The sequence below is a fragment of the Micromys minutus genome, assembly GCF_963924665.1.
Source record: "Micromys minutus genome assembly, chromosome: 14".
Lineage (NCBI taxonomy): Eukaryota > Metazoa > Chordata > Mammalia > Rodentia > Muridae > Micromys > Micromys minutus.
In genome coordinates this window covers 16238069-16310157 of record NC_137983.1, presented here as the reverse complement: position 1 = coordinate 16310157, position 72089 = coordinate 16238069, and the positions used below count along the sequence as shown (strand labels likewise).

Here is a 72089-nt window from a genome sequence, read left to right as displayed (position 1 = left end):
GTTGTAGATGATGAAGGCCAGAATGGATGCTATGAAATACTGAACACATATATGTATATCTAAGACACACCTGATACTCTGTTCCCAGTAGAGAAAGTGCCTGTGAATCAAAAAGCTGAGGGAAACCTGGGGAAGTCGTGGCCTGTTGGATGCTGCGGAAACTTTTAATCCCAATTTGGGGTTTTTACCCCGTCTTTGATCATTCAGTTCGCAACCTTTATATTTACAATAAACTCTAAACAGCACAAGAGCTGGGCAGATAGCTACCTTCTATGCTATTAGAATCTACTTTCCTATCGATTACCTCGTTATCATTTACCATGCTTCATCTGGAATACTCTTAACTCCAATTGGCCAGCCCATAGGGCCCTGACTCCTAACCCCTGATGACTTCCTCTTCCTCCTTACCCCTCTTCTCTACTTGTGGTTTTCCCGACCCCCCCCTCCCCCACGAGGCTCAGGAATCCTAAAGGCTGCCTGTGTCTCTTCTGCCTAGCTATTTGCTGTCAGCATCTTTATTCACCAATCAGAAATAACTTGGGGGCAAGGTCACTCTGCTGACTTGAGTCTAAGTGCAGATTCATTCTTCTCTGGGGCAATCAGGTCTAGTGGTCCCACACTTAGAATTACAATACACAACAAAAGACCAAACCTCAACAGCTGTAGAAAACCTGTCTGAATACTGTTGAGCTGTAAAGAAAATGAAATCCTGAACTTTGCATATAATGATGCTGCTAGAAAATATCATATCAAGAATGGTAACCCAGATCCTGGAAGAGAAACCTCGCATGATTTTTTCTCATTGGAGGCTCCTGGTTCCAAATTTTCCAATGTGAATGCATAGCTTGTAGAAACCTAGAAAGTGAAACGGGAACATTAAAAGTCTGGGAGCTTGGGAAGCAATAGAAAGAGGACTAGCAAGGTACAAGTAATCTGATCTGGGAAATGGGAAAAGGGGTTCTTAGGAAGAGAGACTGAGATAAAGACAGAAGGTGGGAGGAGCTTAAAGAGGAGAGGCAGAGATCAAGAGATCTGATAGGGTAAAGGTGTGTTCCCTAGGGAGTACAGAGGCTCTGATAGGGTAAAGGGGTGTTCCCTAGGGAGTACAGAGGATCTGATAGAATAAAGGGGTGTTCCCTAGGGAGTACAGGGGATCTGATAGGGTAGAGGGGTGTTCCCTAGGGAGTACAGAGGATCTGATAGGGTAAAGGGGTGTTCCCTAGGGAGTACAGGGAATCTGATAGGGTAGAGGGGTGGTCTCCTGGGAGTACAGGCGATCTGATAGGGTAAAGGGGAGTTTTCTAGGGAGGGGAAAAGAGGTAAATGCAAGAAGGGAGAAAGATAAGAAAAACAGAAAGGATTTCTGAAAAAGAAAAACAAACAAACGAAGGAAATCATACAATTAATGGTTGACCTAAAATAATCTATTATGCATGTAATTCAGTGTATAAATATACACATATAGATTTAGTGAGCTTTTCTCATCTGGGCTGAAATTGCTCTTTCCAGGATCAACTAACAACAACAACAGACCCCAATACATGAGAAACCATCTTTTGAATTGTTGACCAGGATTTTCCCCAAACATACAGCCAATTGCTCTTGTCCACGGTTGATCTCCAGCAGTAGAAAGCAACCACAGTCCTACTGAGTTATGGCACCTATGAACCACATTTATGAACCGCATGGCACAGCGGCCCTAAGGGAGTACAGTAGTGCCCAGGCTTGGCGTAACCATGAGCCTTCTAATTGGATTCAAGAGCCTCTCAACAGGAGGGAAACTATGGTTCTCAGAACGCAGGCTAGCTACTTAGTGCTAGTGAGTTCCAGATATTAGAGAAGAATCAATACCCACTACTTAACCAGCATAACGCTGAACAATCAATCTATAAATATTTGTCCTTAAACCCACAGGTAAGTATAGTCTTCACCCCTCATCACAGAACCTTCTCTTTACAACAGAAGAAGACCACTACAGAAAACTATAACCAATCTAAGTATAAGGTTTTTGGAGCCCTGTCCCAATGAATACATCTACAATGCACTCCAGCTCCTAAAGTTCAATGAAACATTGTGGAAGAAGGGGGAAGAAAAGACTGAAAGATCTATAATATCTTGGGGGGTGCTGTGAAAGTACATCCCCTCGTAAAGACAGAAGTCACACCATAAAGTCTTAGCACATGACTGACTAAATAAGAGCTGAACCAGGACACAGTGTCAGCAGAGGAGCTACCCTAAGACTCAACAGTATATAGTTGCTGGATTTGATCACTCTAGCTTATCAATGTCCTCCATTAATGTTTGGTTGGTTAATAATGTTGTTCTTCCCATGAGATTGCAAACCCTTTCAGCTCCTGTCGTAAGACCCCAAGTAGTCTTAGCTCAAGAGCACGACCCACAGAACACAATTAGATGAAAGATCACTGTAATAACAGGAGGTTTTAATTCCATCTACATGGGGTTGCTCATCCTCACAGAGTCAATCCTGAACTCAAAATGCACACATCTTTTATACTTTTTTTGTGAGGGGGGTAAACCATTTTACCATTGGTCAGCAGTATAATTTTCAGAAAGAGGAGAGGAAGGGGGGATGAAAGTGGGGAGAAACATTGGCAGTAAGGTTGTTGACAATTTGCATTCTCATTGGAAATCAGTAGAGGGAGGGTTAGGGAAGCTGTTCATAAAGTCATTTTTGTTTTGTCTTAACTCAGCTTGGTCAGTATAGCTTGACCTGTCCACAAAAACTTTGTTTTTACATTTCAGAACATTGTTTATGTATTTTAAAACTTTGAGTGGTTTTATCCTTGTTTTGTTTCTCAGAATTGGGTGATTGTAGCATGAACTAACTATGACATGGGTCAGTACCCTATCTAGGGCTTTCTAGAGAGCCAGGTGGTGTGTGTGTGTGTGTGTGTGTGTGTGTGTGTGTGTGTGTGTGTGTGTGTGTGTGTGTGTTTTCCTGAGAATTACTCTGGGCCATTGTTTTTATTTGTCAGGAAAAAGCAGGATCTCATAGCCTTGGGATGACTGGAAAATCTCTGAGTCTGACTTTAATCATTTCTATGTCTTAGGGTCTCACACTCTAAGAATGGGGTGTTTTAGAAAAGTCTCAGATCCCCTAAAAACCTTGTTTTTTACATCACTCCTTCGGTCCTTTATGTAGTTCTTTCATAAGGGTCCCTGTGATTAATCCAATGGTTAGCTCCAAGCATCCTCAGCTGCATCTGTATGATTCTGGCAGAGCCTCTGAGGAGGCATCTATATCTGGTTCCTGCCAGTAACCACTTTTGGAACCAGCAACAGTGCTTGGGTTTGGTAGCTGCATATGAGACGGATCCCCAGGTAAAGCAGCTTCTGATTTATGTTTACTTCAATCCCTGATCCTCTATTTGACCTTGTATTTCTTCCATGGGGGTTTGTTTTCCCTTCTAAGAAGGACTGGGGCATCCACATTCTGGTCTTCCTTCTTTTTGAGCTTCAAAAGGTCTGGGAATTATTTCTCGGGTATTCAAAGCATTTGGGGGGCTTGTATCTGCTTAGCAGTGAGCACATGCTTTGTATGTTCTTTGTAACTGAGTTACCCCACTCAGGATGATAGTTTCTATATCCATCCATTTGCCTAGGAATTTCATAAAGTCATTGTTTCTAAAAGCTGAGTAGTACTCCATTGTGTAAATAAATATACTACACTTTTTGTATCCATTCCTCTGTTGAAGGAATGGGTTCCTTCCATCTTCTGGCTATTATAAATAAGGCTGCTATAAACATTTTAGAGCATGTGTCCTGGTTGTATGTTGGAGCAACTTTTGAGTGTATGTCCAGGAGTGGAACAGATGGATCTTCAAGTATTACTATGTCCAATTTTCTGAGGAATTGCCAGACTAATTTCCAGAGTGGTTGTACGAGTTTGCAACCCCCACCAATAATGGAGGAGTGTTCCTCTTTCTCCACATCCTCACCAGCATCTACTGCCACCTGAGTTTTAATCTTAGCCATTCTTACTGGTGTGAGGTGGAATCTCAGGGTTGTTTTGATTTGCATTTCCCTTATGACTAGGGATGTTGGGCATTTCTTTAGGTGCTTCTTGACCATTTGGTCTTACTCAATTGATCATTCATTGTTTAGCCCTGTACCCCATTTTTTAATAGGATTATTTGATTCTCTGGTGTCTAACTTTTTTTTCTTTTTATAATTTTATTGTATATTTTATGTATTTACATTTCAAATATTATTTCATTCCCCCTCTCAAATTTTCACCTTTTTTTTTTTCTTTCTTTATTAGATACTCTGTATTTATATTTCAGATGTTATCCTGTTCCCCATCTTTGCTCCTATCGCCCCTTCCCCTCCATTTGCCTTTAGGAAGGTGCACTCCCTCCTAATCACCTCCTTCACTCCATTGCCTTGGCATTCCCCTACATTGGGAAAACATGCCCTCCCTGAACCAAAGACCTCTTCACACATTGATTCCAGACACGGATGTCTTCAGTTACATATGCAACTGGATCAAGAGGTCTCTCAATGTGTGCTCAAAGGTTGGTGTTTTAGTTCATGGGAGTTTTGAAGGGTTTAGTTGATTGATAACGTTGTTCTTCCCATGAGGTTGTAACTCCTTTCAGTTCCTTCAGTCATTTCTTTAGCACCTTCATTGGCGTCCCTGTGTTCAGTTCAATTGTTCACTGCAAGCATGCTCAACTGTATCTATATGTGGAGTCTAACTTCTTGAGTTCTATGTATATATTGAATATTAGCCCTCTGTCAGATGTAGAATTGGTACAGATCCTTTCTCAATCGGTTGGCTGCTGTTTTGTCTTCTAGACAATGTCCTTAGCCTTACATTAACTTTGCAATTTCATAAGGTCCCATTTGTCGATTCTTGATATTAGAGCATAAACCATTGGTGTTCTGTTCAGGAAATTTCCCCCTGTGCCTATTTGTTTTAAGCTCTTCCTCACTTTCTCCTCTAATAGTTTCAGTGTGCCTGGTTTTATGTGGAGGTCTTTGATCCACTTGCACTTGAGCTTTTTACAAGGAGATAAGAAAGGATTGATTTACATTCTTCTGCATACTGACTACCAGTTAAACCAACACCATTTGTTAAAGAGGCTTTCCTTTTTTCATTGAATGTTTTTAGCTCCTTTGTCAAAGATCAAATGACCATGAGTGTGTGCATTCATTTCTGGGTATTCAATTCTGTTCCATTAATCTACCTACCTATCTCTGTACAAATAGCATGCAGTTTTTATTAAGGTTGATCTGTAATATAGCTTGACATTAGGGATGCTGATTCCCCCAGAAGTTCTTTTATTGTTGAGAATAGTTTTCACTATCCTAGGTTTTTTGTTATTCTGAATGAATTTGCAAATATCTCTTTCCAACTCTATGAACAATTGAGTTAAAGTTCTGATGGGGATTGCATTGAATCTGTAGATTGCTTTCAGCAAGATGGCCATTTTTACTATGTCGATCCTTCCAATCCATGAGCATGGGAGATCTTTTCATATTTTGAGATCTTCTTCAATTTCCTTCTTCAGAGATTTGAAGTTCTTGTCATACAGAGGGAAATTGGTCTAAAGTTCTCTTTCTTTTTAAGGTCTTTGTGTGGTTTAGGTATGAGCATAATTGTGGCTTCAATGAATGAGTTGGATAGTGTTACTTCTGTTTCTATTTTGTAGAATAGTTTGGAGAGTATTGGTATTAGGTCTTCTATGAAAGTCTGATAGAATTATGCACTGAACCCATCTGGTCCTGGGCTTTTTTTGGTTATGATGCTTTTGTTGACTACTTATATTTCTTTAGGTGTTTTGGGACTGTTTAGATGGTTTATCTGATCCCGATTTAACTTTGGCACCTGGTATCAGGCTAGAAAGTTGTCCATTACCTCTAGATCCAATTTTATTGAGTAGAGGCTTTTGTAGTACGATCTGATGACATCTTGAACTTCCCCAGTTCCTGTTGTTATGTCTCCCCTTTCATTTCTGAGTTTGTTAATTTGGATACTTTCTCTGTGCCCTCTAGTTAGTCTGGCTAAGGGTTTTTTGATCTTGTTGATTTTTCTCAAGAACTAGCTCCTGGTTTTATTGATTCTTTGTATATTTTATTTTGCTTCCTATGTTGATTTATGCTCTGAGTTTGATTATTTCCTGCCATCTACTCCTGTTGGGAGTGTTAGAATTGTTTTCTTCTTTTTGTTCTAGAGCTTTCAGGCGTGCTGTCAAGCTGCTAGTGTATGCAGTCTCCTGTTTCTTTTTGGAGGCACTCTGAGCTATTTTTCTTAGTACTGCTTTTTCTCCTTAGTACTGCTTTCATTGTATCCCAGAAGTTTGGGTATGTTGTGCCTTCATTTTCATTAAATTCTAAAAAAAAAAAAAAATCCTTAATTTCTTGCTTTATTTCTTCCTAGACCATGTTATCATTGAGTATGGCATTGTTCAGCTTCCATGTGTATGTGGGATTTTTGTTGTTTTTGTTGTTATTAAAGACCAGTCTTAGTCCATGGTGATCTGATAGGACTCATGGCAGTATTTCAATCTTCTTATATCTGTTGAGGCCTGCTTTTTGAATGACTATATGGTCACTTTTGGAGAAGGTGCTGTAAGGTGCTGAGATGAAGGTATATTCATTTGTTTTAGGATGAAATGTCCCATAGATATCTGTTAATTCAATTGGTTCATAGTCTCTGCTAGTAATACTGTGTCTCTGTTCAGTTTCTATTTACATCATCTGTCCATTGATGAAAGTGGGGTGTTGAAATTTGCCACTATTATTGTGTGTGGCACAATATACACTTTGAGCTTTAGGAAGGTTTCTTTTATAAATATGGCAGTCCTTCTATTTGGAGCATAGATATTCAAGATTGAGAGTTTGTCTTGATAGATTTTTCCTTTGATGAGTAAAAAGTGTCCTTCCTTATCTTTCTTGGTAATTTTTGGTAGAAATCTATTTTATTCCATAATAGATGGGCTACTTCAGCTTGTATCCTGAAACCATTTGCTTGGAAGTTTTTGACTCAGCCTTTTACTCTGAGGTAGTGTCTGTCTTTGTCTCTGAGATGAGTTTCCTCTATGCAGCAAAATGCTGGATTCTGTTGATTTATCCAGTCTGATAGCCTATGTCTTTTCATTGGAGAATTGAGTCCATTCATGTTAAGAGATATTATGGAATAGCGATTGTTGTTTCCTGTTATTTTTATTGTTAGAGGTAGACTTATGTTTGTGTGCTTTTCTTCTTTTGGTTTTCTTGCAAGAAGATTATTTTCTTGTTTTCCCTAGGATGTAGTTTCCCTTCTTCTGTTGGAGTTTTCCTTCTGTTATCCTTTGCTTCTCAAGGACCTCCATAATCATCATGAAGTATGATTTTAAGTCCATATCTTGTTTTTCTGGTGTGTTGGGAAATCCACCACTCGCTCTGGTGGGGGAACTGGGTTCTCATGCTGCCAGGTTGTCATTGCTTCCATTGCTTAGGTTCTTGTGCTTGTTTCTTGCCATCTTGTTATCTGTGATATTAGGTGATCTTGTTGTTTCTGACTGGAACTTGTAGCTCCTGTGGGTCTGAGGGCCCACAGGCTCAGGAGGGAGTTTGCTCCTGGCTCTTTGTGGGCAGGCAGTGAGTTCTGATAGCTGTGACCCAGCTCTGTCTCTGGACCAGAACAGACCAGTTCTCAGAGAGCACTATGTGTCTCTGAGGCCTGAGAGTTCCAGGTGAACTCTCCAGATAGTCAGTGGGGGGGAGGGGGTCAGTGGGGTCTCACCCCGTGGGATCAAGTGGGAAAGTGATTATGAGGCTTTTCTGGGTTCTCAGCAGTCTGCGGGCAGGCACTGAGTCCTGATGACGGAGACCTGGAGGCTGTCTTTTTTTCCTAATGTATTTTCAGATGCTGACTAAGATGCCTGATTGGTAAAGATCATAAAATAAGAAATACTGGTCTGTAGCTGGCACTGCTGCCTAAAATCACAAAGAAGTTAATGGTTTTAATAATTAAAAGCATTTTTAGAACACTGAAAGGCACAATTGCAAAGTGAACAGTATATGATTCCTGTGCATTTCAGGATCCATGTCCTAGGTCTACTGATATCAGTATCCAAACTCAGAAGACCATCACTGCGATTTGTAATGGTTGGTTTTCATTGTGACCTTGACACAACCTTGAATCATTTGAGAAGGAAGTCTCAATGAAGAGTTGGGCCCATAGAGATTATCTTGACTAAATTAGGGTAGGTGGTAAGAATTATACATTATGGGAAATATCCGGTGTAAGAACAGAGAAAGCTACATGAATACAAGCATGCATATGTTGATTTCTTCCTCTCTAGTCTTGACTGTAGACATGCAAAGCTATTTTAAGATCTTGATATCTTGGCTTTCTGGCAATAATGGACTTAGTATTGTGATCTAAAATAAAACCTTTCTCTTTGGAAAAAAAAAAGCATTTTTAGATGATTCAGTGTAGTAATAACAAAATTGCATTTTAATTTTATTCATCATTTACCCCATAAAATGGTTGTTCAGTGTGTTAAGAATAGTAAAGGAATGTATTTTAAAATGATTTGCAACTAATACACATACACACACACAGAGTCACGTAAATGCACATCTAATTTAGGAAAATTGTTGCCCTACAAATAGACTTGTATATTACTAAATGGGGAAAATTCAAATAACCATTTTTAACTCATTCACCCTTGTTAAAGTATAAGGATTCTGTTTTATCTGCCACAAAGTTCTGAGACATGCAATGTTTTCATCTTTTTTCTTCTTTATATATCATTTAGGGTTATTATCCCTGGCATTTTTGCCACCATATAATATGACCTTACTAAGAATTTGGATTTTAGATAAAATAATCCATTGCAAAGGAAGTGGAATATGATGCGGAAATGTTCCATTAATGTATAGTAGCAGTACTTTCTGCTACTGAAAATTTCAGTAGGTAGCTCTATTTAAGGAAATTCCTTTTGGCAAACACAGTAAAAGGATGGTGGTCAGTTAAACTGTTTAAAATCCTGTGAGTAGGCTGAAGAGATGGCTCACTGGTTAAGAGCACTGACTGCTCTTCCAGAGATCCTGAGTTCAAAACCCAGCAACTACATGGTTGCTCACAACCATCTGTAATGAGATATGATGCCCTCTTCTGGTGTGTCTGAAGACAGCTACAGTGTATATAATAAATCTTTTTAAAAAATTCTGTGAGTAAGAGATCAACTTTAGGACCAAAATCAAACCCTAGAGCCTGCACAAACTGAACTGCTCCTACACATGTCCCATGGCATAGCTCCTTTTCTATCTGTCTTTTCTTGGACGATTCGATGACCTAGTAGAAATTTGCAATAGAGTTTAATAACTGGGATGAGTCACTGAGATTTTGCACTCTGCAACCATTAGTTTACTTTCCCTTGTCGCTCTTCATTTAAAGTGAATTACCTGATACAGCAGTGCTGGGAGGAAAGTGTGGGCTTGGGGGAGCTTCTTCTTTCTATGTCTTACTTCTTAGGAGATAGGTTCTCACCAGGTTCTCTTTGTTTCAGAAGAGCTACTGCAATCATTATTATTAGTATCATTATTATTATTATCATCATCATTATTACTAACTTTACCCAGTACCCTCTTTAGTAGATTCTCCCTCATTATTTCCTTTCCTTCTCCTTTGATAAGGGGGACCCCCATCTAGGTATCACCTTATTACCCCACTCCTCCTTCCCTGGAGTAAATCAAGTTGCTGCAAGACTTGGTATATCCTCTCCCATTGAGGCCAGACAATGCAGCTCATTTAGGGAATTGAGATCCAAAGGCAGGCAACAGAGTCAGGGACAGCACCTGCTCTTGCTGTTGCTACTACCGTTCTTATAAGTAAATGTAAGGGCTGTCTTAGTTGGGTTTTAGTGCTGCAAAGAGGCTGTGACCACTGTAATCTTACAAAGGAAATCATTTAATTGGGATTGCCTTACAGTTCAGAGTTTTAGTCCATTGTCATCATGGTAGTAAGCATGAAGGCACATAGCAGACATGGTGCTGGAGAGAGAATGCTACATCTAGATTGGCAGCCAGCAGGAAGGGAGGATGTGACAAGTCCACAAGGCCACAAGGCTTGGGCTTCTGAAATACCAAAGTCTGCCTAGAGCGACACACTTCTTCCTGCAAGGCCCCACCTACATCAACAAGGCCACACCTCCTTATAGTGCTTCTTGCTATATGAGCTTATGAGGGCTACTTTCCTTAAAACCATCACAAGTGCCAGTATTGTTCTATTGGTAACAAAGATAATATTTTGATTCTCATTTTTAATTCATCTTCTTTATGTGAAAAAATAAAAATGTTAAATGGGCCCCTTCAAGACTTCATTATTTTGTTGCACTGGCCACGATCATTAAGAAATTAATGATCAGATATTTATCCTAGTGTGAGCTATTCAAGCCTGAGCTTGGGCCTCAGACTATGATGTGTAAAGAGATCATACAAGCCTGTCCTAGAGCTGGCTTAATCTTTAGTCATAGTAGACACAGAGTCTAAGCCTGGGGAATAGTTTAAGATGTATAGAAATGTTTTCATGTCATTAATTTTTGAAGAAGAAAAAGGAAGAAATACATGTAACACTGCTTGGATTTATCTTCATACCAATGCAATCACAGCATGAATTTTTTTTAACAATTTAACGCCATTTAAATTATTTTAATGAAAGGAACCCCTAAAGGCAAAAAGGATGCATGTCCATCAATGTCACAGTGACTCTCTGCCTGATGGTCTGTAAAGGATTTAATTATGCATGCCAGCTCCTCACCATGGTTCAGCTGGTCTTTAATTGCTTTAACCTAATTTAAGTTGATACACTCAATTGCTGTTCATTCTGTTGTGTTCACAGGCTAGTGACTGTTCTTAGTGTAGATAGAATGACTTGTGTGAGGGGCTCTCAGCACATAGCACTTGGGTAGCATCTTTCTGGAGACCTGTACAAGGTCATCAATAAGAGTGCTGTCTTGGGTCACTGACTATTGCTGAATGACCCTCATATTCATTTTCTTAGCTACTGGTTTCAACAGCTGTTACTGTGGGCAGAAGTGGGGTGAGATCTATTAGGAGCATAGGTCCTTCTATGCAAGGAAACAGTTACTTTTATAATGCATGACAACTAACCACTTTGTTTATACCAAACACTAGTAGGAATCTAGACTTAAAGTTAAAATGGCCTAATTTCTACATTTAAGTATTATATGATGGTTGATCTTGGCTGTAAACTTGACTATAACTGGAATCAACTAAAACCCAGGTTTCTGGTCATTCCTTTAAGGGACTTTTGTAATCAGATCATTTGAATCAGAAAGGCCCTCCGTAAATTTTGGTAGAACCTTCTAGGTCAAAAAAATATATAAATAAATGACACGAAAGAAGAAAATACTATTTTTTGCCTGCTTGCTCTCACTTTCCCTGAAAGTCCATCTATTTGTTATGTCCTCATTCCTTCACAGGTGTTAGAAACAGCGTCTTTGGGATTCCAAGGAGACTAAGGACAAGTGGCTCTCCAGGAATCCTCCAGTGTTCCAGAGCCAGATTGGGACTACTCAGATGTTTATTATCTGGGAACTAACAACACATGATTCTCAGCCTTTCTGGTGTGAGACGGCCATTTTTGGACTACCTGTAAGCCAATCCAGTAAATCCCCATTCACTCTATTATTTCTATGCCTGGAGGTACTAATACAAAATACAAGTCGAAGTCTTACTCCCAAGCAATAACTTTGAGTTTGTATGACTGAGCCAAAGAATCAAATATAAAGGTGCTCAAAGAATGAGTTGCCTTAAAAGGGTCAAAATGCCCATGAGAGCCATAGCCAGGTTGCTAGTGAAACTTCAGTTCACGAGTTTATTGGTGGCGATTTTGTGGAGCTTCATTTGTTACCACTCCCCTTTCGATCAGCTTCTGAAACTCTATCTCTCACACAAAGCTGCATCAGGGTAATGGAAATGATGGTGCTTTGCAGGGTGAAACAGAAACAGGTCCAAATGAGCCCTGGGAGAGTCTCCATGCCAGCATGAGAATATTTGTTCCAAAATGGATATCATGACACCATACTCTCAAAGAGAAGACTGCATGTCCTAATGTCTTTTTGTACTTTTTGGTAAGTGCAAAATGCCAAAGACTTGAGATTAAAATTTGATGTTTTAAGAAAAGATTAATTTCATGAATATTTGTATGTGCCTGCATGGATGTGTGTGCACTGGATAATTACCTAGTCTCCATGGAAATCAGGTCCTTCCAAACTGGAGTTACACTGGTGCTGAGCTGTCATGTGCATCTCGGAACCTGGCCATCTGTCCATCCCCTGAAGCGTAACATCTGATACTGTAATGATATGGTTATAGTTATCCAAATGAACATGTATGTTGAAATGGCAGAACAATTTCAGCTGTAAGAGTGTCCCTCACTGAGACTGAGCAGAGTAGGAAACTGGCAAAATTATTTTTGCTGGAGGATTCTGATTGTTTGCTTTCCTTTTGAGACTCATGACAACAAACTTGATTTTGCATCCCAACTCTTTTGTGCATGTTAATATATTTGTGAACGTATTTCTGTTTCAAAGGTAACTATGAATTCCAACAATAAATTAAAAATTTATAAAACAAATGTACATTTTGACAATTACTACAATATAATCATCCTTTGTGTTCAAGGGACACAATGCTCTGCCTTGTCATACCTCCAAACCTTGTTGTCCTCTTTCCTGTCATAACCTCTGAAAGCTAACTTCCAGTTTAGATAGAAAACTGACAGCAATGCTTGGGAAACCTCAGTATGTGTCTTTAAACACAACGGACACTTTTAACTTCATATGGAATTTACATAAGTGAAGGTAGACACTGTTATCTTTTTCATAGCGAATCAGTTCCAAAATATGTTTATGGAAGTCATATATGTGTAGCCATGGTTTGTTTTCATAACCAGCTAAGTGCCTATAGAACCTTATTTGCTGATGGTTTTGCTGAGCTGAGATAGTTCAGCCTCAGTGCCAGAGATACAGAAATAAAAATAGGTGTAATTTCTCCATTCAGTGCTAGAGTTTAATTCACATTTATGGCCAGTACTCACCTTGATGAATCTCTTATTGCTGTTAATTTTTAAGTGGTGGCTAGCTTTCTAACTGTTTAGCTTGACACTTGGAAAACTACACTCTAGAAAATTAGGGATGCTCCTGTTTGGAGCTGTGAACTGTGTGAACAAATACAATTGCCAAATGAACTGTCTTTACTGCTTTGTTTGATAACCATGATAAGAGACCATGTTTTATCACACTAATAAGGTAAGGCCAAACTGAGCTGTTTGCTGCACCTGGCATCACCCGGTCTGTAGACATTGTTGTCCTATGTTTGTAGCCACACCAAGGATGATTGCATATCTAGTCTCATAGACTATGGACATCCAAAGGATGTTTTTTGTCTTTTTTGTTGTTGTCATTAAGGTGACTGCATAATTAATTTCAAGACTAGGGATTGTTTAACAGTAAAATGTTAAAATGAAATGCAATGATATTTTGTTAACCAGATGGTATTGTATATGCAGACTTGGGAAATAAGTTTACCCAAAGTCCTTTAATGTCAATACATTTATAGAACACCAAAGTCAGGAAAAAAAAAACAGGTACATAAATTAAAGTAAATTCAAATAAAAGTGCATTTATGGTTAAAACACAACACAAGGGAACTTGAAAGATGGCTCAGAAGTTAAAAATATTGGATGCCCTAGCAGGTGACTCAGATTTGGTTCCCAGAACCCACATTCAGGCAGCTTAGAACTACTTTTAACTCAGGTTTCATGGCATCTGATCTCCTCTTCTGACTTTCGTGGGTACCAGCACACACTGAGATATACTCATATTCAAAAATAAAATAAAATAAAATACAATGAAATATATAATTGTTGGTATATATTTATTTAAAGTCTGTAATGCGCATCTGAACTAGATGCTTTCTAAAATTCCAAGCATTATGCAATTGCATTTTTAAATAATCAAATAAAGTTTCATTTAAAGACTATCAAATTTATCTGTGCCACTTCATTTTTATGATTAGATTTTAAAGCTTGCAAATAAAGTTACACTTCTTTTCTGACATATCTTTTTTCATGTTTTTAATTGTTTACAGCTCTGTGCCTTTAAATAATAACTTTCACTCATTTTCAACCCCCATTTTCCTCCTCCATCCTTTCCCCTCTTCTGCTAGCATCCTTCTTCTCAATGAGTCTCCTCTTATTTCCTTGTCTTCTGTTTGTGTGTGACATGCTATGTTTATGTTCGGTTACTTGGCAAAGCATGAGTGGGATGTTACCCAGTGGGGCTACACCACTGAATAAAGCAAGATTCCTTCTGGAAACAAGCATTGTATGCCTGTGGTCCTTCTGGTAGGGAAGGGCCTCTGGCCTCAGACCCAAGTGACAAAATATTGATGGCCCCAATCTTGTGCAGATAACAAAATCTCCAGTGTGTTCATGAGTGCAATGGCCACAGCATGTCCAGAAGGGGAAGATGTACAACCCAGGAATTTTATATTTTTGATGCATAGGCTATGCCTGCTTCAGACATGTGAAACTGAGTTATTTTTTGATCCAGAGAGTAAAGCTGCACGTTAGACATGTGAACCTTCTCACTACTGGCAGAATGACGATACACTCATATGGCTATTGATAGTACTCTGTCTCAATTAACATTTTTCTGTCTATGATTATATGTTTCCAATATAGTTTGAATACTATTTGCCAGGTAAGTCATACAAATGAACAAAAATGTATTCCTTATAATTTTAGAAAGTGCAAGGTCAAGAGGCTGTTGAGTTGGGTGCCCAGACCTGCTATTCTTCCAAGGAAATGGACTCTGTTCCACACAGGACAGACAGAAGAGCAGAAACAACAAACAGAATTCACTCCCTAAAACTCTTTGTCAAGACATTAAGTCAACCTATGAGGATGGAGGCCTCATGATCTAAATACCTCTTAAAAGTGCCATCTCCCAATGCCATTTAATTGATTAAATGTCAGATTAATTTTGGCAGACACTGAGACCATAGTTCAATATTGTCCATGTGTCCTATAGTCATCCCTTGCCCTATTTTTTGTTTGGCAGTAGTCTACATTTTCATCTCAAAAGCTGCTTGACAGTGAGTAGACAGAATATTTTGATAGAGTTTCCATGTTTGATACTCTAAAGAAAACGTATCTTGTTGAGCTCTGGAACAACCTACTCAAACCAAAACTAGAGAAATGATCTGTACAATATGGATTGGGCTGTTTGGTCACTGAATGTGGCTGTATCCAGAAAGGGATTCTTTTCACTGTTGGCTAGGTAATGATCACAGTGAAGGGATAGCGAGTTCCATTTGAAAAATTTGAAAGTTGAAGATTCTACCTTGACCACTTGCTGAACATGAAGTTGTTTTCTTTCCGCAAATAGCCATGGACAATACACAGTCTTGGTGAAAGTTCTGCTAAGTGGAGTGTTTGGGAACTCTCATTTCAGTCATTTCAGTTTTCTAACGACTAATTAACTCTCAGCCTGAAAGGGTTCTAGATCAAAATAATGATGATGACGACGATGACAATGGGTTGTGGAGAAGGATTATCAAGTTTCATCACAATGTCCCAAATGACCCAAGCTTAGAACTATAACAGGTTGTCCTGTTTAATAAAGATGACTTCTATTGCATCTAGTCTTTCATGGACAGAAAATCTGAGTATATGTGGAATATAATTTGGAAGAAGTTATGGTTGTAGTTGTTTGTATTAAACCAAAAGAATTTGTGGTAGTAGGATGGAGCATCACAAATGGGAACCAGAAGGAGGAACGCTTTTGATTCTATAAAATATAAGAGAAATAAGGCACATTAGGGATCTTTACACATTTTGTTTTGTATGTGTTTAGTTCTGTGGGATTTTTGTTTTTGTTTTCTTTTTTATTCTCTAATCATTTTTTTTTTACAGTCCAGCCTTTATCCCCCTTCCAGTCTGCCCTTGGTTCTGCATCCCATACGTCAACCCATCCCATCCCATATCTAAGAGGATGTCCCTACCCTCCACTCTCCACCCCATCAGACTTCTCAATTTCCTGGGGCCTCCAGTCTCTTGAAGTTTAGGTGCATCTTCTCTGAGTCCAGACCTGACAGTCCTCTGCTGTATGTGTGTCAGGGCCTCATATCAGCTGGTGTCTGCTACCTGGTTGGTGGCTCGGTGTCTGAGCGATCTGGGCGGACTCAGGTTAGTTGAGACTGCTGATCTTCCTACAGGGTCACCCTCTCCTCAGCTTCTTCCAGCTTTTCCCTAATTCATCCGCATGGTTCAGCAGCTTCTGTCCATTGGTTGGGTGTAAATATCTGCATCTGACTCTTTCAGCTGCTTGTTGGGCCTTCTGGAGGGCAGGCATGATAGACTTCTGTTTGTAAGCACACCACAGTATCAATTATAGTGTCAGGCTTTGGGACCTTCACTTGAACTGGATTCCAATTTGGGTTACTCCCTGGACCACACTTTCCTCAGGCCCTTCTCCATTTTTGATGCTGCAGTCCTTTCAGACAGAATTCTAGGTCAGAGTTTTTGACTGTTGGATGGCAACCCCATCCCTCCACTTGATTCCATGTCTTTCTGCTGAAGGTAGACTCTACAAATTCCCTCTCCCCACTATAAAGTATTTCATCTAAGTTCTTTCCATTTGAGTCCTGAGAGTCTTTCACCTCCCAGGTCTCTAGAGTATCCCAATACCTCCTACTTCCTGATGCTGCCTCATTTCATTCTTTCTGCTGGCCCTCAGGGATTCAGTCCTGTTCCCACCTCCAATACCTGATCATGTTCCCCGCTTCTCCTCCCTGTCCTCTTTCCCACCTAGCTACCTCCCTCACTCTCAAACTCCCCACCTCCAGTGATTGCTTTCTTCTTCTTCCCAAGTGGGATTTGAGGCCTCCTCACTGGGGCTCTTTGGCTTGTTAACTTTGAGTTCTGTGCATTGTATCCTTGGAAATCTTTACTTTTTAAGGCTAATATCCACTTACTTGTGGGTACAAACCATGCATGTCCTTTTGGGTCTGTATTACCTCACTCAGTATGTTTTCTAGTTCAATTCATTTGCCTGAAAAACTCATGATGTCTGAGGGTTCTTAATAACTGAGTAGTATTTCATTGTGTAAATGAACCATATTTTCTGTATCTGTCTTGGGACATCTGGGTTGTTTCCAGCTTCTGGCTATCACAAACAAGGCTGCTATGAACATAGTGGAACATGTGCCCGTGTGGTGTGCCCCTGTGGCATGCCAAGGCAGACTGCCAGCTTGTTTGTTCCCCTGAAGATACCACAGCCTGAATATCTCCCAGGGGCTCAGCAGCATGCAGAGCAACTGACACAACAGACCAAAAGTCTCCCTGGAGTTCTGCAGCACAAAGGGAAACAGAAACCACAGTCCATAGTCCCGTCTCCCACCGTCCCAGGGAGAACAGCTTTATACAGGACAACCGCATGACTGCTCCTCTGAAGACCCCATAGTCTGAAGGCCTCCCAGGAGATTTGCTACATCCATGGCAACAGATCAACTGCTTCTCTGTCCCTCCAAAGCACCCACAGTCTGAAGGTCTCCAGAGAGAAGCATTCCCAGTAGAGCCACTGCAGCCATATCAATAAGGCACCAGAGTACATGGCCTTCTGAAGACCCTACAGTCTGAAGGTCCCACAGGAGGTCGACTAGGAGACCTGGAGAAAAGCAGGGACACAAGAGGCAGGCTCTAGACAGAGGTACCGAGACTCACAAACACCAGGGATAACCTGACGTTGAGAGGCAAGCACAAGACCATAAGCAACAGAAACCAGTATTTGTTGACATCATCAGAACCGAGTTCTTCCACCACAGCCAGCCCTGAATACACCAACACACCTTAAAAATCAGGTGCTGTTTTTCGGTTTTTTGTTTGTTTTTAAATGACTCTTATTTATTGAGTGAGATAGGGTTTCACTACGTGCCTCAAGTTAGACTTGAACTTGTGAATTTCTTGCCTTAGGTTCTTAAGTAATGGGTCTGCACCACTGTGCTTTCTTTTGTCTTTATTGTTGACTTTGCAACAGTTAGTATTACCTGTAGTTCAAGGCATAGATCTCGACTGGGAAAATAGAGTTTTATTTACCTTAACATTGATATTTTTATATTATTATAAGTTACATAAAGATAGGAAATGTTTCTTCTTTCCTAGAAAATAACATCACCCCCCCCCACCATAGGCCCTTTCACTACACTTTATCCCCTGGCAAACATTCTTTCAGTTTCTATAAAATATATATTACTAGCCTCAATATCGTAAACTAATATCGTAAAATATCGTAAGGCATCTATTCTGGTCAACGTATTTTGAAACAAATTCTACATTTGTGCATAGTGTATTTCTTGTATTGAGCCACTGTGCTATACTGTTAAGTATACCAGTTTGTTAGTTCATATGCTACAGATGATATTTGAGATGTTTTTGGCTTTTATCTATAGACATATACATTTCACACACATTCCGATCCTGGGAATTTGACATCCCGATGGGAACGGAGAAAAAAATCATATTTTAAGCCATGTTTATTTTATTGAATTTTCCCCCACCAAGCTAGGCATTAGGCACCAGCCTGCATCTCAGTCCTCATGGCTTGGTTTGTATGCCATTGTCTTTGTCACTGTTCAATGGCTGTTAGGAGACAACCATCACTATGACATCTCTTAGAAAAGAACACATTTAATTGGAACCTTGCTTATACTTTCGGAGGGTTGGTTCATTGATATAAAGCCATGAAGCAGACAAGCAGAGCAGGAGCAGGAGCAGGAGCTGAGAGCTTTACATCTTGAACCATAGGCAGCAGGCAGAAGAGAAACACACGCAGGGCCTATCTGGACATTTGAAATCTCAAAGCCCACCCACAACAGCACACTTCCTCTAAAAGGCCACACCTCCCAGGCAGTCCTCAAACAGTCCAGTAGGAGCCCTTGGGTCTGTTCTCAACCAAACCCCATTCCACTCCCCAGATAAGCTTGCAGCCATATTGTAATGCAAAACCCGACTTCAAAAAGCCACATAGTCTTTCACAGTCTCAAAACTGCTTACAGGTCCAAAGTTGAAAATCTCTTTTGAGACTCAAGATAATCTCTAAACTATAACATCCTTCCCCTATAAAAGGAAATATCAAAAGACAGATCACATACTTCAACAATCTACATTCACATAAAACATGCATTACCATTACAAAAAGGAAAAAAGGAACTATAGTAAGGAAATACTGGACCACAGGAAGACCAATGCTAAGCAGTACAAACCCCAAGTCTGCATCTTCAGGACTGATGTCCAAGTGATGTTCATGTCTGCAACTTCTTTCAGCTTTGTTAACTGCACCATACTTCTCCCCCTTGGGCTCCAGGCCTGGTGTGTAACTCTTCTCAAGTTGCACTTCTCAGCTGTGTATCCCACAGCTCTGGCATCTTCAGCACCTTGGAGTCTCCAGTGCAATGTGGGGGTTACCTTCATAGCATCACATCGTGGCCTCTCTTCACCCTCATGCACACAGTGACTATTCTGCCACAACTCCCGCCCCAGTGGCTTTCCTTAACCATTGAGAAAGATTCCATAACAACTTCACCTCTACATTTTTTTCTATTTCCTTTTTTATTGAAAGTAGTTTCTTTTCCCTCTCCTTATATTCTTCCCAGGCCCTCCCTGTCTCCTCCAGATCCACTCCTACTCCATTTCTCTTCAGAAAAGAGCATCCTTCGTGACACAATAAACAAGCACAACAAAGCAAGATACAATAAGACAAGGTAACAGTCCTCCTAGCTAGGCTGGAAAAGGCAATCCAATAGGAAGAAAAGCCTACCAAGAAGAGTGGGCAGAGTCAGAGACACACAATGGTTCCCACTGTTAGGAACCTTACAAAAACACAGATCAAGAACCATGTGTCCAAAGCTGTCAAGTTCTTTCTGATTTTGGGGCTGGAACTTGGCTCCCTCCATGAATTACATTTGCATCATAGTTATAGTTCAAAGGAGTGAAACAAATTGCAGTGGACTGTTTGAAAAATCTGGATATAGTATTTGCTCCAGGTATGGATTCAGCAACCGATGTCAGGGTTGGCATCATAAAGACATAGATCTCATTGGTCTGCTGACTGATTTGTTCACATAACCCAGGAACACTTGGCTCACAGGAAGTTCTCAAAAATGTAAGTGAATGTGGGAGTTACCTCTTGGCATTCGAAGCCGAGCAGTGGGTGGTTGCAGTTCGGAATGTAACAGTGAATTAGAGTTTTATTTAGAAGTAGATGTCATGAGATTTGCTTATTTTAAAAGCAATAACACTGGTGGTTTGCTTTTAAATAATATCAACATTTATTAGACATCAACTAAATATTAGTTTTTTCAAGATCCTTACCAATCCATGAGACGATGAATATACCTCTTTGTAGGTGACCATACAGGATCAGAGAGAGTAAGATATTTGTCGAAATCTTATTTGTTCTTTTTCAAAATTGAGATGTGGCAGGGGAGGTGGCTCATTCCTTTACTCCCAGGACTTGGGAGACAGAGGCAGGTGGATCTCCATGAGCTCAAGGCCAGCTGCATCTATAAAGTGAGTCCAGGACATCCAGAACTCTGTTACACAGAGAATCCCTGTCTCACAGACCTGCTAAGCAGCAAGTTCCCATACCAACTGTGTTTTCTCTCCAGCTGTGCTGTTTATAATGTGCCTTTGACCTTCCTCCTATTTCCAGATGAGAGTGGTATCAGGGATTAGCAGACACCAGCCAGAGGCTGACAGCGGTGGAGCACTGGAAGCAACCACTGAGCCTCTGCTGACTGGGCTTTGTCTCTAACACTGGAGTGAGGGATGAGAGGGTGAAGAAGAATGCGAATCTGATGGTAACCCATAATGGAAAGGTGACATACCAAGTCTTACTAAGTAATGAGTGCTAGATCCATAATCTAAAGAGGTGTTTAAGATATGATTTTCCATGAAATTCATAACTGATGCTAAAAATACACTTGTGAGCACTCCAGACAATACCTGTGTTGCCAAGGAAACTGCAACAGAATCCTAACCAGAACTGTTCAAATATGTATATGTTAATGCCCAATCACAGTCTAGATTGATTATATATTTTATTTCAGGAAAAATGACAGTTATTAACTTATAGGAGTGTCCAAGTATCATGATCAAATTACCAGACTGGACATACCTATACAATGACATAACCATATCACTTCAAATGTAGTTCTATTTCTTTTTATCTTCAACACATGGTCTATAGAAGGGTTTCCCCATCTTTAATCTCTTAAATATGTGATTAGCTAATGTGTCACAATGAAAGCAAATTCTTAATCACAGGAAGGATGAGTGGAACCCACTGGAGTCAACCCACTGCAGTACACAAGGATTGAGCCAAAGGCTATTTATAGCTTATACACCGCACAAAAGCATGCTGTGATCAAAGGGTGTGGTAAGCAGAGGGCGGTGGGTAAGTGCAGCACTGTGAATGTTTCAGTGCTGACTTTTGAACAGTAGCCTCAGAAGAATGGCTGTGAAATGGAATCTAATGCCTCCACCTCCAGTTATAAAATGTGCAAAATACCTACTTTGTTTTTAAAGCTCTCTCCCACCCACTTTGTAACTTCTTTATAAAGACTCCAGAAAATATATCAGGACATCCATTTTCTTTATAGGTTGGAGAACACTGAATTGAAAACTGAGTTAATTAACGGTAAGACTTTAATATTTTTTGTTACTTTAAATTCATATTAGTATTGGATTGATCCATTTCAGTTAAACCTGTACCCTCTGATAATGTGATGCTTCCTGCCTAAATACTGGCTGGGTTTCCATTTTTACTGTCATGACCCCTACACACAACCCATTCTTTACTGTTAAAGAGACCCTAGAAACTTTGCTTCTCCTACATAGTGAAATAAAATTTCTGACTCCTCACATATATTCTCGAAACGTCTTTCACTGGCCTTGTTTGATCAAGCATCCTCCTCTTGAACCAGAAAATTAAGTGACAGGAAAACACTGGGTGAGATATCCTTTAGAGAAATTCTGTGCTTGGAAACTAAACAAGAAATTGAAAGGTCAAACTAACTCTATTGTAATATACGATATTCTAAAATACAATATCTAGAATGTAGGAATGCATTGTAAAATGTAATATCTAGAGAAGTATTTAACATAGAGTGCGTACAAAATAATATATATTCATAGCAAGATTTTAAACTTTGAAATATGCATAGTTGCTGTTTTTAGCCATGCTTTCTAGCACATAAAGATGAGAACATGTCGAACCTAAGTCAACTCCTAATCACAGCTAATCAAAAAGTCTGAGTTTGATATAACTCAGAGTTTAAATAAAATCTATTCTGTGTTTCAGATAAAGTAAATATTTTCCCCTGAGGGCCTAGAAACTAAATTAATGATTTTCTTGTGATAACATAGTTCTGTGTGATAATCATGACACTAACAGACATTATTTTTATCCACTATAATGGTAATTAATTGCTATGGAAACCTAACACAATCATATACTCCCAAGTCATACCATTGAACAGAATAGTTCTCTATAGACCCAAAGTCTTCCAGCCAAAATTTTAAGTAATAAGTATTGCCCTTATTTTAATCCTAATTAGACAGTATCTTTAATCAGTAATCAATGGAAAGAAAGATGGGGAGAGTCTTTGGAGGAGAAGGAGTAACCAGAATATATTCTCTTTAAAACTAGTAAATGCATGCAGATGAGCTAGCTCACTGCCATCTTAAACAGAATAAGCCCGATTCAGACGGATAAATACTGCATGCTTTCCTTCATTTAAAGAACCTATGTTTTATATATGAACAAGGCAAAGGAAGAACAAAGAAAGGGTATAAAAACATAAATATGGTCAAAGTGCAAAATATCCTGAAAAGACTTTCTCTTTATGAGAGCTAGACTATCATATAATATCAAATTATTTTGACTTATTTTCCAATTTTTGAGAATTTTACACAAGAGTTCTGTTTACGTAATTTCCACCTTCTCCTCATCCCACCTCCTCCCATGTCTCCGCACTTGCTCTCAAAGTCATGATTTCTATAATAATAATAATTGCTACATGTGAGTATGTATGCATGTGCCCGTATAAAAATAACATTCTGAGTTCATTTAGTGTTGCTTCTATGTATTTGTATGTGTTTAGGGCTGATCACTTAGGATTGCCTAAACTATCCCTTGGTGGGGAAAATAAATTCTCTTCATCTAAGGGATAGAGCCTTATGAGTTTCCACCATCCACCGAGGAATGTCAACTGGTGTCATGGAATTCGTGTTTAGGTGGTCATATTTGTAAGATTCTACCAGTGCAGTTTCCAGTCACTTATAGAAGATGCCATCTTAGAACAAATATCTGGGTCCTCTGGCTCTTACAGTGCTTCTGCCCCTCTTCGTGGTTCCGTGGCCTTAAGTGGAGGGATTGTATTGCGAATTAAGCAGTTAAACTTGGACATCCTACAGTTGCTGACTCTCTATTTTGACCAGTTGATGATTTATGTGATGGTCTGTGCTACACATAAAGGCTACACTTAACCTGTGGCTGAAAAAGTAAGTACTCAGGAAGGAATGCTATTGATTTTGGAAGGTGGCAGCAGTAGGTTCTCCTCCAGGTTACTATAACCTCAGCAGCCATGGGGAGATGGCTAAGATTACAACCAACATCAGGCACAAATTCTCTCGTACTGCATAGGCCTTAATTCCAATTAGACTTACTAATTTCTACTTACTCCTACGTAACATTATTGCGGCCTTGTGGGTATCTTGTCATCCGGTCATTGTTGTGGGTCATGGGCTTTACAGCTAGAATTGTTGACTGCTTTTCTCTCTTGGCAGTTGCATAGCAACTCTAGGTACTGTGGAAGCTAGTCTTCAAGGAGGAAGCTTCCAAGTCAGTTCCAGTCCAAATCCTTCAAGTACCGTGTCTAAAGTGCATGTTGTCTTCAGCAATTGAGTCTTACCTTTAAGTTCTTGGAGACAACCAAAGACATTGACAGTATTCTCTGTTGGTTTTGCAATCTCTTAGACTCTCTTGAGGTTTCCTATGCCTGGAACTAGGGTTTCTGTTAGTCTGTGATCCTTGTGGAAGAGACATACATTATAAATACAAGGGACTAATTTCATTTAAACTATGTATGCCTACACAAATGTATATTGTATATATATGTACTAAATAAATGTAAAGTAATATAATACCATATGGCATTTTCAAACATATGGTACTTTATTCATTCTTCCTCCCTCTCCCTCCACATTTCCCTCCTTCTCACTCTCTAGACACAGCCCCTCCCCCAATCTTTTTCTATTTTCCATTGTACAGCATTTGAACCCTGCCATCCTCTGCTCTAGACTTAACAGCATGGGTGGAGGTGGGATGGAAATGATGTAATACAGTACTTATGTATGAAATTCACAAAGTATTTCTAAAGGAGAAAAGCAAAAATTGTAGTTCACCCAGAAAAAATAAAACTTAAAGCCAATAAAAATGGATACTCAATACTTTTCATGGACTTTTATACCTTCTCAATCATTTAAGAGGGTATTTTGACATCTTTTATATGCAAATTAACATCTGATTTACATTTCTGAGTTCATATTGAGTTATGTTATTGGGCCTTCAAATTAAGAAACTAGCAGGTGGCAAATTTTATAATGGGTGAGTGTTTTTATCATGAAACAAAGAGGAAAGAATAAAGAAATTTATACAACTTAAATTTGACACCTAGGAATAAAATTCTAAATATTGAGTGGCAGTAGTTTTCTTCCAGAGAAGCATGAGGGATTTGAGCTTCCCAAACTGATGACATCAGCCTTAGTGAATGGAAGTGTTTCTTAGCCCCAAACAATCCAGGCTGCTGAGTAGCTGCTGTGAAGGGAATTATTTTTAATAACACTTACTGGTAAGAGAAAGGGGAGAAACCTTAGACAGGCACTTAGATGTGACTAAGGCAGGTTTATTTCTGATTCCAAAGCACCGGAGTGGAAGTCACGCCATGACTCAGAACATTGTGATGGGCCAGCTGTCCACAGGCTCCACTCCAGTGTGTGCTCCAGCATCTCCATGCCAGAGAGAAGACTCACCGGAACGTAATCGCTATGAGTTCACTTGCCTGACACAGTTTCCACATCAGTGGTGAAGAAGGCCATGCTGTGGCCTATCCTCAGCACTTCGGCAGCAGTTGGCGCTGTGTCCCAGACAGCATGAGCCACGGTACACAGGTCCATTTGTAATTGTTCTGCCTGTGTTGCCACAGGGAAGAACACCAAGGACCACTGTCAAAGAGCTGGTGGTTTCTAAGACATCGATCTATTTTATGTTTCAGGGAGCAAGTGATTCACCGGGGCAGAAACAGCTTCCTACTTTTAGCACATTTATTCAGTGGCCATGTCTCCCTTGTCTTAGGAGACATTTGGTGAAATCAGACTGATCCAGTAGGCTGCACAGCATGAAAGTGCCATGTCCCGTTTATGGGAATGCCACATCACAGATGCAGTCCTTTCTCCAGCCAGGGCCACAGTTGTGTGCTTATGTCTTTTGCTTGTTACATTGAAACTCAGCAGCAATAAGAAATGTTCCAAAAATGAGAGGCAGACTCTAAATCTGGTTATGTACATATATCACAATATTTTGTATTTATGTACTTTTCAGTTAAACTCCTTAATATTGACAAGAAAAAGTATTATTTCAAAAAAGAAAAGGAAATAGAAACAAAGGAATTTATTAAAACAAATCACTGCACATTATTTTTCTACATAATTGATTCTATTTCTCTTTTAAACTATCATTTATATGTGAGTAGACATAAGACTAACATGTGTGTGTGTGTGTGTGTGTGTGTGTGTGTGTGTGTGTGTGTAGAATATTTTATTCCCATGTGTGTAGAATATTTTATTCCCGAATAGATCACAGATCCAAGATTATAGGTCTAAAGAGTACCTTTTAGGTATATTATAACTAGACTTATAATTAAGTTTAGTTTGGTTGATTTTGCAGTTTTGGGCAACAGTTATATTTGTGTAGTAATTCCTTTGTGTGCAATCCTCACCTCCCAGGAAGCTTTCTCATCCATTTCTGTGAGCATTGGGTCCCTTTGGGTGCTTTGCCATGACACCTTGTCTTTTATCCCCTGTAAAGCCATGCCACACTAGTAGCAGGGACTGCTTCTTAGTCTACTCAGCGTATAGAATGCAGCTGATAAAGGCAGATGCCAAGAAATACATGCTGACAGGAGCCTGATATAGCTGTCTCCTGAGATGCTCTGCCAGATCATGACAAATACAGATGCAGATGCTCACAGCCAACCATTAAACTGAGAACAGGGTCCCCAATGAAGGAGCTAGAGAAAGAATTGAAGGAGTTGAAAGGGTTTGCAACCCCATAAGAACAACAATACCAACCAACTAGAGCTCCTGGGACTAAACCACCATCCTAAGAGTACACATGGACCAACGCATGGCTCCAGCTGCATGCGTAGCAGAGTATGGCCTTGTTGGACATCAATGGGAAGAGAAGGCCTTGGTCCTGCAGAGGCTAGATATCCCAGTGTAGGGGAATGTCAAAGCTGGGAAGCAGGAGAAAGAGGGTGGGTAGGTAAACACCCTCATAGAAGCAGGGGGAGGGGAGATAGGATAGGGAGTTTCTGGAAGGGAAACCAGGAAATGGGATAACATTTAAAATGTAAGTAAAATATATTCAATAAAAAAAAAGAAGAACAAAGCAGCTGATAGTTTTAAAGGGTTACACTGCCAGTGGGGGGAAAAGTGGAAAAAACAAAACAGAAAGGTCCTCAGAGATAAGAATGTTCAAAGTACATGCATGCATGAAAGTGTTATAATGAAACATATCATTGTATATATTTAATAAATAACAACAAATACATTTTACTGTTAAGCCATTTAAAAAAGGAAAATCTATTAATAGATGACGGGACAGTCTGATCAGTTATAAAACTATTGCATAACAACAACATTAAGGTAATCGTTTACTTCACTGGGTCCTTATTCAGGTCATATCCATGAATTATATAATGATTTATTTCATGCTCAACAAAGTTAAAGCCTTGAGTTAGAACATTTGACTTCTCTTCAATATTATAAATATTATTACGTGAACCATGTGGATAAAATACACAAACCCTTACAATTTTTAAAGTTACGTTTATTCATTTATGTATTACTTATTTAGTGTGTGTGTAAATACACACACACACACACACACACACACACACACACACACACACACACACGAGCACACGCATGCCTGTCAGAGAACAAGTGGAAGTTTTGACCCTCCTTCCACTGTATGGGCTCAAGTGTTGGAACTCAGGTCTCCAGGCTTTGGTGCCAAATGCATTTATTGAGCCCGAACTGTTCTTGATAATTAGGTACCAAAAAAAAAAAAAAAAAAAAAAAAAGGAAACCATCAGCCTTAGTTATTTTAACATTCAACTCTTGAAAGCCAGAAAAGAAAGAGGGTGTATCATTTTATACTGGGAACGGAAAGTCAGGAGGCTTACGAAACGTGATTCGGTTGCTTCCATGGAATATTGTCAGACCAATAGGAGCTGGAGAAGAACTTTTATGGACAGTATAAATAATTTGAGCCTTAGACATCATTACCAGTTGATATTTTCTTTCCTTAGGACCAGCTGTTCAAGAGCATCCCGGAACAGAGCCAGACACAGTTGCGACTTGGCTGGGACCTAACACGGGGCAGATTCCTCTGCAGTAATGTCGGTGATAGAAGAAAGCCGGCCATTTGCCCAGCAGCTATCTAATGTCTATTTTACGATACTCTCCCTTTTCTGTTTTAAACTTTTTGTGAAAATCAGCCTTGCCATCCTTAGTCATTTCTACATCGTGAAAGGCAACCGAAAGGAGGCCGCGAGGATAGCAGCTGAGTTTTACGGAGTAAGCCACGGACAAGGTACGTTTATGCTAGCAGGCTTCTGTTTCAAGTGGAGTAGAACTATCATTTGATCTGCAGTCCAAGAAAACATCACGGGTTCTCTTTACGGGTCATTTTGTCAACTTCAGTGGAAGGGAGTTCTTGTAACTTCCCTCATGGGCTTCATGGAAAAGAAAGTTGCTTTTCAGTGTAAATGTTTGGGCAATATGAAAATAGAGCATTAAGTATTGAGGCCCTGACCTATTAGTAATCATTTAAAGACTTTCAATATTTCACTTGCCACATCGTTGTTTCCGAAAATAACGACGAGGTAACCGATTTGTTATTTCTCCTTTAACATGTCTAGTGCTGTAACTTTTTAAATAATATATTGAGTCATGTTTTTTTTTTTTTTTTTAAAAAGTGTTGAGTCAGACCTACTGATTCAACATGTAATCTCAGCTACTCAGGTTGCTGAGGCAGGAGTATTGTAACCTGAAGGCCTTTCTTCAGTGAGTTCAAGACCAGCTGATGTAGTTTACTGAGACTCTGTCTCTCTTGAGAACTGGATGGAGGCGGGGCTACAGTTCTGCAGGAGGGAACTAGCCTAGAATCTGAAAGGCCATAGGGTCAGTCCTCAGCACTGAAAATGTAATTAAAATAAAATAATTGTTATTAAAAAATAGAGGGTTTCAGAATTGCTTTTCATTTCGATTTCATAATTTTATTATGAAACAAAACAATAGTTTTTGGCATATATTTTTCTAAAGGGATTGAAACTGGTTTGCTTAGATTCGTGCTTCTTAGAGCAAATTAAGATCTGAGATGAAATGATACTACAACTCGTAGATTAAATATTATAAGACCATTTATTGGAGAAGTATTCTAGATAGTAAAAATGATTCACATGTTGGTTGGAAAAGTGACACTTTAATTTTGCATAGTTAGAAAATGTAACATCTTTTAGAAAGAGCACTTTAAGCTTGTGCTAAAACCTCTTTTTCTATATGTTTTATTTTATTTTATGTAATTCATTTTAAAATTTACTACTATTGGTGTGGTAGAACATTGAATAAAGATGGGGAATCATCATTGGTTTGTGAAGAAGATACCATTTTCACATGTGGAAGGTTGCTCTTGCATAAATGGAGGAACTTTCGTCCACACTAAGTGAGAAAAATCTAAGAGCTCCATGAAATTCTCGTAGGGAAAACAAACCCTACATGAACTAGGCAATGATGACTTCATAATTCCCCGCAATGATTCTGAACTAGCATTTAAAGGAAGCATCTTTACTTTGTGATCTATTGAAAATGAAGAAGTCATTTGGTGAATGCATTATTTGTGTATCAAATGCAAACCTCAAAATAGATTGTAAACCATAAGTCATACTTCTCAACATGGGTAAGCAAATCATGAGGTTATATATAAAATGATAAGATTTATCATCACTGGAACTTTCTACCTCGTTATTTCAGAGTTGGACCTTGCTTCTGTCTTATGAGCTTGATCTTACTTAAAGCAGTAAAATACTGTCTTACAAAGAATAAAAATGTCCGTGCCTTGATAAACATGTAAGAAACCAACGAGACATCTTTTTGTACAGTCATCCCCCGTTAGATCATGGCGTGCCCAATCAGGCATATATGAAATGGCTTTCATGTCTCAGTGTCTTACTACAGTCCTTTAAAATGTGTTAGAACTATGAGACTTTGTCCCAGAGAGTAAGATGGAATCAGCACTCACCAGCACAAATACATTTTCTGTGAACAGTTTTGAAAAGCGTTGCTGTGATTAAATCATTTGCCCTATTTAACAGAACTTCTTTTCAACACCACATAGTTTTCACTATATATTTAACACAGGGATACTTAACTGCAACTATTACTCAGGGTAAGCATAATTGTGCCCAGTTTTATTTTAACATTAGGAAAATAAGTCAAACGTCTTGAAAAAAAATCTTCTCTATTTTATATGGTCTTTAAAAATTTAAATCATAATTATACTACTTCTTAATTGCTTATATCTAATGTTGACTATTCAGGTTTAATTACTGTTGCTTAATCAAGCAGTGTCCCCCACCTTTCTTAAGCTACCACTGCCATCCCTCTCTGAGTTAAGTTCTTCATTTCGATTCTCAGAGTTTAGTAAGATTGTTCCCCCAAAATTTTGGAGTGCAGCTGCCAAACCCGTTGAGTAAGGCTGATATGCATCGTTCACGTCTTTCATAATGGGAGAGATGTTTTTGACACATTTTCAGTGTCTTCAGTAGGAAATAAAGAACCCCTTTGCTTACCTCAAAGCAGCTCATTGTATTAGGCAAACACAGGCTGTTCTGTTGTTATTGCTGTTGTTGTCATGAGCGGCCGAGCCCTGTTCAATCAAATCAAGCTTGAGATGGTCTGATTACAAACCAGAGACCTAATGGGCTAAGCGATAGATAAACTGGTTAAAGACATTTCCTTCTTGAGCCCCGAACAACTACGATAAGCTTCATAACCCTGCCTGTTCATCTCTGGTGCCTTCTTAACCCCACACCACACAGAAGGGACTCATATTTTGCTTAGCTTCTCTGTTTTCTCATATCGTTGTTACTGTTAAACACTCTATCTTTCTGAAGACTCCAGTTGTAAATTTGCACAATTCTTTGAGGTTAACTGTAACACTAACAAGAATTGGAATATAATATAATATTGAATTTGTTATGGTATATTAATTTGATATCAAATCCCCAAGCCCTTGATTAAGATATGAAATACCAATAAATATCCCAAGGACATGCTAAGAGTTCTCTTTGGTCTTAATGGCAATATTTGTCAGGCTGTAAGAATCACAGCAGTTTTACCTTCAAGAAAATAGAGTCAGTTCTAAGTATCTGTTTCTTGAATCCCCATAATATCGAGATGATAAAGAGGGAAAATAAGCTGCTCTCTTCCATAAGTAGTTTTTAGATGGGGTGTGTCATAAAACAATCACTCTCAGATACAGTAATGGAAATGAATCCAGAGAATTAAGGTACCTTTTCACACTTGGATGTTCAGAAATATTTTCCCAAAGAAAAAAGCTGTGTTCTTGATCTCAGAAAGGACCAGAAGCTTGAATTTTAGGAAGCACAAGTGGGAAAAATATCCCTGGGAACAGTAAAAAGTTTATGAGCTAGAAAAATAAGAAATTAGACTCATATATTTTGAAAAAAATTGAATATGAGACTTGAAATTTTTCAATTTCTTTTGAACCTAGTAGGAGTCATTAGAGTTTGGGTATGAGTGAAGTTTGGAAGATAAAAATAATGTAAATAAAACCATAATTTATTATAGATTACAATTGTTGAAGTTGCACAAGGGACATGTTTGCAATAAGTAGACCAAACTTTGGACCTTGCCAGAGGATATGAGGAACTACTTAGATTTATACCTGTGTTTGTCTGTGTTTGTGTGTGTGTGTGTGTGTGTGTGTGTGTGTGTGTGTGTGTGTGTGTCTGTGTGTGTGACACACACACATGCATAAGAGAGGGAGGGAGGGAGAGAGAGAGAGAGAGAGAGAGAGAGAGAGAGAGAGAGAGAGAGAGAGAGAGAGAGAGAGAGAGAGAGAGAGACTGTGGCATGAAGCACATTTCTTTGTGTGCTAAGTGAAAATTTAATTGAACAATGATGGAGACCTTGATTAGTTTGATAGTGACTATGACTGTATGAATGGAAAAGAAATAATAACACTTCCCCCAAATAATATGAGAACAAATGACTTTAAGCTTAAAGCTCTACCTAGGTATCCTAGAGTTACATATTGGCATGTTAGTCAGTGGGAGTTGAGCAGACACACAGGCAATATGTATCTCATAAAGGGGATGCTTAGCTGTCTTGTGCGTCAGTTGGGACACCTATTTCACTATGAAATGTCAAGAGAAATCAGGACATAACAAAGCAATGGTTTTAGCTTGTGTTGTGTTTATTTTATGTATAGCCCTTCATTTATTTTTAAAATTACCAGTTAACTTTCTGATTATGATTTGCTCCCTGCTGCAACAGCTGTTTGGCTCTCCCTCTAGAGTGTTTTAGATTATCTGAGACTTTTAACACCTATTTTGAACTAGAATATTATCTCTTGGGTTTAGTGTTCTTTATTTTGAGCTTTTGGATTTAAAAATGTACCTTTGAAGCAGAAATTTGCTTCAAAATTTTTTTTGATCCTTCAAAGCCATAGACCAAATTTTGGACAGTGGAAAATTCCTCAGGGTAACATGTCAGTGTGAGTTTGAAATTATCTGGGGACACCAGAGCTCACAAGGAAGCCCTTTTGTGGTTGACACTCTCTTGAGGAATTTAAGATGCATACAAATTTATCTCTGTGAGTTTTGATTTCATAGGTTTCCGAACTTAAATTTGGCCTCATAGTTACCATCAACCATGCATATTCTTTGTCACACTTACGGTTGAGACTCGAAGCAGGATATGGTAAAATATGCCACCCCCTAGTTGTCATTTTGAAAAATGGTGCAGCAACCAATGTATAAAAAGAAGTTAGAATTCTAGCTAACAACTGTGAAGTCAAGATGTCATATAACTGAAGCAAGTACTGTTTAACTATAGCTCAAAACTACCATATACCTTTTACCCGGTACTGATAAAGCCTACGCTGTGCTTATATTAGCTTTAATAACTAAACGATACAGCAGCTGTTAGCAATATCTGAAGTAATATGCGTCCTATTATTTCTAAAGAATAGTGGGGTCTGTGATACTGTGTGATTATTAATGCACTAAAAACACCCTGAACACATGTTCTGAATTTAGATGAAGTAGCTCTACCTAGGAAGAACTGAAGTCAACAGACCCGTTCTCCAATGACAAATGGCATCGCATTACACTCAAAAGATGCTTTGATTTGTCCAAGCTCCATTCTGTTTTAGAATGGCAGGACCTTTTCCGGAAGAGGCTGTTGTTTTCTTTTGCATTAAAAAAAAAAAAAAAAAAAAAAAAAAAAAAAAAAAAAAACAGTTTGAGAACAAAATTCCAAGTTTATAAATGACAGACATATGTTAATATATTTATAATTCCTCCTGTTGACTTTGGTGAGAAAGACATAAATTATGAAGTTAAAGAACCTGACTTAGCTCAGGATAGCTCCAACGAGACAAATGTTGCAAGGAATAGACTTCTTATGCATTTGTTCCCTTCTTCTTTTAGAAATTCTCTCTTTTCTTCTTAATAAATTCTTACTGTTTACTTTTGTTTCTCCAAAGTCAAAGGTACTATATTAATTGTTAACATAAAGTATACCATGACTCGGACTCCTAAATGTGTAGGAGACATAAATAACTAAATAATTAAATACATTATAGATGACATTTTACAAAGTCAACCAGTTGCTATGGGAGTATGGATGGAGAGGACACAGCCAGTAGAAATCTTGCCTGGGACACTTCAGCTTCAAGCAGTACTAACAGTATTCTTCTTCTCCTTCTCAAGTGTGCACATGTTTATCATGGTTTCTTCAGAATTTTTAATGCCCGACTTTTGTTCCATATTTCTTGTTCATTTATCTATGTGTCAATTCTGAGTCATATATGTCACAAATAAAGCTTTCCCTAAAATTCATTTTACTTCTTAATATTTCTAGGAAAGTCGCATGCTGGTATTCTCACTTATATTAGGGTTTGTGAAGAAACAGCATGCTCAGTTTATAAACTCATAAAACTATATAATGTTCAGGCACACAGTATATTAAATGTTATATGTTTACATTTACAACATATATGTGCTATAGTAATTAATAAGTTACTTTTAAATAAATGAGACAATGCCACTAAGAGCCAAATGTTGCGTATGTAAAATAACTAAACAGCAAACAAAGGGGTAATTCCTAAAGTACTGAATTGAAAATGACCACATTTTCCAATTACTGCTCTCTTAGAATTCAACAAGGGAAAAGAGTGAGATCTATTCATAGAAATAACATAGTTTAATAGGGAAAATATATGCTTATGAAGAAGTATATGTAAAACCAAGTTTCATAAAAAAAAAAGGAGGACAAATTTAAAAGGAGAAACATAAAAATTCTGATTTATTTTTACCAAAGTGAGTCTTAGAGGTAAGGATACCCGGTTGAGTAGATGATGCCCATGTCCAAGTGCTCACTGTTCTTCTCAAAGCTTTCTAATGTCTACTGAACTAAGCACATGAAGATGTCACTAGCTGACAGTAGAAATAATTACCACTAATAAATACGGTGTAAAGTTCTTGTTGTGGTGATTCAGTGTATCGTGGTGTACATTGTGTGAAAAACAATGAAGGTGGATGGCCTCCTTGTTATGGGCATAGCTGTGAATATCCTCATCCTGGCTCCCCGTGTCTTCCACAGATCCTGTCAAAAGTTTAGTATACTAAGCACTAAACCAGAGGAAGTTTTTCTCAGTGAACCACCTTCACAAAGTGTTGTGATCAAGAAAATATTGATTTCTTTATTTAGAATGCCCATTCCTTTAGATTCACATGGAAGTAAAAGGGAAGGATGCGGGAAGGAAAAGAAGGGAGGGAAGGAAGTAGGGAAGTTGGGAGAGAGGAAAGTAAGGAGGTAGGGAGGAAGTAATGAAGGAAGAAAACATGTATGTATGTATGTATGTATGTATGTATGTATGTATGTATGTATGTATGTATGGGATGCATAGCATTTCTTTTTACCAGTTACATAGGGAACCTCTTTTTTTTTAATAGCTCTCCCTTATTAATGCTACAGAGTAAACCCTGGGCTTCTATACTGGGGATGGCCAGTTGCTACAGATAACATCTCTGAGTAAGGAAGTCCATGTTAAGATTAGGTTAATCAACAAAGTAAATGCAATATAATTGTGTGATCACATAAAACCCCACTGGTTTCTTTGAGAAAGGAGTTTTCATGTTACTCTATTATATTTGAGGGAGTTCTGAGAGAGGCTGAAAGACTAAGAGGCTAGGATGGTTTAAGGAAAGTAAGGCTTTCATTTTTCTTATACTCTTTAACTGGAATCAATCTATCTTCATGAATCTCCCTAAAAGGAGCAATGGGCAAAAGTTTTCTTAACAAATAGGGCAAGATAATATTTACCACCAAACCATTTTGTTTAATAAGTTATATGCATCATTAAAGAACTTAGCAACCTTCTAATATGGCCAACCATCCCCACACATCCATTCAACCGTCTCTGGTGGGGATTGGAAGAACAGTTAACATTTTGGGCCCTTCAGGAATGTGCCTAACTGTGAAATGGCACTGGGGCAGCTTTTCTCCAACAGGGGAGCTACAATTTCCATGGCACCACTATCTACCGAGGGAAATAGAATCCTTCAGAAACCCATAAACTCTTTCCAGAAGGCTTATAGTCTCAAACTCCGGGCAAAGAACAAACAAACTGAAAGGTAACACCGGAATGCCACTCGAGTTCTTAAATAGAAGCACTGGCTCCCATTCTCTGTCAAGGGTGCAGCATGAGTCAGAAGAAAGCATGACAACTAGCAAACTAAAGTTTATCCACTGGAAATCTGTCCTTCTTCATTATGCGCCACAAAGTCCCTCAGTAGCGTGATAGAGTGTGAGAGGAAGCCATCCATCTAAAAGGTTTGATTATACCACAATGGGGCTTCAACTATGAGTTCAGAAATAAGACTGCCCCCAGTGAACCAACCCAGTAACAACTAAACACACCCTTGACTCATCACTGATGAGAACAAAAATGTTCATGTTTTCTGACTCCGACCTCAGTTACTGGGAAAATAACATTCATCACCCATCAAGTAAAAGCGAAAAGGACCATTTAGAATCATGTGGCATGGTATATATGACTGGCTTTGGAAGCTTTGTGTCTTATTTCCCTCTGGAATGTGATCCACAGCAGTACATTTGAAAAACAAAATGCTAGTTCCATTTGGTTTGAATCCAGAAGACAAGGGATACTGTCTTCATTAGTGGCTCTTCTAGCATTACAAGTCAAGGAGTTGAATACAGCGTTGATCTTTTCCTCTTCTATGCTGACAATTATGACAAAATTGCTCACTGGCTGTGTTTTATGACTTCCTTTTATTTAAATAAAAATAACAAGTGAACAAAACAAGACATGTTGAGGTTGAAAAGAATCTCCTAAATTTTGAATTCTACAATGACTCTGGTATACCTAATAAACTCAGTATTTTAAGAATATGAAAGCTGGGAGAGGCTCTTTAAGTTGAGAAATTAAGCTCTACTGAAACTGGTTTTATTTTTAAAATTTTATTCATGAAGGCCAACTGGATTAATCAGTGGAAATAATTAAAGGTCACTTGTATTATGGTGCCATACAGCTACAGAATTTAATCCCATGGGGTTCATTCTGTTTAAGTCTACAGAATTAAGATACATCTTTATTTTAATTTTAAAGTATGTTTAGAAGACAAAACATTCATGGGAAAAGAAAAAGTGTACTTGGCACATACTTTCTTAACCCGGTGTTCTTGACACAGATACAACTCCTCCCAAGTGCTTAAGACAAGAATAAGTGATCACAGTGTGACAAGAAGCTGTTTCTGGACAATTGCTATTTTGAAGGCAGAAATTACAGCTTCCTAGACAAAATGTCACTGGATATTTGAAATAGCTATTCATGGGATAGAGGCAAAGCAATGACTTAGATATTAAGGAAATTCAGTAACTACTTGTAAAATAAATGAAAGACTCTAATAGAGAAAATGGAGATTAAACTTACATTGTGTATGGCTGACAGACATGGAACTAACATGGTTCTAGCTTACTTTGGCTATGTGATCTATAGGGAGTAGCTTAATATTTGTAGGCCTCAGTTTCCTTTTCAGTAAAATTTAAATAACAATCTTTACTATAATGGATTAGTAAAACTTACATGAGAGATAAGTTTTCTAAAATTACCAAAACCACTTCCTTTTATATTTGACTTAGAGTTTATAGTACATAAGTGATTCCCTTTTGCATTATGTTATATTGACAATTTTCAAAATGGTATATAACATGCTGTAATTTAGTAGTAAAACTGCTGAAAGATTATTCAACCCCAAGTGGTCATCTCTAAACATATGTGCATGATGGTGACACTAATTGAATCCAATACGTGTGTGTGTGCTTGTGTGTGTGCACGCGCGCAAGTTTGTGTGTGTAAATATGCATATATGTCTCTAGAAGAAGAAGTCACAGATTTGAGAGAGGGTGGAAGGAAGGGGATATGGAAGGAGTTATAGAAAAGAGAAGAAGGAATGGAAATGATATAGATGCAGCATACACAAGCATGAAACTCCAAAAACGTAAAAAAAAAGACAAGACTGAATTCTAAGAATGTTTTCCAAGAAGCATGTAATCATGCCTGGTTGTATCTCCTAAGCATACCTCATATTCTAATATGGTGTTAATAAATTAGGTAAATAACTTCAGAACCCAAGCGTTTGATTTTATTTATCAATTTTGTACTAATCGGTGGGAACCCTGGAATATTAAGTAAGTTGTTACATGTTCATTATGTGTGCAGAAGTTGATCAATTTTAAATCAGGTTCTGTGGGCTGGTGAACTTTTAAACAGTAGCTTCAACTCCAGTCTTTTACAGTGACAAAGGAAGAGAGGATGGACAAAACTCGAAGCCCAAATTTATGGCTCTCTTTTGCACCCTGACTGTTCTCTCTACTGAACTCCACCATATAGAAGGAAGAGTATCAAAGAATCTGAATTACTCAAAAAGTCTACAAACCACAAAGCTGGCCAAAGACCTAAGCAAGATACACAGAGAATTTTATGTCGAAGATTCAGGTTAGCCTTGGTTACTTTGCATCCTGTGATTGCCTTCATGAAGAAATACAGGCCATCCTGAGACATTACATAGATGAGGAATAATAGTGCAAATGGTTAGTTACTTGGCCAGGAGTTAAGCAGAGCTCACAGTTGAGCGTTATAAAAGTTTTGCAAGATTTTTTTTATAATCTTACTATAATGAAGAATTTTTCCTTTGTAGACATTTTTAAAAAGATATTATTCACCTTTAGGATTATTATTTGTTTTTAAAATCTTGTCAAACATCTAGTCCTGCCAGACTGCGGGTAAATACAAAGCACGTGTGGTGATCCCCAAAAGCTGTGTCCTTCCAGCTTTCCGCTCAACTTGTAGTCAGCTCCACTGGAGTACTTTTTCTCTCCTAAAATTGTCTACTGCTTTTATAAGGTGGGAGAGGAACCTTTTGAATCATGTAACTTTTGTGAAACTCCTGAGTTTCATGAACTTCCTGAGCCTTGCAAATTAAATTAGCTTCCTGGGATTTATGAATCACCCTTCCAGAGGGAATGCTTGAGTTAAGAGGACATAATTATACAGTAAGTACTTTAGACTTCATTTTTAGATTTTATCTGTTATGCTACTCTTATGGTATGTTATCTGTTACGTACTGTTGCAAAAAAACTCAAATTTCTTGTGAAAAATAGATTAACATAAAATACCTTAAAAGCTACCATAAACTCAAGCACATGCTTAGACATGATAACCTTTCTGCAATTCTGCAGAGGAGAAGGGTTACATTTAAAGTCTTTACTTAAAGTGCATGTTGTATTTGTTTTCCTGACAGCATTTTTATACAGACTAGAGAAGACAAGTTGCTAATTTTACCCTCTGTACAGATTTGTGACCCTTCTAAGATTCCATGTGGGCAAGTGGCCTAGATATAATTGTGAACAAAGTAACAGCATGTAAGAAAAATTTTACTTTATGAGACTATTAAACACCTCGTTCTCACACAAGTGCTGGAGGCTATCCTAAACATGCCCCTTTATGAGCTCCATTAGACAACATGTAGTGTGCTATGTGCTATTGAAGATTAAGTATGGTTTTACTTACCTGTTCTATTCACTGGTTCATATATGTCAACCTGTAGTGCTTGGTAGCAATTTCATATGCCGGGAAGAGCCTAAGGTAAAAGCAGATGCCCTAGGTCCCCATTCTTGATCTGCTTTCAATCTTGGTGGTGACATTGAGGACAACACTTTATGTATTTTTCCATAAGATTTGTCATCAAAATGCCTTAGACAGGATTAGTTACACTGAATTCCACCCAGCCACCCCAATCCTCATTGACCCTTTCTGAAATGACCTCTGAGTCGAGACACCATCCTCCAGAACTCAGCACCCTGAGTTCTGGTCCTGCTAAGTCCATAAGGCTCTTTGAAGGTATTTGTGAGCCCAGCAAGTAGACAATACTTAACTCTGCTTTTAGCTCTAACATGCTATAGTTCACATTTTGACCTGGGGTTAATTATTTCTGTCCAAGAAAAGCCATCAGCAGAGAGAGCCCAAGTTACCTCTTGCTCTTGACCTCACGTACCCCATTGTTAACAGTGAACATTCAGAATGTCTTCAACAGACCTGCACATGGCAGCTATTTTTCGGCACCTCCTGTGGCATATTTCCATCATTAACTTCCTCTTCGGTATCTTCCATGCCGAAGCATGAAAGCACATGTTGGGCACATTGTGGGCAAAGTTACTCTTTTGTTTGCATATGTTTCTCATCACATCCGCCAAGCACATGTAATGTACTTAGAAAATGCGGCTAGGTCATTTTTACTGTTCCTTTTGCACCACAAACACCAACATTTACTCCTGTGAGTGCATGGGGGAGAAACACGATTTTCTTATTGTTCTTACTAGAGAACAGGTATTCAGATGATGAAGACAGGGAGAGCATAGACACACAATAATATTCAGCATGGGATGAAGGCCATTAGATAGAAACATGTTTGGCCTCTCTTTCCGTTAATGGAGCTGGATGTTTCTTGGTAATACCTTCTTCTATTTTCACATCATTCTCGCTGTGGTTTTCTTGTTGTTGTTGATGACAGGCCACTTGTTGAGGCTTTGTGCTATGTTGCCTTCATTATGCAAGAGCTACTGTCATGATGGTGGTTTTCTATAAAGAATTGGCCAGACCAGAGAACTTAGTGTGAGGTTTGCTAGCAGCATAACAATCTGTCAGTTTCACCCATGAAGCTAGTGTGGGGCGGCATGTCCCGGGACTGTTTGAACATGCCAATAGTCAGTTCAGACATCCAGATCTACAGGTAGCTAAGCTCCACCTGCTCCCCACCCCCACCCATTTTATTCAGCTTTTGTACCCAAGTCAGGCAAACAAACAGCTTTACGTAGGATACCAGCTCCTCCTCTTATCTGTTGTATTTGAACAGGAACATATTTATAGAGAAGCATGGTCCTAGGCTTGCCCTGAAGGTTCGGCTTCATTTTTGCCCTTCCCTGTTTCACATTAGCTCTCAGCACCAACTATGAGTGAGGTCAACTGTAGTGACTCCAAGCCCAACATCAGGCACAGAGATTTCTTAATCAGATTCTCCAAAGTTGAAGATGTAATACTTCATACTCAGAGAGATCAAGCTAACAGATATTTATGAAGGGGATTTTTACGTATTCACTAATTAAATCCAGCATGATGAATGAGCTTTCCATGGATTTTATTGTGAAAGTTTTCTATTTGAAATAACATGCTGGTTAGAAATCAGGGAGAAAACTACAAATAATGTTTTAATACTTACAAATTTGCTTTTGTAAAAGAAGACAAACTTGTGAAGTTTTCCTCAAGTAAATTATTTTGAAGACAGCCTCTGAGAGTTCACCTAACCAGTAGAGAATGAACAAATTGGATGAAGGCCAAGTGTGAGGACAAACGTGACAGCAACTATTCCTGTATTTTTATTTAATGCTGGTGTGCAACACTAGAGTCTTGCATGCACTAAGCAAGAGCTTTCTAGACAGTGTCGTTCTTAGGCTCTTTGATAGTATTTTGATTGCTTGGCCTCAGAAGCAAACATGGAGATAATCAGGGAGAATTTAGGAGTCATGAACTGGAGTAATACTGTAATGAATCTGATTCTGCATGTTTCCTCCTCAGTAAAAACCTCAGAGTGTAGATAAATGAGTTTATTAAGATATTTCCAGTGAGACTCCATTTTTAAATACTTAATTATCGCCAGTTCTCCATTGATCTCATCTACCTATTGAAACACTCAGACAACAGCGCTCAATTCAAACCTGCAAACTTGGGGTAGACACTGTCAAGGCCACATACTTTAATTTATTAAGAGCTAGCAATGATGACAGGGTATTTATTCATCAGGAGACCCGTAGACTTCAAGTGTGTTGCTTCTCCAGTTTACTTCAAAGTCTGTAGTCCTCTTCTGACCACTTACCTTTATTTTTATTTTTAATTATAAACTTGTAGGGTACTACAGGGCTGTAATTCCAGCCCATCAGCTGTAAAAGGATTTGAGGACAGCTTAGGCTACGTAAGATCCTGTCTTAAAAAGCAAAAATAAGAAGTAAAAAACAAGCAACCTAGAATACCTCCTCGTGGTTAGTTTTGAAAGTATTCATTCACATAAAAATGACAGATCTTTTAGACACTGTGTTTTACACCTGAACGAAATGAGGACTTGACTGAAATGAGGAGAAGGTTTTTTAGGGAAGATGGAAGGAGAATACATCTGCAGGCATTAGGAAGAGCCCACAGCGAGGAGAAAAAGGAGTAGACTTAATGTGGCCATGAGAGGATGTGGGTGGGGGTGGTGGGCAGAGAGAGGGTCAGGAGGACCAAGAATCCAAAGAGAACCAAGAGAGCACAAGCCAACATAAATGGTAGGGCTATAAACAAATGAGAAGCTGGGGGAAGGGAAACCCATGGGCTGCAAACACTTAAGGTGGTGGGTGGGGTGATAAGAGCTGGGAGGAGCCAGGATGCCAGCAGCCTTTTTAACCGGGACTTGTTGAGGGAGCCTAAAGATAGCGTACACTTTGGTGTGCTAATAGGCACACTGTTAAACTATTTTTATTTTATTTTTATGGACATGGGTTTTGCCTGCATGTGTGCCTATATGAGGGTGTCGGATCTGTAACAGGAGTTACAGATAGTTGTGAGCTGACCTCTAGGTGCTGGGAATTGAATGTAAGTCCTCTGTAAAAACAGCCTGTGCTTGTATCTGCTGAGCCACCTCTCCACCTTTGACCTGACAGCACCCTACTTATGTGTGTTAAATTGGACCTAAGTTGGCAAAATTTACATCTTACTAATGTGCCATGTCTCCTCAAAATTTTCTCCACACATGATTGAATGCCTTTTGCCACACTGTTTATTTAGCCTTATGTACTATCTTGTCACTATCTTTTCTTCTGTAAGTGTGACTTTTAAGTCACCTATGCCCTTTCCTACCCAGACGGCAGTAGGTAAGAGGGGAAATATCATGGACCACGAGACAGGCCACTATATGCTTCCCTGACTTCTGAAACAGAGGCCAGCTGTTACATAACCATCAGTGCACACACTCCTGGCTGACTTGCCCTCAGACTCAGTCTGCTGTCATTGAATCTCACCAGGCCACCAGACTTAGAACTATTCATGTTTAAATAAAACAGAATAGGAAGTAAAATGAAGCAAGAATGGGGCCCAGAAACATCTTCTAGGAATTGGATGAACACATGGCCTTGGAAGGAAGCTCTAACACAGCCTCTTGGGAGTGAGCCATGCTCTGTAAGGGTGAAAACCTGCCACTGAGAGGTAAGCTATTCTGAGGTACTTCTGTGATGCCATAGCGTGAAGAAGATCCTGTCTAGCACTCACCGCCCCATCAGTAATTTGGATGACTAAATCAGCATGTTAAGCACGAGAATGTTATAGTTACAAAAATGGAGTGAGGGCAAAGAGGTTGTCCAAAGGGAAAAGTGGTTGCTATGCATGTCCGGCACCCAGAGTTCAATTCCTGGAGTGGCACATGTGAGATACGTACATATATACATATAACACACACACACAATATACAATACAACACACACACATAACATACACACAAACACACATACATGACACACATGCACATTCAACCATACATACCATATACATACAAATGCACACAACACACACACACACATACCATATACACACACATAAACATACCATATACCCACAGACAAACACACCATACACATACACACAAAAATATTCCATATATACACACATACAAACACACACAATTATACAACAGGCATATATACACACATACCATATATCCACAAAAACACATATTCAACCGTATATACCATATACACATATAACACAAAATACACAACACACATGTTTACACACACATACCATATACACACACATTCATATACACACACAGACACACCAAATACACACAAACATATACCCTATATACATACAAACACACACACACAAACACAAATACACAACACATATGCCATACACAAATGCACATCCCACACATACACACACAACCAGACATATGCATGAACACAACACACACAAGCATACGTACAAAAACACTTACATACTATATATGCAAACATAAGCACACACAGACACACACAAAAATACACACATACCATATACACAAACACACAACACACATGCACATACAAACACAAATAATATATACTAACAGCCACAAACACATAAACACAACATACACAAAAGCACACTCTATATACACACAATCACCATATACACATACACTAACAAGCACACAAGTAAAAACTGTCAATCTATACTTGTTTTTATAGTAAAATTGGTTTTCCCTTGATTAGGATACCATGATTATATTGAAAAGGTTAGATACAAATGTTGAAATATTTATGGATAGAATGATATACTGAGATTTATCGTCAAATAATCCTAAGTGTTTTCAGTGTACCTTGTAGATGATGAGACAAACTATGGAGTTGGTAATTGTTGGAGGCAGGTGATGTTTATATAGATGTACTTGAAACACTGCTTAGTAAAACACGGGGAAGGTGCCAATCTATACAGAAGCAGTGTTTGCTTCTTATTCTTTTTCTGACAGTGGAAGAAAAGCTACTTGTCACTCAGAAATATCTCTCAGAAATGCTAATATCTGGGGAATATGTGGCTCCATTTCCTTATCTAACCAGCACTTCTCAGAAGCAACAGTCTATGTGATTGGCTATGCCCAGCTAAACGTTTAAACGCTGGCCTGGAATTTAGATGTTTAAGTGGTTAGGAGGTGAGCGCATTTTCTATTCGTTTTTATAAAGCTTTGGTTCTTGCCAGTGATCTACATTGTTATGCAGATCTCTGTCATAAGGCTTCCAGTGTTAGCATTCTGGCTCGCAGTGTCTAAAAGTAAGGATTTCTGTCCTCTGCAAGAACTTCCATGTCGTAGGCTCTAGGGAAAACATCTCTCACTTTAGCCTTGCTTTCTTTTTCTTTTCTTTTTCTTTTTTAAAAACAATTATAGTGATATTTATTTTAAGCAATTGTTTATTTTACAATTTTATAAGAAAAGTAAATCAGTAATCATGTTCCAAATAATCTTACTTTTTTGTATATTTGGTTTTTTCATACTATAGCATAAAAAGTTTAAACTTGTAATCCCCATCTTTTATAGCACTTTATACTACAAATCATATTTAAGATATAGCTGAATAAGTTTTCTAACATAACTTCAAATTTTTCTTTGTTTGTTCTCTTACAACTTTATTTTTAAAAAAGAGAGATACATGTACAGATTTTTAAAGGCATTTTGGCATAACACTATATGAATATATTTTTGTCAGTACTTAATTTTTTTAGAAGTCCAATAGTGTGCATTGAAATCTTACTAGTTACCATAAGTATAAAGTACATGTAGAACAGAACATAACATGGAAACAGTCAGAGTTTTCCTGCTGTGTATAGATTATAATGATTTTTTGAATACCAAAAATTGCCACAAGGCTATATTCTTAGCTTGTAGATTATTAATAATTTAAGGTCCAGGTGTACCACATTCTGAGAGGGTGCTATACACTTTTTTTTTTCTAAGAAGGACTGAAGCTTTCTTTTCTTTTTTCTTTCTTTCTTTCTTTCTTTCTTTCTTTCTTTTTTTTTTTTTTTTGGCCTTTGTTTTTCTTGAGCTTCATATGGCCTGTGAGGTGTTTCTGTAGTATTCAGAGATTTCTGGGGCTAGTATCCAATTATCAACGACTGTACAGTATGTCTGTTCTTAACCTCCCTTTCTTACTGGAGATTGGTGATCACACCCAAAATTTCTGTGTGTTCAGATGCTTTGGCACTGATCAAATCAGAATGAAATTGGATCCTCCCGTTTCCTAATACCAGCTGTATAACACTGGGTCATTCTAACCCAAGGTATATCTTTGTTGCTTTTTCTCTAAAATTTAGTAATTTAGAGTTCATCATCTCCTATGGGATAAACTTTTCCTTAATTTCCGTAGTGTTTTGTTTTATACTGGTCCATCTACCTACTTATAAGACCTAATGATAGCCTATAATCTATCCATCCTGGTTCTTTCCACTCATGCTGGGGAAGATCTTAGATTCATCCGTGTGAGTAGAGGTTGCAGAGCCCATCCTCATTTGCACATAGATAAGCAACGTCTCAGTGGATCTGCTTCACGTTTTACTGTGCTTGATTTCAATGAAACATGCAGCTAAGTAGAGCATGAATAAAATGACCAGACTCTGTTCAACCCTTTGTCCTTCTTAACTGAATAATCTATAATACATCTTTTAATCTGTGAAGTCACTTTTAAAATTCTACTCTTCTTCTGGATAATTTATATTATAAAGGAAAGAATCATCTGCTTCAAGCCAGCACATAACTCAGTTAAGTATATAGATATGGTCAAATCCAATGTCGTAGTTTTTAAAGCACACATTTATTGATTAAAATAGAATTGTATCACCCCTGCTTTCCTCCCTGCCGCTCTCCCATTTCCCGTCCCTCCAACTCCTCCAATCACCTTCTTCAAGTTGGTACATTTTTACTATTATTATTCCCTCTCTGTCTCTCTCTCACACACACAAACATGTACACATGTGTGTGTGCACAAGGTTTTATTTATATGTGTGTGTTTATATTTGTATATATATATATATATATGCACATATATGTGTGTATGTATATATGTATCTTCATTGAACCTGACTTTGTTAGTGATGTGTATAGAGTTACAAAGCTGTCCCCTCTTGACTGGAAAACCAATAAGGGTGTTCCTTCTTAGTAGAAGCTAATTCTCCTTTTTCCAGGAGTCATTTGTTGCTCGTAATTCCTGGTCTAGGAGTGAACCTGTGACATTTTCTCCCTTCCACAATAGCCATTGATGCTGCCATTACTGTGGTCTGGCTCATGCCACCCTCTACAGGAGAAATGGATTCACAACACACTTCCTGGTGTCCTAGCTCTCATAGCCTCTCCTCCCTCTCTCCCCGAATGTTTCCTTAGCCATGATGACGGGAGCTCTGATGGAGTTGCCTCTATTGGAGCCAGGCTTCCCAGGATCCACTAATCTCTCTAGTATGTCCACTTGTGGCTTTCTCTGATGGTTTTCATTTGTTCCAAAGAGATGGACTGAGCGCTCCATTTATCTGTGGGTATAAACATAGTATTTAGAAAGCAGTGAGGAATGATGCTGGTCTGGAAAGTGGTGATAGTCGAGTTTTTATTCATTATTTATTATTATTATTATTATTATTATTATTATTATTATTATTATTATTATTATTTGCACCATCAGAACCATAGGGTAACTTCCAAGTTGCTCTAAATTTCATATTTCAATTACTTTTTAAAGCAGCCAGCAATTAAGAGATAAGGGCTTGGGAAATAATGTAATGACTACACAGTGGAGAGTTGGACACGGATAGTTCCGTGTAATGCATTATATCTACAACTGTTTTAAGTACAGAAGTACTTCAGTATCTAGAGCTTTCTAGATTTGCTGTGCATTCATTTTAAAAAAAAAAGGTAAATCTGAAAAACCTTGTGCTTAAAACTGAATTTCCTTTCATCGACTTAATTTTTTTTAAACAAAAAAATTACATTTATTGTAAAGAATTCATACTTTCTTTGTGAGAATAAACTATACAGCAAGAAACCAATAGTTGATTATCATTGGCTCAAGTTGAACACCCAAGACCGAATAGGCCTTTTTCATCTTTATTTCATCTAGAGAATGAGCTACCCATACAAACTGCCCAAGAGGAGCTGTCTCTGGGTTTGATTTACTGAAAATATCTAGGCCCCCTCGGTGGTAATATATTGTACCTAAAACTCTTGTAGTAGCTTTTCTTTTGTGTCTGACTCATAAAAATGGAATGAAAGACTCTTATAGTTGGAAGACTATAATATCACCCACATGACCTATGCATAGGAAATGAAGGTGGGGTACCTTTAGGTGACACTTCCAGAGACTTCCAAATAACAAGCACAGAACATGAGATAAGAAAAACGTATTTTTGGCATCCGTTAGTGACACATTTGGTGTAAATACCAGCACTGCCATGTGGCAGCAAATGTAAACAAGTCGAGCGTGGAAACTCATTTTGTTCATGAAATATTCTTCCCCCTCCTACTTGGCTTATTGCAGGGAGTCAGAGCTCTGGTTATTTCATTTCCTCTCTGGGCCAATCGCAGCTAGAGCCTTAGTGATGGCAATAACACAGCCGGCTAGCAGGCTCTCTCATCGGCATTCCTCTGGGCAGATCGCAGTACGTTTATACCCGGTAATACGATGAGCAGCTCAGTTAATCCTCGGAGTCCCATCACACTTCAGTTGCTGTTTCTCCCTCCATCATGGCCCGGGAACCCTGTTCATGCCATGCCAGCAAAAAGAACAGGCACACGTTTACTTTTTCCTCTTGCCCCTCCAGCTTCCACTCCCTTTACCTTTTAGGGTGAAAAAATCTCAGCTGTACTTAAATTGCCTGCTGACGTGTTTTGGTTTAGAAATGCCCTCCTGGAAACAAAACACAGCAGTGAGGGCTGCCTATATAAATAAGACGTCCTTCGATTTTTAAATTCTAACCTTAGATTGTCACAAACACGAGGCACGAGTTAGATACCACCTGGTCCTAATGTGCACATAGTGCTTACGTCTGATGACGATGGGGGCCAGTCTAAGGGCTCCTTGATCACTTCTGAGCCGTGTGACTATGAAGTTCTGTCTGCAGCCATTATCGGTGGGCAATTTTACATTTGATCGGCTTGCACATCATAGGAGTCGGCGTTGATTTCGAAGTAACAGCTTATTCATCTTCTGTGCTTACCAAGAAAAGGCATTTTAGTAATGTTTTACACTTCGGATCACACAGAGAGTTAAACATTTCTTGCTGCGGAGAGTCTCTGCTTTAAAAATAGAACAGGGTACAACGTTTCTGGCCCTTCCCCCACACCGCATCTACCAAGCCCTTTCCAAGTATTTCTGAGTAGCGTTCAATGTCGAAGCCTTTCTCCAGGCAGCACACAGGAACCTTTTGTGAAAGTCTGAAGGGAAGAAAAAAGTGGGTAGAAAGCCAGATGCTACTGTTTCTTCGGGGTAGAGCACTTGTTCTTGTGACACCTGCTTGTTACAGACACAAAACACCAACCCAAGTATGTCGGCAGACATTGCTGTAGGAGGTACCAACGGCATTAAGCAAAGCCTCACGAAAAGAAAGCTAGCACATGTAGAGGACTGTTCTTCTAAGCGAAAAAAGGCTAGCTGGGGTATTCTGGCCAGTCAAGGTTAGTATAGCAGGCATTGTAATAAACTATTTTGACCTATTTCTGCAAATGCTAACTTGAAACTGTGGGTGCTTTCCAGAGTGTGGGTTTTGGGGTGACTGTACGGCGTGACATAGGGCTGCACAGCGCTCTCTTCTTTTAGGTTTTCGAAAATACCTCTGCTGATTCTCCACTTTGATTGTAGATTAAAGATGACGGTGGTAAACTTTTAAAGTCTGGGCTAATCCTCTTTTCCTTTTATTGGGTATCTCTAGCTGACACGGAAATGGATACAGGCTACTAATCAGGAGGAGACAGTTTACAAGCAATATGGAGTTTTTAAATCATGTGAATTAGACCATATGCTGGGAGGAGGCTTTTTAAGTAAAGGAGTTCGGGGACTTTGCGGAAACGTCCTCACACCTTGTGAATTTTAATAATAGAAAACTGGATTAAGTATAAAGAAGGATGAACACATTACAAGAGTCGTTGTGGGAGGGGATTTTACGTTAAAAGGAAAAAATACTTTAGCAAATAACAGAGCACCCATATAGTCAGGAAAAGATCTAAGTGCTGGAAATGGAGAGTCTGAGACCAAGTGCCGTTCCATCCGAACAGTTATGTGTACTGTTTCCTAGGGGTTGAAGATGGATGTCTGTAAATGATGGTTCATTTTCAGGCAAAATATTTCTATGTAGGAACACGTGTTTCTTTAAAAGACTGAAGTAAGTAGCTGGGTTGTATCTCCGCACTACACACCCGTCTCCTTTATAATGTTATCAATATGCTTAACAATAAAATAGCCCAACAATATGAGGGGGAAACTGACTACAAAAGAAACAGGCAGAAACAAATGAGCTGTCATCTTAAAACATGAACGCCTAATTCAGCGATGTACAGATTGTTATTTTATTGTGTGTTTATTGCTTACTAGGCTTAAAGACAGCCCTAGGGAGGCATAAAATAAGTGACCTCACAGCACCTTATAAGCTTTTGTGTCTTCAGTAAATACAGTGATTTTGGTAGAAATGAAGATCTTCTGGATTTTTCTTAAATTGAGGGGAAAAAAGATCTCTGTGGTAGACCTTTGAAAGTGGTGATGGTTGATGTGTAAGAGATGGCAAAAATCTAGTTTCTGAATTTACCTCTGTGAGTCTTTGCATCTTAGTGCTGAGGGAAACTTCATTGGGAGGTTGAAATTAAGCCATAAAATTACATTCCAAATCTGACTCTGATAAATGACCTTTGACCTACTTTAAACCTAATGAAATTATGGCAAACGAGAAATGGCCTGTTTGTGTTTTGAGAGGGGGAGAAAGCAAGACTTACGTAGCAAACTTCTATTCAATTGAGGTTCAGACTTTTCCAACCCTGTTAATATGAGTGTAAATAGGTCCAGTCATGATACAGGTTGTTTGGTGATATAGATTAAAATTTTAAGAATTCATTCTAAAAGGTACATGATTCTGCTGATTTCTTCAATCTAGAAGCCATGTGAGTGCCAGGAAAATTAAAGATATGTAGAATTTTGTTTCAACTCCATACTTTATTCAGATTTACTGATCAGTGACTTTTTCTGTTCCATGATCCTATTCAAATACCACACTTAGTCAAGGGGTCATGACATCCCTAAGTTTCAGATTCTTGTTTTTCATTGCTTTTGAGTTTTAGGGTATAGTGGTTAGGTATTTTATACAATGTTCAGTGGGACTTTTCTGATGTTTAGTTCGTGTTCACATGGAATTATATTTGAGAAAGGTAAATACCCTTCTGATGTAGCAAACTAAATATTAACATAGTAACAATGGCTGTTATTGTAAGCAGAGTATCTGCCAGTGTAATGTTCACTTTCCTCCTTTCCATTGCTAAACTCTAATCTGCCTTAGGAAATGTAGGCTTACTGTTGTCCATGATCCATTTTTTTAGGATGGACTCAATTAGTTCATGTGGTACTTGCAGAAGCCTGGCTACCTGACTAGGATCCTTGGAAGCTACGGCAGGAGAGAAGTGACTCCCAAGGGTTGTTCTCTAACCTCCATGGAGGCACCCTTGAAATGCATGCATGACACGTGTATACTACTAACAATTATAACAATTGTAATTGATTTCTCACAAGTCACTGAACAAGGAAATTTAATTTATAATAAAACATCTAAAGAGGTTTAGTGCAGAAAATAGCATTAAGATGTTTGCATAATTATAACTTTAACACTTCCAGGCTAAAGATGAACCAATTTTACAAACAATAATACAACCTATAAACAAAAATTTCTTCCTTAGTGTCTCATGCCAGGTATCAGTTAAATGACCTTGAAGAATTAAAACCACCTGAATTTCTTGCTTTACAAATGAGTATCCAAATTCAGAAACCCTTAGGTGAACTCAGGGGTACAGAGTATTCCATAAGGTCATTATGTTCTTAGGTCCATTGTTAGTCTGATCCATGATTTTAATGAACTATCAGCATTTTCACGTAATAAAATCAGGTACCAATGCCAAATAATCTTAATTAAATTTTATAATAAGCATGCTTTTGATTAATTTTCTAAGGGATTATGGAATTATATATGTAGATATGAGATAATGATTCCTGCTATCTTATTACAAGTCAGACATTCAGAATACTTTCAAGTATTCTCAGCTTCAGCTGCTAGAGTATGCTTGTGAAGTAGGATGGCTACATAAGGAATTCAGGAATTATCTCGTGGCCTATGTTTAGATTCACCTCTAACTGGTGGAGCATGAGACAATCATGGTCTTAAAAGTGAGTTCATGTGTTCCTTATATAGTGGCCCAGTTTCTGCAAAAGTCACCTTGCTGTGAAGTTTTTCAGAATTGAGAATTCATAGTGTATACAAAAATCTTTTTCTTTGAATCCCAAACAATTCTCAACAAATTACCCAACATATAAAAAATAGTATGTATATGTGTACAATCTTATGATTTTCATTCTGATACTACTAATTAGTTTCTATCTAGCCGAACTTTTCCACAGTGTACCAGATTTGTGGTTGTAATTGGCTTTAGCTATAGAAATTATATACAAGGAAGTTAGGGGTGTTGCAATACTTGGTTGCAAATAATTTGCCATCTGGTGTTGGGTCAGAAAATGCAATTTCATTAGTGCTGAGGAAATAGCCAAACATGAAGCAATTCCTGATGGTGTCAACCAGTTTCTTGCAAGTGCTTTCTTCTTTTTAGTCTGAAGACCCAGATTCTTCTTATTTCACAAACTGCAGGTTCTGGTACATCTGAACACCGCCAAGCTCTAGAACATTCTTTGGTGGCACTTGGTTCTGATAGGACATGAAAGGCCTGTTTGATGGGTCCCGCAATTAAACATCCAAATACTCTCTTTTCATCAATAAAGAGGAAGGTTTTGGTTTTGGTTGGACACATGGGAACGACCTGCTGGAAATCCAATTCCAGATTCACAAGTTTTTAGACATCCTCTACCTTTCTGATGGCATAACTTGGATCATGTGGCAGAACCAACACAATCTTCCCATCCAAAAACTCTGCTACTACCCGCTCTCTCTTCCGGCCCTGCCAAAGCAGGTAAAGGAGAAAAGAGTGTTAGGAGACAGATGGTCAAGCAATGAGTGACAAGGCAGGGCCTTGAGCAGAATTTTATGTTTTATCAACAAGGAGATTTTAAGGCCTTCAAATCAAGGGTTCAGTTACTTTGGATTAGGTATTCAGTTACATATTTAGTTTTCAGTCACATACTTAGATATCTAGAGAGTCACTGAGTAGTCAGCTAGACATGGAAACCCAAGTTGAGAGGATAATTGAAGTCGCCAATGTTTGGGGAATGTTTTTACAAAGAATAATGGTTCAGAATATAAAAAGAATATGTCCCCTAGCCAAGCTTGTCAAGTTGAGTTTGGTTCTTAGAATCCACATAGTAGAAAGAGAAAAATCTCCCACAAGTTGTTCTCTGATACTTTAAATAACATCTATCATAAATGATATCTATGAAATTTTATTTTGTGACATGAAACAATGACCAGCATAACTAAATGAAACAGAGTATTGGCTTGGTGGGTGACTTTTGTAATTTCAGCCTACTGGGAGCCAAGGCAGGATGATTGCCATTGAGTTTAACACTAGGCTGAGCTACCTAAAAAGTTCCACTATGGCCTGGACTAAACTATCTAAAACCCCTAAAAACAAAACCCCCAAAACATTCAAAGCAGTGTGAACAGTGTGGTTGTATCTCAATTTGACATGCTAATGCTTTAAAAAAGTTATGAATAGTCATAGAATTTCCATTTACCAACATTAGGGGTTTAGGGGCCTCAAATAAAGGATTCTCTTAAGTTTGCATCACCTGTTTAGACATCTAAATGAAGAAGTTAAATATCTAGGTGGAAATGAAGTTTCACATTTAAAAGAGAGGACGGGTCTAGAGATACACAATTAGGGTACCCCAGATGTGGGTGTTATTTATACCCAGGGGCCTGGTAAAGATGTCATCAGTTAGTAAAGAGATACATAAAGCCTTAGCTTAGGACAGTGAGGATCCAACATGGAGGGGACATGATAGAAAGATGACATCTGAGCCAATAAGAGCTGATTCCTGTCAGAAAACACAAGAACTGTCAAAGCTATGAGATTCTTGAAAACCATAGGCTTAACCTTAAGACCATGTTATTATGGCCATGTGGAAGGATGGTAATTCTGTTTAAACTGTGGAGAAACAAAATAAAAAGTAGCTGCTTTTAAGAAAACAATGTGTTTGTTTTTAGAAATGCTTTGAGAAGTCAGGGCATACCAGATGTGTGCCCCAGTGAGGGCACTGAGGTTTATGAGGAATCAGACAGACGATGGCTAGATTATGGAGTTGGCCATATATGGCCAATGCCTGGTCTGGCACTCTGATCATTCCATATCTCCTCATCTCACTTATGGATAATAGACAAAAACATTTAGATGATATAAAGCTCCATGTCATAAAGAAAGTTTCATAGAGATGGTAATAATAGCAAGACGAGCTCAGTCTCAGTTCTTAAAGACACTGGTTTTGATAGTTTACATTCCTCGTAGTGAGCATGCCCTTGAGAATTTCGGTTAATCTGTTTGTTTAAAAGCACACAATATAGCTCATTACAGGTCTGGTGACTTATTTATAAGGCTATGAACTAAATGCTGTTGGGCCTTGCAGCTTACATATGTTTGGGGACTTCTTTAAAGTTTTGAAGTTACAAAGGATTCCTGTCAGCTACGGTTCTAAAGTTACACTGCCTTGAGTTCATAGGAATCTGTACCCACAGTTGATTTAATGTCTCATTAGTAAGGCACCTAATAAACGTCTCAAAGTTTCCCAACAAGATGAAAATGTTACATGGAAACATCACTGATTGCCACCTGCTTATAATTCCCTCTTAGAGATAAGTGTGGTACAATTGCTGTTGGGGAAAATATTAGGGAAAAAATAAAAGCAGGCGTTCCCAAACCCACCAGTTTTCTACATCATTGTTAAGGTGGCTTCAGGAGTCCCAGCGTCACTTCACTGGTGGGGCCAAGATTCGGAACAGGCAAAGACTAAATAACGCGATCTCACCACAGCCAAGGACAGAAGTAAAAGTAAAATGCTTTCCTTTCATGACAGGAGCCACAGTCTTAAGGATAAAAATAAGCTAGGGTTACTATTTCTCAGTGAGGGCACTCGGTGAGGGGGGTGGAGAGACAGTTTTGAAGATAGATCAGATTTTCTAAGCAACAAGTAGTCATATTACAAGGAGCTTTAAGGTCCTTAAAATGGCTGAACAGAACTAGTAAATGACAGGTGATTTTGTGTGTGTGCTGTTGAAAAAAAAAAGATGAGTCAGATTTACCTCAGCAGTGGCTGGCTTGAAGTGCCATGGGGAGATGGTGACTTAGGTATGGTACAGATTTTTATAAAATCGTATGCATATAGATATTAAACCATGATTGTTTTGCTCTTGCCGTGTGATATTTACAAAGCAGCGCAGGCTCTTACTATGTAATAATAAACCAGTGGTCAGGGAACTCTTGCTGTTTCTAAATACAGACACTCATCCCCACAGCGCACCACAGACAGCAGCAGTATGGGTTTGACTAACATGGTGAACGTTACAGATAGTTTGCAAAACAGTTTCATACTGATAATTTATCTTGATGAGTTAGGGTGAATAGTTTTTCAGGTAAGGATTTTATTGCATTTATCCTACACACTCAAAAGACAGAGATTGAAATAGCTGTATATGAAGATATGTATATCTTGTTTGATCTTGGGGAAAAACATAAAAATAATATAAATCATGTCCATATGGAAAAGTATGATATTTTACACTGAATATATTTGAATAGACACTTGCAACTTATAGTTGCTGAGTTTCTGATATTGACTGGGATTAGGAGGGACAGATGGTCTAATATCTTTTGATTCTCATGTTACCAAGATTAATTACAGAAATTTTCCTAAGAAATTAGAGGGAGCAAGTGATATGAGGTTGTCCCGGCTTCAGACATAGAGATCTGTCTGCCTCTCCCTCCTGAGTGCTAGGATTAAAGGTGTATGCCACCACTTCCTGGCTAACAAATTATTTGTGAGTACGGTGCTATACATATTATAAATCATTTCCTTAATACATTGGTTCATTGATTGATTAACTGATTGTTTAATACAAAAAGAAAAAGTATAATGCAGTTATTTATTTTGGTGGAGATGGGACCAATTGTCCTGAGCATACAGTCATTCTGATGAACAAAGCATTAGAACACCAAGACACGCTTGCTGGGAGTGCTGTGGAGGTACCTCTGCTGTAAACCTTGTTGCTTCTGAAAGGCCTTCACAGCACTGGAAGGACCTGGCCTAAAATAAACTTCAGGATTCATTTTTTTTAGGTCTTTGCCAATCTTAGCATCTGGCTTGTTAGAGACAATGGGAAAATGGGTAGTCATAATGCAGCAGAATCATATAATTTCACATCTGTCTTTTGGATAAACTAAAATAGTGAACTTTATTACATCATTATAAAAGAGCCGAATCTCGACACTGTAAATATCATAAATAATTTGATTCAAGCATTGATTATTTGAAACTGATTGATTTCCTACCCCTCTGTTGATGAATCTAAGTAGTAGTTCCAATATGTGATCTGTTTTGAAAGCTAACATTTTTTTGTTTGAATGCTCACTGTAAGAATTAATCTACATTTTGAAGACTCCCACATTTCATTTTGTACTAAAATCTTTAGTGATAAACAGATTGTATTATTTGTGAAACAGTACATTTCATCTTGGAATCTAGGTCACAGCACGTGTATGGAAGGCAGAACACAAGTGGTGGGCATTGCTTAGCTCCATTTATTGTGGGGGTTCCAGGGATCCAACTCAAGTTGGCAAGCATCCTCCCCTGCTGAGCCACTTCACCAGCCATAAAGTTGTCTTTCCTCCTCCCTTCCTTCCTTCTTTACTTCCTTCCCTCCCTCCTTTCTTTTTTATCTTTCTTTCCTTCTTTATTCCTTTTTTCTTTTCTTTTCTTTTGTTTTGTGAATATATATGTGTGGTGTCTGTGCCTGGGTGTATGTCAGTTTACACACACACATACACACACACACACACACACACATATGTGCATACATGGGAAGTGCTTAGACCTAGTGTCATAAACATAGGGAGTCTATTTAACATTAACTAATACTATCATGGTGTAAAAGTCGACAACAGTAAAGAGAAAGTGTTCTCTTGCCCCCTACTTTAATATTTGCATTTTCAGTAAATTATTGTTATGCTATTAAATATAAAGACATTGTTGTTTGGCAAGTGAGTTCAACCCTCAATGCCATACTTGAGTGCTCTCTTATCTCTCTTGTTACATGTGTCCAGACTTTGGTCACTGGCAACTATTTGTCTGTCATTACAGGGTTCTGGTAAAACTTATAGCAAAATGATAATACTAACTCATGGGGAGAATCGAATTGAGTTTTTCAATTCTCTTAATAATGAAATCACTTCTGAAACACAGCATTCTTCTGTACTTAAAGCTCCAATAATTTTATAATTTATTTAAAAAAATTGTAGATAGTATTTCATAAAACTTGCATTTTAATGAACATTCAAGTGACTTTATAACAAGTTATGTGGTAAAGTTAATCAGAAACCTGAAGAGTTATTATCTAATCTTATGAATTTAACAGGAGATGAAAAGTACATAAGAAGATAGATATTAGTATTCATAATGTTGATATTTTATGAATATTTTATCTTTAGTCAGTGTTGCTTTCATTTCTTAAAATTATCTAAATACGTGTTTTCTGGCAAGCCTAGTCTGTTTAATCACTTTAAAGCTCTTTAAGTGATAACATTAAGTCTATAATATTATAGGTATTATCTGTAATATCCAGTAAATTAAACCAACAGAGGCAGGACTGGGCTTGTTTAATTGCAGGAAAAGTATGGCAAATCAACCCGGCATCCTTCTGAACTGCTTGAGTGAGCACAGAGAAAGAGGTAGGAGCAGTTGATATGTCTCTTGGAAGAGGAAGAGAGGAGAGTTCATTCAGAAAGACTGCTTTACCTGGTGGGTGGGGTATAAGAGACACCTGAGAAGTGAAAATTTTGAGGCATGACATCTAGGTTAGGTGCTAAGTACCCTGGACCACCCACACCAAATACATGGAGAATGAATGCTCTACCAGTGAGCCTTTGACAATAGTACCACCATTTCAAAAATATGATCCCGTGTGCCCTCTGATAACCCTTTCTAGGACCTACCTAGCCTATACTATGTTTCAGACTTGGGGATTAGCTACTTGACCTTCTTAACAACATTTTGCAGCTCATACAAGTCAGGACTAGGTCAGTCTGGGCCTGTGGTTATGAGGAACGATAGGACAGGCTTAGAGTGTGAGGACATGTTTCTGCTTGCATATGGGAAAGCATGCAGTCCCAACTTTGGGACATTTATTTTGTGACCAATTCCCTTTAGTTGATAATTCAGTAGATACTTGAAATCTAAAGTCAATTCTAAACCAAGTCTTGATTCACAAACTCACTAGTTGGACCCTTCAGTTAAAGATCAAGTTTCCTAAGGTAGGAACAGTAACTGGGTCACCTTGTTAAATGCTGACTGTGTATAATTTATATGATATTGGAACTGATAGCACGTAATAGTTTCCATTGACCCCACAATTTTGTTGCCATTCTTTTTGACAGGATCCTGGGCAGACCGATCACCACTGCATGAAGCTGCAAGTCAAGGTCGCCTTCTTGCTCTGAGGACATTATTATCACAAGTAAACCATTACACTATACTTCCAAATAAGCTTGCTTCCCATGACCGTAGAACATGGCCAAAACAAACCCACTCAAAAGTAACAAACTTCAAGTGTCACCACTGTTCTTCCTCTATAACTTGCATCAGGGAAGACAGTAGTTTCTGTTTTACATTTGATGTTTTGTTATATTGCTGTGTATTCCGATTTCAACTTTCTCTTATAGTGTATTTGGCCTTTACCAAGGATATTTAGAAATTAGTGGTTTTATTCATGTATTGCTTATGAAGCACTCTAAATATACTTAAGTTGGTGTAATATGTAGAGACTTAGTTTGGTCATATAATGTCTCCAAAGGGGTAATCAGATCACATGTGAAACCAGCATAATTTACATAGTGGTAATTTGTGAAATGTTATGACAAACTGTTTGTGAAGGCCGGAAAATGTTTCTTTCTGCACCTGCCTACTTCTTCGGTGTGAGCAGAGCTCCTGCGAGCGGAAAGTAACTTAGCTTGGATCAGCCCATTGCATGTCCTCAGCCTCCCGTCTGACTGTAATGTATACGCAGTGTTGGGGTGTTAATAACTCCCAGTGTCACATAAAAAGGAATTCCTGGGATGGCTATGAGAAAGGAAGGTTCCTAGCAACCCAGTTTGAACAACACCTGACCCTTGAGGCAGCCACAGCCTGCCGGGAATTTCATTTTCTCACCCGTAACATGATGATGTGTCCGAGGTGTTCCCTTGGAGTCCTGTGACAGCATGTGACTGTTTCGCTCATCGCTTCATGGTTGGGGGAGGACATGTATAAAAAGGTCAGTGGTTTCAAGAGATAATCCTTTGGAGAGGGTCACACAGTGCTTTCAGAGGAAGGGCAGTCACAGTGTTTCTCAGTGTGTCTCCTGTCCACAGACATGCTGGCCAAGGGGAGGGAGTCTCCCGCAAAGCTCTCTCACATGCTTCCCTCCTCTGGCCACATGGGGGGTGGCAGGATCTCCTCAAACCAGACTGCTTACTAGGAACTCCAGATCTTGGAAAGGATGAGGATGGTTAAAATCTCCATAGTAACGAAGATGCAGTGTAACTGCCTATGCCTATGGCTTCATGTGTTCCCGTGTTACTGCTTATGACACTCAGTACTAAGTTAGGAAGATGCCATTGCCTTGACTGTCACATAATATTCTTAGTAAAATGACCACTAGTGGACAATGAATTAAAAATGATTCCCTAAAAGGCAATGAAACTCATATTCTAATAAGTTTATATGACTTAGCCTCATATTGTAAGTTAAACTGGGGCGCAGTAAGTGTTTTATTTTTTTAAGGTATAAAATGGAATGAAATTGCTTATTTTCTGCCCACTGGGAATGGTTAGAATTGCTGTAAAAAAATTTACTCTGCTTAACTGTCATGACCACCATAAAACATAGAACTCAAAGTATTTGTTCATGATTATTGTATGTGTCATAGTTTAAACACAAGTCTAATTTTGAAAACATAGGTCTCAACCCTACTGTATAACTTAACCTTATCTATTAAATGAATAACTATTTAGTAACACATTCATAAATCAATTTACCAAACTCTGTTTTCCTGGTTTAAATTAACCACCGATCATATAATCACAACCAAAACAAGTTATCCAGCTTACAAAGCATCTTTAATTCTATAAAATGAAAATCCCTGAGCTGTAGAGATGGCTCAGCAGTTAGGAGCACTGATTGCTCTTCCAGAGAGGTCCTGAGTTCAATTTCCAACAACCATGTGCTGGCTCACAACCAACTATAAGGGGGTCTGTATCTTCTGGTGTGTCTGAAGATAGAACAGTATGCTCACATACATAAAACAAATAAATAAGTCTATTTTTAAAAGAAAAACTTTAAGAAAATAAAAATTTAAAGAAAATGTGCCATAATCTAGTAACAAAATGGCTGACGTTATTAGACAACAGTGTTACAGTAAGGGTGGGGTTCCTAAGCTTCAGTCAGGCTTGTAAAGAAAGCATATTAAAATGAGTATATGTTTATAGGCATGGTGTGCCAAAATATGCATACACTATATAATGATCAATGGCAGATAACTTTTCCACCTCAAACATTCTAACATCAATTTTGATTGATATTTAATAATTGTGCTTATTTATTGAGTACAGTATAATGTTTCAACCTATGTATTCCCTGTGACTGGGCAAAGCAAAATCATTGGTTTATATCAGTTACTTTGTCGTCACTGAGACCAGTTCAGCGGAGAGGTTTGCTCTGGCTTACACTGTCATACAGAGGAGTTCTGGTGGCTGGGGCTCTGGCTGGGGTGAGGACCCCCCCCAGCCACACACCACCTGTTATAGTTACATGCATCCAGAGCTGAGAACACTAAACAGAAGCAGCAGGGATAGAACTCACAAACTTGTCCTCAATGAAAGGGCCTTTCTTCTGTCAGTTAGACATTTCCTCTAAAAAGCTCGAGGACAGAACCAGACGACAAATGAGATGCAGAATATTAGGTAAGCAATTGGCATAAACACCACAATGATGAAAAGCTTTAAAAAGCTGAGTTGAAGTCAGACGAATGACTGAAATTAAAGAAATTTCTAGAACATAAGGTCAGATGATACCTCAGTAGCCTAACTTGCATCCTGTGTGCAGCTAGACTGGGGGTTAAGGAGCTTCAACAACCAAGTGTCTCAACTGCTAAACTGGAAACCAGTTAGAGTCTTTCATCTTGTAAAGAGTCTCTGACATTTACAGGGATAGATGATGTTGTATACCTTCTTTTCTCACCGTAGGGTTATAACGTAAATGCAGTCACCATAGACCATGTCACTCCACTCCATGAGGCCTGCCTGGGTGACCACGTGGCCTGTGCAAGGACTCTCCTAGAAGCTGGAGCTAACGTAAGTTTAAGTAGTAAATTAAGAACTGCACATCTGTTGACCAACAGAAGCCAAGTTCTCGTTTTTCCTCTTCTCTCTGTTTCTCATAGTAGTGTGGAAAACACAGCAGTATGAACAGTGTCCTAGAACTGCCTCAGCTCCTACGACACCCTGCAGAGGAATTCCAGCCATTGTGTAGAGCAGTACTCTACTAAGTAGGCTACTTAGATGTCCTACTTCTGTGAACCAAAATAACAAGATGAGCATCTGGATCTTGTATCTTTGTTTATTTTCTGAGCAAGTCTCTGGAAATAGTTTCTCAGAAATAATAGCTTTGGTGCATGCCTGTATTCCTGTATCTTTTGAGGCAGGTTAATGAGAAATTCAAGACCATCCTATATAGATAGTGGGAAGCTAGCTCAGATGATGTGAGATCATCTCAAAATACACACACACACACACACACACACACACACACACACACACACACACAGACACACACACACATACTATCCCAGAATCCCAGAATATAACTAACATGCCATACTTAATATTCACTAGTAAAGCAGCCTCATCATTTCCTTCACCATTACTGGTTTCTTTTCCCTCTTTTCCCTACTTCCCCCCTCCCCATTTTCTCTTTTCCCTTCCCTTTCCTCCCATTTCCTTTTCTTTCTTTCTTTTCTGTGACTTACTGTTGAATTTGTCTGGGCTCTATGCCTAAAATTTGGTTTTTTTTCCAATGTATTTTAATAGTAGGGTGCCCATTCCCGTGACTCCTCTTCTACATCCTGTTTCTACGATTTCATAAAGGTTAAAATTTCTTTCCTTGATTTGTAAGAAGTAAATACACATTGTCATACTTACAGCCCACAGTTCTTAATCAGCAAATCATAGAACGTTTGGTAGTGCAAAAATAACACCATTAGTTCCGCATGACTTTCAAATCTCATTCTCAGATTTTGGGATTTTTTTTAGGCAAACGCAATCACAATAGATGGCGTGACTCCCTTGTTCAACGCATGCTCACAAGGCAGCGCAAGCTGCGCAGAACTCCTTTTGGAGTATGGTGCCAAAGCTCAACTGGAGTCCTGTTTTCCGTCTCCAACACATGAGGCTGCCAGTAAAGGTTTGTTACAGAGTGGGGTTAAGTTCAAAAGGAAAAATATCTCTAAATAATGCATATGCCTATTTGTCCTTCAATTAATTCTATTTCTGTTGAAAACACGGGTGGTTGGGAGGTATGTGTTCTAGAAGAGAGCATCGATAAAAACTAAAGCTGTTCTTCCTTTGCATTGGCAGGTCATCATGAATGCCTCGACATTTTGATAGCCTGGGGCATAGACGTTGACCAAGACATTCCTCACTTGGGGACTCCTCTTTATGTAGCTTGTATGTCACAGCAGTTCCATTGCGTCTGGAAGCTTCTTTATGCTGGTATTTTGCATTCTATCCATACATGTAGATAACTATCTGTTCATCTAACTAAGCTTCTTTTAAAAGTCACATCTCATTGCTAAAAGGCTCTTATTATAAACATGCTCACATACGCATATACAGTCTACTAAGGAAACTCAGACTTCACGAGAGTATGTCAAAACTCATAGATGAATATGCACTCTCTACCAGCTGCAGCTGAGTCATCAGAACACATTTGTTACTGAGTGGAAAAGCCTTTCCTTGTAAGCAGTAATAAAAGGAAGATTGCCCAGACTGAATATAATCTTGCTAAGTATGTCAACTAGTCCCACAGAAATTTAGGGTTCTAACAATACCAACCAATCAGAGTTCCCAGGGACTAAACCACTATCCAAATAGTACAAATGGATTGATCCATGGTTCCAGCTTCATATGTAGCAGAGGATGGCCTTGTTGGGCATCAGTGGGAAGAGAAGCCCTTGGTCCTGCCAAGGTTTGATGTCCCAGTGTAGGGGAATGTCAGGGAGAAGAGGCAGGAGGGAGTTTGTGGGTAGAGACTCACCCCATAGAAGCAGGGGAAGGGGCATGGGATAGGAGGGTTATGGAGGGGAAACCAGAAAAGGAGATAACATTTGAAATGTAAATAAACATTACTGCTGAAAAAAATTTAGGGTTCTAAGTATTTAAATAACCTTGTTGTCTACCAACCATAAAAACGCATGGGCTGTCTCAGACTTTGTACTTTGTCTTGTTACTTGAAAAGACCCACTGCCTTCTCCACTTATGTGACTAAGTTCCTCAAAGTTCAGCTTTTGCTCCATGAGAAATAATCCTAACCCATTCATACTTTTGTGGCTGTATTAGTCAGAGTTCTCTAGAGTTACAGAACTTATGGCCTGTCTCTATATATTAAGGGAATTTATTGTGATGACTTGTAGTCTGTGGTCCAACTAACCCAAGAATAGGCAGCTGTGGGTGGGAAGCCCAAGAATCTAATAGTTGCTCAGTCCCATGAGGCTAGTTTCAGCTGGTCTTCTGTGGAAATAGGTTCCAACAGATGTGCTGGCAAGTAAGTGCAAGCACTCAAATCTTCCTTCTTCCTGTGTCTTTAGGTAGGCCTCTAGCAGAAGGTGTGGCCCAGATTAAGGTGTGTATCACCACACCTAGATCTGGAATTTGTTTTGTCTCAGGCTGACCTTGGACTCAAAGATCTCCTAGCCCCAGTATTATAGGTGTGTACTACCTTCTCTGGGCCTAAGATTTCCATGGCTACTGTACCTCAAGGTGTCCATGTCAAGATGCAGGCCTTCCATCCTCATGATCTGGATCACAGGTGTGCACTCCAATTCTGGATTGTAGTTCATTCCAGATATAGTCAAGTTGACCACCAGGAATTGCCACCACAATGGCCTCTTTGGGAGCCCCTTCGAGATGGTTTGAGCCTCATCATCTGTTTTCTCCAGAAGAGTGCCTCTGTCATGCAGTTGATAATTAGAATATACATGAATTAAACACTAGGCTCCTATGCTGTTTATCTGGTTATGGCTGTCATTTCCTTCTGGTATTTTCAGACATGACATTTTAGCAGGTCCATTATATACTACTCATATTATCATAGCTGACCCATGGAACACAAAGACAACTCTTGTAGGCAGGACTTGAATTCATTATTTTATTCACATTGCACCTAAAGGCTTAAGCATGAGTTCTGTTAATACTGACAGATTGTTAGTCCTAGACAGATTGCCCATAAATTTAGTATATCCAACGCAGTATATGCTTCATCATCCTTCTTCATTTTGCTAGAAACATTTTTTTTTCACCAAACAATTTAACATGTATTAAAGAATGTGGAAATAGTGCTGTTTTCAATGGTTAATTGTTTGCTATTTTCAGACCCCTTTGCTCTCATAAAATTAATACATCTAATGAAATCATGATTTCTTTATAAAAAAATTGCCCAAGAAACATTTCTCCTCTAAACATTTTATATTTGTTTAAAAATAATGAAAAATAATAATTTCTACTGAAAGTTGAAAGTGGCAAGAGTGCTATGGAAGAATTTAAGGTCAACTGATTCTCGTTCGTATCTATACTTTTACAAACTATCAGAAGCTGAGTCGGGAAGAATATATGATTGTGATTTGTAGACATTTCTGGTTTCTGACCATTTATATGCTAGAAAATGATATTATTATATTTTTGTAGTGTTAAATATTATCTGCTCATCACATGGACTTTTACATGACTCTTGTACGCTAGACTTGGGCTAAAAATGAATAGGTAGGCACTAGAAAGTTTTGTTCATATAGGCTTACAGTTTTTAAAGGTTCTATTTATTTATGTAGTCAGGTACTTTTGTATGCATGTATATCTGTACACCAGAAGACAGATTTGGGTTGCCATATAGGTGCTGAGAATTGAACTCTTGTCCTTTGGAGGAACAGTGAGTTCTCTTAACCACTGATCCATCTCCCCAGGCATATGTCTTTTAATGAAAACATTTTCACAAGTTTGACTTTTTATGAAGATACCATTGAAGTGTTTTCCCACTACAGAGGTTCATTGTCTTTATGTGTTTACCAGCTGAAACTATACCAGTGAAAACTGACAGGCACATCTACATACATTTTACCGAAATGATTATTTTATCTATATTTATGAGTTTTCAAACAAATACAAGAGCTCTCATGCCTTAAATGAAAAACTGAAAGTAATATTATTTTAAATAACTTTAAGAGCAATTATCTATGATAAAAATATAATATGTGTAATCTTCATCACGCTTTTAGGCTGGTAAGATGGCTCAGTGAATAAAGACACTTGCTTGGCAAGCCATGTGATCTGAGTTTCATCCCTGGAGACCATATAAAGATGGAGAGAGAGAACTGATGCCTTTAAGTTGTCCCGTGTTCAAAACATGCACACTGTGGCCAACACACCTATACACACATCTCAAGTGCACATGCAATAATGATAAATAAATAAGAATCTTTTTCAAAACTATAAATCCCTTTCAGAAAAGATGTCAGAAAAAATACGCAAGGAAGTATTTGAAAATAATAACTAATGCATATACTGCATCTCCAGAGGTACCATGTATAGCAATTTATATATGAAATAATAATGACATATATATGATTAAGAAAATGCTAATTATCAATAAAGGTCCTTTATGTGCCTTTCTCCGTATTGTCTTTCCTCTTTGTCCTAGAGAGGTAACACCTCATGTAATGCTTGCCTGCTCATCATTCCTCCCTGTTCACATACAGGTGCTGATGTGCACAAAGGCAAGTACTGGGACTCTCCCCTGCATGCTGCTGCTCAACAACCCAGTACCGAAATTGTGAACTTATTGCTAGAATTTGGAGCAGACATCAATGCCAAGAACACAGAACTTTTGCGGCCTGTTGACATGGCGACATCTAACAGTGCTGTAGAAAGAATACTTCTTCAACATGAAGGTAGAGAGAAAATATGGGAATGGTTATGAATGAAAAAATATACTTCCCCCAAATAGATGAAAGTGAAAAATGCTTTGTTACCATATGAATTAACAATGAAATTCCAAATAATTATTGTAGGGAAAAAAATCAACTCAGGTCCTATTTAAGGAAAATAGGATTTTTTGATTTTTATTGATTCTAAATATCTCTATTCCTTCAGCAAAATATTTTGGATTTGTTTTAATAATGTGTAATTTTTTAATACTGTATAGTTTTCTAGTAAAATATTTACTTGCATGCATTATTTTAAAATTTTTGAAATTTTTTGAGTACTAGGTAATTGAGGACTAGGTCTAGCACACGGCTCAGCAGCACATGCTAGGGGTAGGTCTCTACTAATGAGGCACATTTACAGGCACCTGAATACCTCTGCAACCACTCCTTCTCCTTGATACTGTTTTTGGAGAGAGGGGAGCAGAGTTTCCTGTATCTCAGGCTGGCCTGGAACTTACTAAATTCTAATCCTCTGCCTCAGCCTCTCTATGACTAGGGTTATTGACATGAGCCACCATGCCTGGTTTATACAGCATACAGCGCGGTGGCTCAAACTAGATTGCCACATATTCTAACAAGCCATCTACCCAAGTGTGCTCTATCCCCAACCCATCCATGCCCAGGCATGATGCATATTTTATAGGAAAATATTTTTACCTTGAAGACTTTTTTCTCTTAAAATTTGTAAACTGTAGATCAGAAATATAATTGTAATGTAAAATTTTACCTTTTGGTATATATCTTAGTTATTTTGATTTAGATCAGAATTTGTTCTGGGAATTTCAGTGAAACAGTAGTCTGACAGTCTTAAAATAATTACGTCTTTTATAATTTATTTGTATGTTGTTTGTTTTGCCTGTACATGTAAGTACCTTGAATGCCTGGTCCCTACAAAAGCCAGTAGAGGGCACCAGATACCCTAGAGTTGGAGTTAAGGATGGTTGTCAGCTATCATGGGGTTGGGAAGGGTGCTGGGAACTAAACCCAAGTTCTCTGTAGGAGCATCAAGTGCTCTTAATTGCAGAGCCACCTCTTCAGTACTATGAACTTTTTAATGCTTTAAAGAACATGTATGGCACATTTCTACGTCATGAGATCCCATAAAACATAATCTCAAAATTTCTTAAATAAAGGCAATATAAATAATAAAAAGCATTTGCCATCAGCCAAATTATTTTTTATGCTTTTAGTTCCGATATCTTCCCATGTGTAACGCTAATTTTGTTTTTAATACCTGTGCTGCTATCTTCTTGTAGCGACTCCAAGCTCTCTTTGCCAACTCTGCCGACTCTGCATCCGCAACTACATAGGAAGACAAAGGTTGCATCTTATCCCTCAGCTCCAGTTACCAACACTGCTGCAGAATTTCTTACAGTATCGATAACACAGTAAATAGTTTCACATTCTTGAGAAATCAAAATTTTTCTATATCATTTTCTTTTTAAAATACAGAATGATGAGGGTGGCGGTATGTATAAGTTCATCCAGGAAAACTGTAAAATCTCCATGGATTTTCACCCGAAAAGTACTCCTTGGTACTATTTATCAATATTTACGGTCTTTGGATTATATTTAAAATATCTATATCATCTTAGCATTCTCAGTGTATCTTCTTGATTTAGGGGAAAGATGGAAATTTATTCATTTTATGTTTTTTTTTATTATAGACTGGAACACAAAACTGCATTTCGCTACAATTTTCGTTTAATTATTAATTTTATTCCATGTTACATTTTGAAGGATTTGTATTCTCTAATAATGTGCTAACTGTAATTTTAGCTACTGTCATTGGTTACCTCTGTGTTTTTAATATTGATGAAAAAATTAGAGCAACTCATGTGCTTTTTGAAATAAAGATGATTTATGCACTTGGTATTGTAATGATCGATTCATAAAGAAAGATAATCTCTCCTACTCTGCAGAGAGGACTCAAATTTGCATTCACATAGTAGGTTTCATGACAGACTAAAAGTTAGAAGGCCTGAAAGTTAGTCCTGCCCTCACACAGACAGATGTCAGAAGCGGAAGACCTGCCGGGGCTCTTTGAAGACCTTTTCAAGAGATGTTTCTGAAGGGCTGTCCTCAGAGCTTTCTTGCGTTACTGTAGTCTCCTCCTAGTTCAGAAACTGTCAGAACCTACTGCTAACACACTGCAGAAAATGGATCCTATGTCTCAGGGATGAAGGCCTGAGTTACATTCTGCAGCTATCAATTCATACAGTAAGAGAGAGTTCCACAGTAACTGTCTCAGAAGAATGTGTGCCAGGGTTCCTTAACTTCTCAGTATCTGCACTTTAAGTGACTGGATCACTCCCTTGATAAATGAATTCTTTGGCTTCAGTCTTTGAGATAGAGCCAATGATCAAGAAAGTAGATGAATTTCATTCCATATACCCTTTCTCTTGTTTCACACTAGAGTAAAGAGGGCTTTCTTTCCATATAGAGTTATCTGCACCCCACTGAAAGGAGGTTAGGAGAGGCACGTTAACATTCCCTAGGAGGAAAATGATATACATGTGTCTCTGATTGATGAGAGACATAGGACTAAAACACAGTCCCACCTACAGAAAACTCATATCAGAGAAGACCAACAAAAGGTTATTTGTGTAACTACAGATCTGCACAGAGTCCTAAAGATAAACACACCTAGAACCACATTGAAAGCTTCAGTTTTTTTTTTTTTTTTTCTCGAAAGAGTAATTTTTAAGTTTACTGTTCCTGGAAATGTAGCTTTATAGGTAAGGTGCATTAACTGTGTTCTAGGGGGAGGAAGCAGACTAGACACATAATGTCTGGATGTCTGTCTTCTGCCTTTAATATTATGGACGTTCTTTGGTGTGAAGTTTTTTTTTTTTTTTTTTTTTTTGATATGAACATATCCCAGTCCCATGGCATCTTTATTTTTTTTTAACAGAGTTAATTAAATTTTTACTACAAAACAGAAAACATTGATTCAGGTTGAAATATTTAAAGATTTAAACAACAAGAGGATCCTTATAGAAATATGTACATAGTTAAAAGATAATGGTATGAAAATTACTTATTACTTACAGTAAGAAAGTGATAGTTATGAGATCAATACATTTAATGAGATTTTAACTTACTCGTCAAAGAAGATATCACTATGTATTCATTATTTTATTTTATTTTTCAGTGCTTGGCTTTTTTTTCCTTTTTTTAATTTTTTACAATGAGCAAAAAGTACATGTAATACAGGGTGTAACCCGGAATTTGTCAATGTGTTCTTGGTGTGTAAGGATTGAGGATGACTTCTTTTTTTGTTTTGTTTTCTTTTTTTCTTGGACTTCACACAGTCTGTGAGTTGTTTCTGGGGCAGTGCTAGCCTCTGGGGTTAGCTTCCCACTATCAGTGACTGCATATTATGTCTGTTCTTTTGTGACTGGGTTATCTCACTCAGGATGATATTCTCTAGATGCAGCCATTTTCTTAAGAATTTGGTTAAGTCATTGTTTCTGGTGGCTGAGTAGTATTCCATTGTGTAAATGTACCACAATTTTTGTATCCATTCATCTTCTGAAGGACATCTGGGTTCTTTCCAGCTTCTGGCTATTATAAATAGAGCTGCTATGAACATTGTGGCGCATGTATCTTTCTTTGTTGTCTATTAAAGTGTCTCTGGGGAATATGCCCAGAAGTGGAATAGCTGGGTCTTCAGGTAGTACTATGTCCAATTTTCTGAGGTATCGCCTGAATGATTTCCAGAGTGGTTGTATCAGTTTACAACCCCACCAACAGTGGAGAAGTGTTCTTCTTTTTCCACAACCTCGCCAGCATCTGCTGTCATCTGAGTTTTGGATCTTGACCAATCTGACTGGTGTGAGGTGGAATCTCAGGGTTATTTTGATTTGCATTTCCCTAATGGCTAAGGATGTTGAGCACTTCCTCAGATGTTTCTCAGCCGTTCGATATTCCTCAATTGAGAACGTTTTGTTTAGCTCTGTACCCCATTTTTTAGTAGGGTTGTTTGATTCTCTGGTGTCTAACATTTTGAGTTCTTTGTATACCTTGGTTATTAGGCCTCTATCTGATGTGGAGTTGGTAAAGATCTTTTCCCATTCTGTTGGCTGCCATTTTGTTTTCTTGACAATGTCCTTAGCCTTACAGAAACTTTGCAATCTCATGTAGTCCCATTTGTTAATCTTTGACCTTAGAGCTTGAGCCATTGGTGTTTTGTTCAGAAAATTTTCTCCTGTGCCTATGTGTTCTAAGGTTTTTCCCTACTTTCTCATCTAATAGTTTCAGTGTATCTGATTTAATGTGGAGATCTTTGATCCACTTACACTTGAGCTTTGTACAAGAAGATAAGAAAAGGTCTATTTTCATTCTTTTGCATGCTGAGTGCCAGTTGAACCAGCACCATTTGTTGAATAGGCTGTCCTTTTTCCATTGAATGTTTACGGTTCCTTTGTCAAAAATCAGGTGACCATATACATAAGGGCTCATTTCTGGATCTTCTATTCTATTCCATTGATCCACGTGCCTATTTCGGTACCAGAACCATGCAGTTTTCAGCACAATTGCCTTGTAATATAGCTTGAGGTCAGGGATAGTGATTCCCGCAGATGTTTTTTTTGTTGTTGAGGATGGATTTAGCTATTCTAGGTCTTTTGTTATTCCATATGAAATTGCACATTGATCTTTCCAACTCAATGAAGAACTGGGTTGGAATTTTGATGGGGATTGCATTGAATCTGTAGATTGCTTTTGGTAGCATGACAGTTTTTAAAATGTTGATCCTTCCAATCCATGAGCATGGGAGATCTTTCCATTTTCTGAGATCTTCCTTGATTTCCTTCTTTAGAGGTTTGAAGTTCTTGTCATACAGGTCCTTCACTTGCTTAGTTAGCGTCACACCAAGGTACTCATAGTTTTTGTGACTATTGTGAAGGGTATCTTTTCCTTAATTTCTTTCTCCACATGTTTGTCCTTTGAGTATAGGAAGGCTACTGATTTGTTTGAGTTAATTTTGTATCCAGCCACTTTGCTGAACTTGTTTATCAGCTGTAGGAGTTCTCTGGTGGAATTTTTGGGATCACTTAAGTACACTATCGTGTCATCTGCAAAGAGTGATGTTTTTACCTCTTCCTTTCCGATTTGTATCTCCTTGATCTCCTTTTGCTGTCTAATTGCTTCAGCCAGGACTTCCAGTACTATGTTGAATAGGTAGGGGGAGAGTGGCATCTTTATAATATTTGCTTTCCAGACACACTTAAGACTTACAAGGGACAGATGCTGGCTGGTGAATACTCATAGGGAGTAGATTCCCTAGAACTACTAACTTCTTCCAGTCAGACATCCTCCCTGAAAAAAGTGGAGTGAACGTGATAAACTAGATATGGATAAATTAGATCATTCGGTTTCTCCCCAAAGGAAGTTAGAGATTACTGAATTGGAAGAGTTTGACCAAATTTTGGGAAAGAGAAGCTTGAGTTAACAAAAACAAAAGAGTTACTTCTGCTTACAGTAAACTATTTTCAGGTGGTCCTACAATTGTTTATATTTTAATATTAATATATAATTAATATATAATTTAATATTAATATTCTACTTCCATAGGTCAAAATTATTTTAAAATGTATCTGAGCCCTAACACTACTTGTATGACCATCCTTTCACAGGTGTCACCCAAGATGGTCAGAGAACCCAGATATTTACAGTATGATTAGCAAAAGTAGCAAAATTACATTTATGAAGTAGCAACAAATGTTTTTCTGTAATTCAGGGATCACCACAACATAAGGAATTGTATTAAAGGGTCACAGAATTAGGAAATTTGAGAACCACTGTCTTAAACCCTTCCTGGGAGAATGACCTAAAGAAAATGAAATTATGCTGGCTTTAGAAAGCCAAGGGGAACTGTGCGGTTGAAACTGTCAGAAAAATTCCTCTTCGCACTGCTATCTGACTGTCTCTTTCCTCTGACTCATCTTTGGATGGGCCTTGTTTTTTGCCACAACTAAGAGATACCATTGCAGACTTCAGCTTCTGTTTTCATGTGAAAAACTTGAGAGCATGGAAAGAGGAAGCCTAGGTTGGACTACTGCACAATGAGAAAGCTGACTTTGTAACAGCTAATGCCAAAAGCAGCCATGTGAGTGTGATATATTGGTTAATTTTTAATTGCTTTGATATAATTCCCTGACCAACGTGAGTAATAGATAAAGGGCTTCCTTGAGCTTATAGTTCTAATGCAATGATTCTTAATCTTCCTGATGCTGTGACACTTTAATATAGTTTCTTATGTTGTGATGAGACCCCCTACCACAGCATTAATTTTGTTGCTACTTCATAATGGTAATTATGATGCTGTCATGAATGGCAATATGCATATTTTTGGAGATAGAGGTTTGTCAAAGGGGTCATGACTCATAGGATGAGAACCCCTGATCTTGTGGGATAAGAGTCCTTTACTATCAGAGTAGGGTAGCATGATATCAGGCAGGTAGCACTGTAGCAGCAGACCAAGATTTCACACCTTGATCCAAAATCACAAAACAACAACAGAGCACTGGAGATGACTATAGGCTTTGAAACCAATGACACACACCCTTCAGTAAG

The 72089-nt window shown here is 38.4% G+C and overlaps 1 protein-coding gene across 2 annotated transcripts; it reads left to right on the top strand.

Moving 5' to 3' along the window:
• Positions 1–27687: 27687 nt before the first annotated feature.
• On the top strand, positions 27688–67383 carry ASB5 (ankyrin repeat and SOCS box containing 5). Of its 2 annotated transcripts, none has more exons than XM_080929077.1 (7): positions 27688–27980; positions 57661–57740; positions 60505–60612; positions 61570–61720; positions 61894–62028; positions 65283–65474; positions 66767–67383. In XM_080929077.1, exons 1-7 carry the CDS (start codon positions 27785–27787, stop codon positions 66892–66894), a joined length of 990 nt encoding a protein of 329 aa, XP_080785203.1. In that variant the 5' UTR covers positions 27688–27784; the 3' UTR covers positions 66895–67383. The 2 variants fall into 2 exon arrangements, with proteins under 2 accessions (XP_080785203.1, XP_080785204.1); XM_080929078.1 differs by lacking the exon at positions 27688–27980 and adding an exon at positions 48349–48495.
• Positions 67384–72089: the final 4706 nt, after the last annotated feature.

Bases quoted from the DNA above. Each gene is read 5' to 3' on its own strand.
- ASB5 (XM_080929077.1), top strand. From the start codon at position 27,785: ATGTCGGTGATAGAAGAAAGCCGGCCATTTGCCCAGCAGCTATCTAAT. The intron at 60,613-61,569 runs GTAAGTTTAAGT...GATTTTTTTTAG, and splicing joins TCCTAGAAGCTGGAGCTAAC to GCAAACGCAATCACAATAGA. The intron at 62,029-65,282 runs GTATTTTGCATT...GTTCACATACAG, and splicing joins CTGGAAGCTTCTTTATGCTG to GTGCTGATGTGCACAAAGGC.